Consider the following 60948-nt stretch of genomic DNA (forward strand, 5'->3'; position numbering starts at 1 on the left):
AGCAATATGCTTTGCTAAAGATTTATCGGTAGAAAATGATGTAAAATATAAAATGAAGCTGTCTAGAATATTAAATAAGTATTTAATTATAGGTAGTATTTATTAAATTGTTGCTATTTGTTAGTGTAATGTTGTCAACAAAACATTTGTCCGTTAAAATACGTAGCCGTTAGGATAAATTGCAAATTAGAAAGGATAATTTACAAAGTATATAAGGCAAATTTCCGTGTGTAATGATCCATAAATTAATATGATAAATTTCCTCTAAAGTCTTTTATGTGAAATTAATCCTGTTACACATGATACCATAGTTTATTTATCTAGAAACAATCAATCCACAAGTTAAACTTATGTTTATATTATAATAATTAATAATAATTAACATAGGACTATATGTTAATGCAACAGATCTATCTATATTAAACACTAAAATAATATATTTTATTTCCCAGATTTGATATTTAATATTAAAAATCATACAAATAGAGTTATTTTAAAAATTACGTATTCTATACGCGAGGAAATTTTGCAATTTTTCAAAAATTAAATATTTTGATGATTTATACTTTACAAAGTTAGCTTCAGGCTTACATTGGAGATGACTTATCTTATAACTCAATAGAAAAGTTTCTGTAATATTAAACGCACTTTATCCCTTGGAAAAGAAAGAAAATATGGGCATACAAATAATTTGAAAATCAAAATTCGAATTGTTCAAAAAGAAATTGAATTCGAAGAAAAATTCTTGTTTTATCTCAAACAAATAAAAGTAACTTTTGGTATTGAAATGAAACGACAATTCTTTACATTCATAGAATATTTATGAGAATTTCAACCTGGACAGAATTTCCGTCCAGATGAAAGATCTCACTTATGTTCTTGTATCCAATGAATATTAAAATATCCTACTTGTTTCTGCAACAAGATATATGAGTATAGTTATTCCCGCGATCAATGAATTTAACTTTTATAAACGTAATATCTCTAATGTATGCTATTCATTCATTGACAATCCGAAGAATACTTTAAAAACTTTTAAGTCATCGTCAAAATCAACCCAACGCCAGTTCAAAAATTTAATCTAAAAATCACCAGACAAAGACTAATTAGATGCACCGTAAAGAATAAAGTATCATATAAATGGATTTATCTTTTAAATTAAAATTGTTTATAAAAATTCATTAAAAAATATTAAAAATAAATGACCTCGAGAAGTTTTTAACTTTTTTTTCTATTACAAAGAACAGAACAACATATAAATTATGTATGATAATTCTTCAAGTGTAGCTTCCTTTGTTTCTTAGAGAATTGGTAGGAATTGCATTTATGATGCTAGGCATTAGAGCATTTGTAAATAAATAATACAACATTTCAATAATTGAATAAGTACACGACAGATTAAACAATATAAACAATGAAAATCCTTTGTTAAATCTTACAATTAAAAATTTAAAATCAAGTTAAGCTTTAGATACAAGTAAAATTTTTATTTCTCATTTTTCTTTTATAAACTAAATTTTATTATCAAAACATTATAATGTTTTTTAAAACTTAGGTTTTATACAAATTATAAAACAATATAAATATTGTAAACAGTTCTATATATATATATGTTATAAAACAGTTTATCACTATGAATGCTACAGAAACTTCTCCTTAACTGTATTAATACTACTTAATATAAATGAGTTTATTTAGTATAATTTAATATTTATTAATTTAAAGATTAATAATAAAGACCAATAATATAACTAAGCGAGCAATAAGTATTACCTTTACATTTGGGAAATTAAATTTAACTTAAAATATCCGATATCAACGTTTATATTAAATTACTTTCATAATATTGCATTCGAATAATCGTGATTAAAGTTTAAAGAACAAAAAATGATATTTAAATACTTTGATAAAATTTTTCTACTTTACTATTCTATACACACTTCAGGTCTAAGTGTAATATTAATCGATTTTATGTTGAAAAATTTATTTTATTTTTTATATTTTTTAATGAGCACGTTACGGTTTGAAGTAGTTTAAAAACTGTAATTTAAATTTAGTAAATTATATATATTTTATAATTATTAATTATTAAAAGCAGAATGACAAGAATATTCCGATGCATTCACGGAATGCGAATGAGTATAATTGTAATGTATTTTACTGATTCCGCAAGTCACTAATAGAAATGATGGCACTGAATCGAATCTTAATCGTGTTTAATAATGAATTTTTTCTTTTTATAAAAAAGCGATACGTTATTTTCTATCACTCACGAAAATTATAATTTTTTCCGCTTTTTTTCTTTAATATATCACAGAAACTATTTTGTAAAATAGAAACTTCTACTTACCATCTCTTATTCATTTTCTAGCAAGATAACCTTATCTATCATTTCTAAGTTTGCTAAAATTATCTAAATTTCCTTTTCTTTTTTTTTCATTTTTTAATCAATAAACGGTGAAAAGCATTTTTACTTCTCCATGTACAATATTGACATCCACTGCCAAATCCAATTTCATGTAACTGTTTACCACATTAAAATTACATGAACAAAAATTAAGTTATCTATTTTAATCTTTGTCTAATATACGTAAATTCTCGTTACGTTTATTTTTATTCAGTTTAAAACTCGAATAAAAATTATTTACGAATTTTAATATGTATTTTTATTTAATTTAAATAACAAATAATTTTAAAAAGTAGTTTTATATTTTGAATTTAAATATAGAAGAAAATGGAAATAGTGCCAAGAATGTTCAGAACTTTCTACAAAATTATAAATTAAAAAGAAGAGGAAAATAATTAAAAACTATCAATTCGGCGAGTTTATAAATAGACATTTAACCGGCCGAGTGGCCGTTCTGGGCGATCTGAGATCGGATCCAGACAAGTGAATCTCCAATAATTTTTCATGGGCCATAAGTCTCGAATATGACAGACCCGTACCTCACCCTCTGGTTGCCTTATTTTAGGCTTAAAAAAAATCTTACTGCTCACAGGACCGAAAGAGTAAAATAAATAAATATATTAAAACAACCTGTTTTGCTAATGGTTTACTATTAAATTAAATCTAATAAATTAAAACTTAAAAGAAATTATAAATACTACAAAATTAAATTCAACATTATAACAATCTCGTGTTCTTTAGTCACTTGTAAATTTAGTGTAATTATTTCCTTCCTTACAAAAATTCGATATTATTATCAGTATTAAAATATTAATTCCCTAAAAAAAGTTTCAAGTTATAAATATTACAAAATTAAACTAAGTATTAAATTATATGGATTATTTTACACCGTATAATTTTGTTAATTTTTTTTTTAAAGTTTCCTTTATCATTAAAAAACATGAAAAATTTTAATTAAAATAACAAAATGCATTTTCCTTATCAATAAGTTTTAATTTAATGAATTGTTGACTGGTAATAGAATTGCTTAAAAATTACTTTAATCAAAAAATAATGAAGAATTCTCTATTGAGTTCCGATGATTAATTTGCATTGTGTTCTGCATTACTAATTAAGGTATAGGCCTACACGTAATCTTACAGTAGCAAAGTTTTAATAAATTTTAAATATTATTATAATATTTTTTATATCCAATGATTATTTTTTTTATTTTTTAATTATCATTTTTTAAAATTTTAACATAGACCCAGAATAATTTAAAAAGTTTAATCAGATTAGTTTTTAAGTTAAAAATGTTTATAAAAGAATATAAAATTTATATCATCTGTCAAATGTTGGAAATTTTTAAATTATTGTATTTCTGTTCTTCTCGAGAAATTTAATATAAACCAAGAAAAAATTCTACACATATATATTGCATACTTTTATGTAAGATCTACTTACAAGCTCCTACATTACTATGCAAGAAACAATAATAAATATCTCTATAAATTACATCATATTATTTTATCATTTTATTATAATAAAAATATATAATAAATGCTAGGAACATTTACAGAACATAGTCTAGATATATATATATATATATTTTTTTTAATTAAAAAATAAGAAATAGAAATATTAATATTACAGAAAAAGCATTTTTTTCTATATAATCAGGGCTGATTCAAGGAGGACTACAGGAGCTTAAGCCCTCTCCACTGACATAAAAAATTTAAAATTTATTTGTTCAAATTTCAAAACGTTTTTAAAAGTATTTATTTTTCAAAATTATCCGCATTACATTCATCTTGCACATGTTAATAAAAGGTGTTTATTAATTATTCAAATATTTTTAATTTTTAAGTTATTTCCTCTTTGGCTCTTCTGAATCCGCCGCTGTACATGATATATATGTATTGGAAAATTGATATAGAAGATAAATTATCTTATAAGAAAATAAAAATAAATAATAATATCGAAAATATATAGAGAAATTAAAGAAAATTATATAATTTAAAACGATTTGAAGTTTAAATCAATATATGGAATATATTATTTCTGCCTTTCTATTTAATAAACATGAACATCTTGATTAAACGTAAACAGATGCGTTGTGTATTTCCTATAGATGTCATCTCTTTCTCTGAGGTGTTAAATGTATTTCGCTTATGGCAAGACACTCATCAATGTCAAGAGCAGTTGCTTTCAAGCGATTCTGGATGATCTTTTAGGGATAACAACCGAGTTCGCTACCTTCCTGAATCGAAGAAGGTATGCGATTAATCAAAGTCTGTTTATGGACAGGTATCGGGCGAAGAAAGTCTTTTAAACAGAAAGATCATCGTTTAGGTGTAAAATATGATTCGACCATGTCCCGTTCTTTTGACCCATTGATTGTCGAATCCCCGTTTCTCCGGGCTAAACGTTATAAAGTATTTTATTAGAGAAAATCCATTTAGAAAGTTCTATTACAGATATTAGACGCAGGAAATAGTTGGAACATATAAAATATTTACTACTATTTATAAGCTTAATATTATGTATAACGATTTATGTGTATTACATGATTTAGTTATCCTAAACAACTTACGCTCTAGGCAGGTTTTACTCCATCTTTATATAACCACGATATTTACTCGAAACATTCTTTGATAAATTCACAAGAAAAGCCTTTTTCCCTTTCTCCCGCTCTCTTTGTATGTGTGTGTATACAAATATATATTAATTTTTTCATTTTTTTTTTAAAGTATGACCTATCGATACTACTGCAGAAAACTGTTACATCGAATCGACCCAGAATAATCTATATTTTTAAAGGAATTTTTTCTTGTGACAAAGTAACTCGGTTCGTCCTAGGGGGCCTTAAAATTGCTTAGTGGTTCTCCGTGGCTTAATCCCTGCGATGCCTCATCAATTATCATAACCTTAGATTCAGTTATAGAAAATATCGATTACAAACGTCAAAGATTTGTAACTAAAATATGAAGTCACGACATTTGTTTAATCTTAAAAAAATATATTTTTTTTTTAAAAAAGGAAAACATTTTAATACAATAATAAATTATATTTTAATCGATATTTTTCCTATTACCGTTTTTCATTTAATTATTGTAATTTGATTTAAAAAAATTACGTTATAAATTATTTAAAAGAGATTACGTTGGAAATTTTATATTCGGGCTTTAATTTTTCATTATTTATTTTTTATTCTTAAATACAAATATGTGACGTATTAAGTGTGATGGTGGTGTAAATAGTAGTTTCCGTTATGTCCGGCAGAGGCGCTTTCCGGTTTGGAGCAGCTCGGTCGTCTTTGAGGTTGTGGACGTTCATAACGACCCAGATGTCAGAGTAGTTGTGGCAGATCGTGTTTTGTTTCGTCATCTCAGGTCTTTGCTGACCAAATTGTCTATACGATCAAGCAGGATATAAAGCATAACAGTGCCGAAGTCTATAGTGAAAAAGACAAACTATGAGGTAAGGACTGTCAACATCTCTTCGTTTCTTAATTCGTTTTAAGTCGTTAAGCCTAACCAATTTTTGAAACTTGGAGTAAAAATTCCGCGATTACTTCACCTTTATCGAGCGATTTTGTTTATATTCTTTTTAAAGATCCGATTTTTTAAAAAATAGGGGATAAGTTCACAATGATTTATTTTTCCGAACGTGTTGATGTTACGCGATGATAAATGCACCATCAATATTAAATAATTGCAATATATTTTTATACAGTTGATCAGCTACTAAAGTCATATCGATTGAAGTCTCATCATTGTTTATTATAGCATTTTAACAATTATCGCTCGTAATATACACAATTTTTGTATATCAAACTAGTAATCGATTAATTTTTTAAACATATGAAATTAATAATCAATTCTAATTTACTAATGTGTTAATTTCAGTCCAAACCTGTTTGCTTATTTCTATCCATTTGCTTAATTTAGATTTGCGGTAATATAATTTATTCTTCTAAATTACAAGTGTATAGTTCCATAAGGATTTGCTTACCTCGAGTTTTGTGTTTTATATTGTAATTTAAACATACCTCAATATTTTATAAACAAATTGGCAGAGACTTAAAATGCAGAGAATTAAAATTTATTAAAATACACAGCCGAAACATTTAAGTTATTACTTAAATCCTCATTGCCGAGTAACGAGTAAATATGCGCGAACAGTTTTAGCTGGCGAAACTTTTTTTGCTTTGTTTTTCGAATTTCACAATCCAGATTGTCGACAAAGGTCAAAAAAGCATAAATAATTAGAAACTAGGGTAACAGTTATTATTTCGTAGTACGTTTCAAACCAGTTCGACACTTATAAAGAATCGATTAAGCAGTTTGGAAGCTATCTTTCATCTCATTGGCAAACAGTGTTTGGCCACATAGGTATAAGAAATTTTTAAACTTATTCCTTCAGATTTACTTTCCGTTTATCCAGTAGTTGCATTCTTCTTCTCTAGGGATTCGGGCTTGTTTTGCAGACGCTTGGTTATATCGACTGCGCTTGCGTTATTATATCTCTCCCCTTGAGAACGACTCATGCTAGCTGTGCAAGAAAATCCTTTTCTCAATTGAAGTAAAAGAGATAAATTCTTGTAATTTATAAATATCCTATATTCTTAAGATTTACGATATTTTTCTAAAGCTCATATTCTGGAAGTTCATCCTCAAACTTTCACCTTGGAAGATTTTTGTCTTTTTTGCTTTTCCTTCAGAGAGTAACTTGATGTGTGTTGTTTTTATTTTGTTAGCATTTGTATTCTGAAATTGATAGTTACATTTCTTTTTTCTTCTCTTCCCCTTCGTCGCACTGATTCACTTTAAAGAAATTTTACAATATTAAAATGTACCATTTGAATTTTATCTAATAATTCAACCTTATAAAATTTAATATCTTCTCTTTTTTATTTAATGTTATTTATGGATGCACTTGTATTATGTTTCAATTTATTAATGTAAAATTTCAATAAAAATGAAGAAAATATAAGAGTTAAATTTATTTATTTATCTTTTTAATCGCTGATAATATTGTATTCAATATAGAATCCGTGGTTATTTTGGATATTTTATCGCTCTTCATCGTTGTTTCGAAATTTTGTTGTAATAACGAATAGATTTAGAAAACGACAATTTGTTGATATAAAATAGAAAATGTATTTTACAGATAAAAAAACGTTGCCCGAATTTCTATTTATACGTACATAACTTATATATGAAATTGTTTTCTTCACTCGACTCTTTGCAAATAAAAGATATACGTTCTCGTATCTCGAGGGATCAAAGTTCGGAATAATAGGTTTGTGTTTCTACCCGGACTTGTATTCACTGTAGAACCATCAGCTATACGTAATACAAGAAGATGGATTGAATAGTATACTGGCTTTAGAGGTCGTGGGTTTTATGTTACGCTGTCTAACACTGAAGTATTCTACTTCTGATATTGATAAATACGATCACGTAACACTAAAAAGTAACTATTTTCACACCCGCAATAACTTAATTAGGATAGTTACTTTCAGTTTTGAAGTTTTTTTCCTCATTTTATAAATCGGTCTAGTATAAAATTAAAAGAAAATTTGATCTGCTTTAACAGAAAATAAAAGAGATCAATTCTTTTTATTTCCTGTTTTATCAGAAAATTTAAAAAACTATTCAATTATATTTTTTTATAGTTGAGTAGACATTAAATTAATAAAAAATAAGATTTTAGATTTATAAAAAAAATGCATTAATTTCTGATTTTTATCAAAAATATATCAATTTTATGTCTTTATAAGGTTAAAAGAATTCACTTTCTAATGATTTTGATAATTTTTGATATCTTGCATTTATATTTTGAATCGCGGCAATAATTTTGATAATTCATGTAAATGGAGGAAAGTATCAACCTGTAATGAAGTTCAGTATTGCACAGATTCGTATAATTATTTAAGCGATGCCAGTTGAATTTAGGAACATTATGAGATTTCAAAAATTAATGCATTTATTTATTTTTAATTTATATATACATGTAAGTTATGTGACACAGATGCGATGTGTAGAATAATAACAGATGTGCTGTGCATTGCTGTTAGATTGATCTCAAAGAAAAATATGAATTTTAAATAAGTATTACATTTATTTATTTAAAAAATTCTTCATTTTAAATTAATAAATTTTTCCGAGTTTAATAATTTTTAAAGTACTCATATTAAAAGACATTTGTTAATAGAATCAAATATGATTCTAAATTAACACGAAAAAATAACATAGCGAAAGTTTGACTTAATGTTGCAAATGATTTCATTTAATATACATATTTAATTTAGAAAATTTTATAAAATTTTATTCAGAAGAGTTAATGGAAATATTCTTTGTTTTTAATACTCGAGTGTTTCTATCACTTTAAAATGTATGCCTGTTTCATCCTCTTTTCATTTAAATAACCAAAATAAAATAATTTCTTCTATTAATAATTAATCTGTTATTTTGAATATTTTTTTTCGTATAATAATTTCGGAATATGAGCGTTTAAATGAAACTTAATATTAAATATTATCTTTACTCTATTTCTGATTATATAAATGACTACGCAATGAAGATACATATAATTTACATGTATTAAATTTCTTATATATATCAGTATGGTTTATTGTTTAACTTATGAGTTGATGATGATAGTTATTAAAAATCTATTAATTAAAAACTTATTAAGAAATGGTTTGCAATTATTGATTAATTATAATTTGCACGAATTAAAAATATAAAAAAACTATAAAATATATTATATATTAGCAAAATATTTGTTAATACAAATAATTAGTTTCGGAATATTTTAAAATATAGTACAGTATTTTTCAAAATGATGTATTTATCATACTTAAGAAGGCAGCTTTGGTCTGTTGTTGTATTTTATATGTATTGTTATATAATTTGCTGTTGTTAAGAGATTCTCCTTTTGCTGTAAGAAATTCGGATTCGAATCCGATCTGGACTATGATAATTATTTGTAGGTAGTTTGAGTCAGAGCTTCGTACAGCACCTCTCATTCACGTTTCCCAATATTATTGCGGGTCATATACATCTATAACGAGGAAGTCTTCTATATAACTTGTGAAAAATCCTGATTATCGTTTTATAATTGATGTGTTTTTTCTTCTTTTTGATATTTTTATGAAGAAGGAAAAATACATATAAATTATCAAATAATAATTAAGTAATTCTGTTGATTAGATTACGATAAATTATAAAATTCCTAAATGTATAAAAATATTTTTAAAAAGTATTTCCTTGTTTTTATATTTAATTATTATTATTTTTTCTTTCAAATAATAATGTATTTTAATGTTTCTGAGATAGTTATGTATAAATATGAATATATGTACTTAAAAAGAATAAAATGTAGTATAATGATGTAAATATACTCAAAGAATATTCTCTGGAAAATATAGCATTTTTATTTTTTGTAGCAGAAGACTTTTATAGAATTTTAAGCCGAATAGAGCTTTTTATATAATATGATTCTGCCTTTAAATCGAATAAAATTTAAAATGAGAATTGAAATACATGTAAGAAAAAATACTTTTCCTCAAATAGGGAAATATAATCCTTTATTAAATTCTTTCTTAGAACAAAACTTAAAATTTTTGAAAACTTCGCTTGGATTTATGTAGAAATCAAATACACGAATTTGAATACTTTGAATATTTTTCAGGCAACAAAATATTATTAATACAAAAATAAATTTCGTGAATAATTGAAGATGAAAAAACGGCAAAGATGTATATAGGCCCTACTGAATTTTTATGGGATACGTCGAAAGATATCTGTGCATTGGAAAGATTTTTTACGTTATGTAAATAGGGAAAGAGCGGACAAACATTGTATTTTAAAGATATTCAAGCTTATATTAAGTTTTTACTTCATAGTTGATTTTAAATTACAGTATATTTCTCTTCGTTTTAAAAGGTGTTATAAGTCTGATGTATAAAATTTAACGGAAAATAATTTGTCGTAATTCTAAAACATCAATAAAATAATAAATTTCAAATAAAAAAAATATATTCTAATAAAAAAATTTCAGTTTAATATTCAAAATAAATTTATTTTGATAAATGAATTCTTTGCATCGATTATAAATTATGCCATTGTTAATTATTTTATTCGACTCTTCGACTCAGTATCCCGTACTTTATTTCTGTTATTTATTTAAACAAATATGTTTTAGTGATATATCTCCACGAGGTTACATACAAAATTTATAGTGTTGCTATGATCATCATCATTTAATTATTTAAATGATAAAATGTAGCATTTTCGTTTCAAATAATTAACTTTATTATAATAAGCGTAGATATTGTAGTGATGATAAATAAATATTTTAACAATATATAAAATTTTAATGATTTTTAGAGCTTTTTAAAATTATTTATTGTTTCCTCAGAAAGACAGTAAAAACTGTTTGCGTTATGAATGTTATTATATTATTTAAAGTTTTAATTTAACGCTTTGTGATTTTTTGCTTTACTTATTTTTAACATTTTAAATCTTACATTATATTGCGTATAGAATAATAATAATTATATTATTTTCCCTTAGAAAACTAATGTAAACCACAAAGAATATGTTATCTTATTCCTTTTGGTTATATATCAACTAATAATATTAATCTCCGTCATATTTATTTTGTTGATAAATTAAAATTTCCTGAGTGGCACATTTTCTAGAATATTTTTTCAGCACTTTTTTAATTTAAAATGTTAAATATGCCTTAAGAAAATTATTGAAAGTTAGTAAAAAAAAAAGGAGAAATATTTACTCGAATTTTTATAATAGGAAGCTGAAAATTCTCTTATTTTGCATAAACATTTAATTATGATTTGTATTCTTTGAATAAAAATAAATTCTTCTTGAAGGCTTAGTTTTTTATTATGGAAAACTGGTTAGATTGATTATTTTTCTTAAATTTAATTACTGTATGTTATTTTTGCCGAATTTTCAGTAGATTAAGCGTAACAGCAAGGTTACTTAGTAGTGGTGCCGTCTTACTATCGTAGTGAACATGCGCAGTGAATTGATTAACTTCACCCAGGTCACCTCTCTTGGTATTGCTGGAATGTCAATAACGGCCATGTGTTAGAAATGCTTTGAAGATATAACTGTCATATATATATATATAGTGGAGTAAGTCTAGGTAGGAGGTAAGCTATAAAACGTTTTGCTTGTTTGAATGCATCAAGAAGTCAGTATTAAAATTCATCTTTGTTTTTCTGTTTTCTATAGTATTCTAGGCTGGAAACTTGTTGGGTGTTGCGCACTTTTGTTTGCTGAACATCCTCTCAGCAAGGAAAAGGGATCGACTACATTCTACAATAAGGGTGGAGCATTTATTTGTTTTTGACCTATTTTACTTCTTTTATAAATGGTAGACAGGTCATATTTGTAATATTTTTATTTGTTCAGAAGTTAAATGGAGACGTGACGAGTTAATTATTGAAAATTAGCCTACATTTTTAATGAAAAATTTTGTTTAAAAGTTGAGATTTCATTAGATTCTAAAACTAAATTTGATGTATTAAGAAATGTTTGACTTCTTTCTAACTGAAGTTCTTTTAAAAAATCTTTTTCAATGGTATTAATACTGCCTGAAGGGAACGAAAACTCAAAGTTCGATACTTAGTTTTTCATTGCTTACATTGGTACTTTTGCAGTACAGATGAAAATTATTCTATTTTCACCATCAAAAGCTTTTGGTGTAATTAGCCAGACTGAAACTCTTAAAAACTAATGCGGTTTTAAAATACTCATTAGCGTATTTAGGGATATTTTCCGTAATTGTAAAAAAATTACGTAACCTTTGAATAATAAAGAAAAAATGTTTCTTGTTTTTTAAAATAAAAAAAATTCCTTCTAAATTAATTTTACCATAATAATTTGTTAAGAAATCGATATCTGAGAAATTTTCTCTAATAGAGAGAAAGAGAAAAAAATTTTAATCCAAAATAATTAAATTTATTTTCATCTTTACTAGCTTGTGTGTTTATACATACCTCTACAGAATGAAGTAAATGCCATTTCTAATTTATCAATATTTGCTTTCTAAGTATCTTTTGTACATCGAGTAATGAATAGCTTTTATAATGTTGATATTCTGAATATTTCACTTGACTTTGATGAAGAAAACGAATCTCTAAATCAATTGATATAAGATGTTTACAGCAAATTCTAAATGGAATATTCTCAGTCAGTTAACCATAGATGGAATGCACAATGAGGCGATTTGTCGATAGAAGTCTTGATATAATCTACTGTTCGATAGCATTTCGTTTAAAGAAGGAAGTTTTCAATCAATAACAACAGCTGTTACTTACAACAAATTCGACACGATCACTTGAACTTTGCTCCTAAAATGTTGAATAGGAAAAATAAGAATATCACTAGCCAGGAAGATTAAAAAATAATAAACATTACAGTACATCTTTATTACAGGTGCTAGAGTTTACATAATGTGTAAGCAAAAAATAAAGTCGACTTTGAATGTTTATCGTGCATTAAGAATCGTGTTTCGTGACTGAGTTTAGTATCTGCTTCATTTTGTGTCCGCTTCTTTCAACTAAAACCTCTAATGTTTTTTACATAATTTGAATGTATAAGCAAGAAAAACGTTTTTATTTTTTATTTTTAAATATATATGTTACTATTTTTGCTGTTTATTAATAAAGAATTTATTCAGATGTTTGTTTATTAAGCTTTTAAGCAATGTTCCAAATCTGTCTAATATTTATTCGCTTGTAATGTGCTCATCATTAAGCCGCTATAACTTGAGTAATTAGATCTTATCTAAATTGTGAATTATATTAGATTAATGTACAGTACGTGTTATTGATTTTATTATATTAAAGTATACGGAAATGAAATTAATCGAGTTAAAATAAGAAGTCAACATATGAAATGAAATGCGTGGATTTTTTCTTGTTCGATCAGTTTTATTTTTCGAGATATATGGATGAAGTAGTTAAAGAAAACACTACATTAAATTCTATTTTGAGGTCTCATTAAGAGGAGAGTCATCCGTGCACAGCCGACTTAAATATCCTCATAGTCGAAAATCTGTCGTGTCAAATTCGAAGATCGTGTTGGTCACAGCTGCAGCGAACGTCAATTATGATTCAAACAGTAAACACATTATAAAAACTATCTTCAAAATTTTTTAATTCGAATTTTTCTGTCCGCTTTTTAAAGAATTGATAAAGATTTCAGCACTGACCCACGAAAGATTATTTTGTAACGCAATCTGTTCTGTAACATCATCTCGGCGAAAGGGAACACATGGATCGTCAGTTTAAAAGATAACTCTGTCGACGTGACCCGGGAACATATAAACTATATTAAATTTATGCGATAGGCTGTACATTTTCAATCTTCGACTGCTTTACTGTGTGAAAAGTAAGTCGATGTTAATTTGATTCATGATTGTAGATATGTGTGTTATTAGGATAAATTGGCACATTGAAAAGTTTCCTTCAAAATAAATAATAATTGCAGAAAATTATATTTTAACTTCACCGAGGCTACTTTAACGATTATTTGTTTTGAAGTTCAAAAAAATTTCATGTGATATTTGTCAAAAAAATATCACATGAATTTATGTGATAACTACTGTATGTATTTTACCTGAATATATTTATTATATTCTGAGTTTTAATAGCGAAAATGTTATGTCCCAGAAGTTTCTTTTAAATATTTAAATTAACGTAAATTAAACTCGTTGTAGCTCTACCATTTGTTCACCTCTGACATTGACATTAAATCGAGTGCCAATTTCGAATGTCTCGTACAATAAGAATTTTTAAAGCAATGAAATTTACACACGAATTTGAGGTTTGGGAGTTTGAAAGTCACATTATTTAGTGGTAACAATATCCTTTGCAATGCAAGATCCTACATTTCGTAATTCTTAACGAAGGATACTACTATTTAATAGTTATGAGGAAGATCCGTTCACGAGCATTGGGTGGCTCTATATAGGAGGGTGTTATATAGTGGACGTTATACATTTGATTTCTTTAAAATTGAATTTTAGATATCATTCTATAATGAAGCAATATTGTGTTATCATCATTATTTTTTTATATACAAGATTAAGCTTGCATTGTGTGATAATTATTCATAAAAGAGTTATCATACAATACTTGATTTGTATTAGTAAAAATTATGCAATACTGTATTTTGTTTTTGAAATATGTAAGATTTATAAACAATTCGTTGTAAATTGTATAGACTTAAGCTAAATATATTTTATTAACTACTTTTATTAAAATGAAGGGTTAAAGACTAAATTATAAATCTTAAAATATATTTTAGGGAAAAATTTAAATTACATAATAATAATAATTGTTCAAAACATAATTGTTCCTTTCTATACTAGTGACACAACCGCAATAATTCGAAAGTTGTTACTTCAAAGAAATAATCCAATTTTAATGAGCTTTCGATAAGAATTATAAAGAGATTTCGCTTGTTAAAATTAAACAAAATCATTAAAAATTTCGGATTAAATTAAGCCGTTATTCTCAATTGTTTAAGCTTAACTATTATATTTTGGTATGTGTAATTTTCAAAAAAATAAAGAATTAAACTTGTGCTAGTTTAAAAGGAATGAACTTCGTACGCTAGAATTGTTTTAAATTTACATTATTTAATTTATTTACATAGATTTTTGTTAATCAAAGTTATTTTTATTATAAAATAAGTACTACGAGTGTTAAGAAAATTTAAAATTTATATTCAAACAATGAAAACATTTTTTTTTTTTGCGAATGTAAGGAATAACTTATCGATTTTTTTGACTCGAAATTAAATAGATGAGAACTCAAATTGGTTTTTGAATTCAACAGTAAACGTATGTAATATAGATTTGCAATAAAAAATATAAATTACTTTGTGCATTTGATAAATTGAAATATTAATAAGTTGGGATACAACGATGTTATATTAAATTTTTGTAACTAGGCAGGAATAGTATAATAAAAGAAAGTTTTAAAGTATAATATATTTAGAGTAATCCACGAAAAAGATCCAATTTTCTGTTAATTTTATATTTTACCGCTAATTGAAATAGTATTACTAGTAAGCTTGCGAGATTTATCCTGTAGTTTATTATACAATTTTTTTTTTTTTTAAGTATAAATTAAAGTGTGTGGTTATAATGATTTATATAAGTATTTCAAACTCTCAAAAATATTCTTTATCGTAAATATAAAACTTTTCAAATATATTCTCTTTCAGCAGTAAAAACGTTCACAGCTGCAACTGAAAAAATATTTTAGTTCTAGCGTAAACATTCGACAGACCTCTTTGTACTCTGAAATTGAACTTATGCATCTAGTTTAGCGTTTTATGTTGATCACGATATGTATAAAATAAAATATATAATTAAAAGAACGTTATAATCGAAAATAAAAATGTTTCGATATTCGACTCTTATAAAAACAAAAATGCTTTTCCGTATGCATCCTTAAATATTAATACGCTGTACTTTCACATCGATTAAGATAATTACGAGGTTTAATATTTGATAACGAGATCAGATTCCTAATTAAGATCATCATAAATTCAATTTTTCTCATAATTACAGAAATTAAGAATTTCCCGCGCGATGCCTAAATTTTTAACAAAGTTTTCTCGAAAAATTGCAGCATTTATATATTATGGAATTCCGCCGATAGGTTCTAAAATTTGTTTGTATAAATTTTCATTGTTTAAGCATCTGTTTCACGTAACGTGTTCCAAATTCACACCACATCTATACAAATTATCACATTATTATGGCCTGCAGTCATGGAAATTCCTTTGTCCTTTGGCTCTGCCATTTGGTATGCATAATCGAATATGTTATAATTCAGATCAAAATTTCAGACATATGCTAGTTTGTATTGAATACTAATTGAATATTCCATAGAAAAAGGGAGAAGATGTAATAGTTGAGTAGAAATCGAATATTGTTCAACATTTTTATAACTTTGATCGCATGAAACCATAAAATTGTTCTGGGTCAGGATAGTTCAATGACATAAACGTATAGATGGTTGCCGGTATTAAACTTCATTTAACAATGAAAAAATTGTATATTAGTTATTAAGTTACTATTATAACTTTTTTTATTCTGTTATGAATAAAATAGATATGATATCTATATATGAGATCTAGTATGATGAGAACTAGGTGCTCTAAATATATTTTTAGAAACTTTTTTATAAGTGTATATTTTGTTTACGTTCTTCAGATCCTTTAAAATCCCACAAGTTTTCTTTATAATTGGGTTATTATTATTAGTAATTATTAAGTTAGGAATTTTTAAATTAGATTTTTTGGAGAATTCTGAAGCTTCTGTTAAAGCTTTTAGGCTTTAATAATGCTTTTCATCTCAGTTAATTTTTGTTAAAGGATGCATGAAAGGGGATAAAATAGAATTTAAATCAATTGTTCTTATAATTGTATTGAAAATAACATAAAAGAAAATAATTATTAGAAATTTAATTTATTTTTTCTATAAAAATTACCATATTTGAACACGATTTAACCGCACCCAACCGACCGCACCCCGAAATTTTGCCCAAAAATTGGGAAAAATAAATTATAGCTCGTAATAGCCGCACCCAAATCTAAAATTCTGTATTGTGATTGGTAACGGGGAAGATATTTATATTCTTGTTTAATGATCTTGATGAAACACGGAATTTAATTTTTTCGCCCTTTTGATACGTTCTGTTATAGATTATTTAATCACACTAAGTTCGAAACTTTGGCCGAAATTAAATTCAGCAATTTCTAGATTGAATAAATGCAAAATTTATCTATGAAGCGTGGCCTTAATTGTAAGGCTGATTTACCTTTGTCTACCGGATGTTGCATTATTCTAAAATACAAAATACTGCAAAGAAGGAAGAAAAACAAATAGTGATGTTTTGCAAAGTTTATAAAATTACTGCCATCGATATTAAATTATAAGTTTTCATTCTTTCAATGTACAAATGACAGATTTTTAATTTTCTTTTCTCAGATTAATTTAAAATCTAATTTTTGATATCCGGAGATTAAACAGAGCATTTATCTATACAATTAATTGATTGTCACCGGAGAGAGACAGATCTGTTCTTTTGTTTTAATTAATAAGTTCTTCAAAGATAATATTTAAAAACATTATTAATGAATCTAAAGCATCGTTAATAATTTCACGGAGTTCCTTAGTAAAATAAAAAAATAAACAGTGGAACGTTATGAATTTTTGTATTACGTTGATTTTTACATTAAATAACTCATTAATCACGTTTTCTGTAGTTTTTCTTTAAAAATATTTTGGGAAAATTAATGCAAATATCATAGGCATTTTTCAACATAAACGAGCCAATGTTAATATTAACATTAACAAACAACATTCACAGTATTAACACATAACCACAGTGATACAGTTTATTACTGCAGTTATAAGTTACAACTCTCGAAGAGAGTTATAAGTTGTATCGCTAAGATTGAGACACGAAATCCAGGAAACATTTCGATAAAAAAAAAAAAAAAAAACATTTATTGGCTCGATAGAGGTTTGTTTTGGCATTGAAGATACTCATTTTTATTTTTTTAATTCTTTTTAAATTAAGCAGCAAATATTGTGAATGTATTATACTAATTTATAAAGTTGAAAAAATGGTACGCTTTTCAGCAGAATCCAATAGAATGCATACACATCTATTTATTCTGGACGGAAAGAGTTACATTGTTATTAAACGTTTGATTTTCGAAATTTTTACGGAAATGGCAGTTACATCCTCTGAAAATATATCAGATTGTATATGATCACTGCAGAGAGGAAGCATTCATTTGTTATTTAAACAAATGAATATCCTTTCCTTTTTCCTTTGATTTGCCTTTCAGTTTTGGCATTCTCGAATGGAATTCTTTAATATAATTAAATTTAAAAATTTTACACCTTATTTTTTGTTAATGTTGATAATGATCTAATTATAAACTTTATTTCGGGATATATTTTATAATTTTTAATGAAATTTGTTTTTATATTTAAAGGTTTAATTAAGCGCTTAAGAAAATTTCTTATCAATTTATGGTTGAGACCTTTTAACGTTGGGATATTGCAAAGCCCTCACTATCTCCACTCTAGTTGTTGTCCTCTGTTGGCACAATTCCCGAGAATAACGTCGTCTAACACTTAAAAAAAATATATGAAAATAGTGTGATTAAAAGTTTGTCCATAACAAATCACCGCAATGAAAGCTGCGCCTCTCGTATAACATTTATTAGACGGTTAGTCGAATCAGCTATTTCTACGTCTGAGCTGCAACCAATTTACAACCCACCGTTTCGCTAATTAACTGTAATTAATTATCCGTTTCTCTTGTAATTATTTTTCAGTTGGCACATTAGCAAAGTTTACGTTCGATGCCCCAATTAAGGCGGTTTTTAACGTTTCTCTACTTGATTTTTCTCGGCAGGAACGGCTTTTCTAAATACCAGAATGGCAATTGATGTTGTTAAACCCAAAGGTTTTCGATTGCATCGGAATTAAACATGTTAAAGAGCTCGTTTTGCTTGTAATTGTAGACCCATTTCAATTAGTTTCTATAGTGTTAAGATTGAAAGATAGGATTTTGTTGAAATTGAAAGTAACAAACGTAGAAGAATTTAGAGAATGAAACTTTTACGATATATTTCATCCTTTGGTACTTTTGTAAGGGACATTCTGGAAATGTTCCAAGTTGATATCATTCTATGTGAGCATGGTTGAGTTGACGTTTGTGTGACTCACGTAGAACCATCCGAGGAAAGAGATTTAATTGGACATCGAACGGATGGACGGAAGAATAGTCGTAAACTTTATGAACATCGCGGTTGGTGCAATTGTTATTATACTGTTGGAGAACTACCGTCTTTCTGGTCACAAAAGTTCATCTCTAAATGATTCAATGTGCTATTTCGAACGGGTCCAATGCTCATTGTTTTATTATTACTTTATGACGTAAAGTTGACGGAAATGGTAAATCGCCCTCATCGGTTTTATTATAGGAAATTCTTTAAAGGAAATTATTTGTTTTGTACGGATTGAATATTTGAGCCGTGTTAAGTGCTGAAAGAATTGCATGGTAAGAGCAGTTACGCCTGTTTGTTGTTCAATGCTTTACCTTCTGCATTCTAAATTTAGCATCTTACCTAAGAGATTTTTATCAGAACTTAAATATAACTATTAAATTTTTGTCAATAGATGAAGCCGAATTTATCCCTTCATTTTTGTCTAACATTTAAAATGAAATGCACAAATGGAGAATATTTTATTAAAACATTTATAAATAAATAAAGTCACTATTGGAAAATTTTAATATTAATTTTTTATACCTTTTACGTTATCTAATTTTGTTTTTTTTTTTGTTTTTAAATGTAATATATATATATATACAAATATTGAACATTGTCTGTCATTTAATAACGTTAAGTGAGTTTAAATATTTTAAATATTTATTGGCTTTTTAATTTAAGTATAGATTAGAATATATTCTAAATTATAAACGCGAATATTTTCATTAAACTTTTTAAAATATTTTACAAAAAAAAGGAAACTACCCTTACTGATACAAATCATTTTATGCTTGAAATTTACGTTTTTATTTTATACTTTGTAGGCGAACAAAATAGAAAGTGTTTATACAAAACAATCGAAAATAGTCCTCGAATTTATGAAATAGTTTTTTTTATTTTTGAAAGTCTAGAAAGCTACTTTCACTTGACAAATACGACAAAGGGATTGCTACATTAACAGTGAGAAAGTCGTTGGGATAAATTTAGTCAAAATTACAAATAGAAATTTAACAGTTTGGATGTTATTTAGGAAGAAAATTGTCTCATAAGAAACAGATAATGCGTCAGTAGCTTATGAATAATTTTTTTCTCTGGTTTGTTTCGTCACTTTGTCTCTGTCCATTCGAATGCTTCCTAACTTTATTAATGGAGAACTTTGATTAATTCACCTGGTTCTTCCCAGAGGACAAAGGCAATCGAACACAGTTGATGACCTAACCAACCCACAATACGCAAGATTCAAGAGGATAAAATGAATGGAGGGATTTCTTTTATCCATCTCTATACTGTTATGGGTTCACTGACTTCTATGCCAAACTAATGATATATATTAAAGTTGACAGCTCACCCCATTAAAAATGTTTATGAAAGAAATACGCCAATTGGTTAGCCCTCTAGATGTTTAGTTAATTATTATACTGATTTTTAACGAATTAATGAAGACTTTATTTACTCCAATGATTCCGTGGTATAATTTCCTACACTGAATAGATGCAAATAGAGTAAATTGCTTATCCAAAATAGTTCTTTAGATTACTCTTTTATTGTGTTTTGTATGCCTGGGGCTTTTTTTTATTTTATCTCCGACTTTCATTAGTTTTGTTTATTATCACTTCATTGGCGTCTTTTCAGTGCTAATGCTAGTTCCTTATCAAACTTCCTATTTAAAAGCAACTACTGATGTAGAATTAATAGTAATGAGCATTTTTCATTTTCCAAGTTGTTTTTAATTTTTCCTCCTCCTCCTCTCCTCAATTTGCATGCATTTTTATTTAAAATTTGATTCTTTTAAAAATAGCAGTTTAGAAGTTTTTTTTTAATTTTAACTTTTGTCTTTAATAATTTATAAATTTTGTGCACGAATTAAATAGAATTTTATTTAAAATAATGAAAAATTCAATCGAAAGTAGGATATTTGTTTGAATTAACAAATTAAATTTTCGAATAAAATAAAACTTTCAAGTTTCGTTTTATTATATTTTCGCTTTAATTAATCATTTCCTGCCATCCAATTGAAATTCTCTGATGCAAACTTGGATGAAGTAAGACTTAAATTTAATTCTTGAGAAAGGGTTTCAAAAATTGTCAGATAAAACTGCATTGTTTTTCAGTTTTAGTTTTCTTTTTATTTGTTTTCTTTTTCATCTCGTTTCTTTTTGTATTTGCGAAGGTCATGAAAAGAAGATTGTGATTGAAGACGTGTTTCGTGTCTCCTCTCAACTAGTTTATCAGTGTTTCAATCTGAAAAAGGTTTAGTGAAAGAATTGTTGTCGTCTCCATTTCTTCTGAGGACTTTGAAGTTAGAACCATTCACTCTTTCCTCTGTTATAGCAGGATGTAACCATAAAGGTATTTCCTACAATACGTGCCCTCCGACATTATTGGCGCAAAGCTAACATTTTGTTTATTGGGATTTTCTTACAGAAAAAAAAAAAAACTTTTGTTTTTGTATTTTTCAAAAGTTTAACATATTATTAAGAAAAACCTCGCTTCTATTTTAAATATTTAATTTAAAAACTTCTTTTCTTTATTTTAATTTTGTATTTTATTACACATACTATTATTTTATTGTGCTGTAATAATAATGGCATTAACATTTTTAGATTTGAATTAGCTATTTATTTACAAGGCGCAGCTTTCAAATATTGTATGAAATTATAATTATTAATCAGTCAACCCTCACAATGGTTAATGCTTCAGTTAAACTACTGAATCGATCAATTTGTATTGATCGATTATATATATTATCGATTGAAGTGATATATATATTAATAATCGTTCTGACCTTGTATTTTTATTACACATTTTTGCTTGAAGTGATATAGAATTTTATATCACTTCAATCAAAATATAATTTATAGTCTGAGCGAAACATATGCGATAACAAAAAAATGATTGCATTGTGAAGAGAGTTTGGATATAACATCTATTATTAATATCACTACTGAACATTTTTGTCACATATTTTCCTATTCATAACATATTTCGGGAATTTCTCTTTAACTTATTGAAACAAAGCAATTAGCGCAACAAATTTGTTGTTCTTGTCAGTTTGTTTTGATTGAAGTGATATACAATTCTGTATCATTTCAATCAAAAATGTATAAAGATACGATGTCACAACAATTTATTAATCTCATTTCAGCTCCATACAACGTTATATTTAATGTTTGACTACGAATAAATAAGTGTATACATAATTCATTTGTTAAATACAAGTTGTAGAATTAAAAATCACAAAATAAAGATCAGTAACGATGTCACCACCGATAAATAAGGTTTATTTGTAATCGGAATATCGCTTAATTGCCAAGGGAATTAATTTGAAGTTATTTACGATCTTTTTCAAACGTCATAATCATTTCTAAGTTACATTTCTTTTGATAAACAGTAAATATTTCCTACGTAGATTTATGGTTTAAAATATTTAATAAAGTTGTTTCATTTAGTTGATTAAACATTTAAAACTAATGTAAATTAAGCATAAGTATCACAGCAAAATATACCTTGAGAATTTCAGTCGATAAATTGGAAGGATTTTAGATTAAATAATTTTATCTTAATTAGAAATATTATTTCAAATTCTTATTTAAAATCTTAAAAGCGTTTAAATTATTATATTAAATAATTGGATTTAAAAAAATACATATATTTTTTATCTTATAAAATAAGATAAACCTGGAAGATTCTAATTGTGATTCTACGTTAGAGTGCTGATTAAAAATTATTTACGATAGAACAATACAAAGATATTAAAATCTAATTAAATATTTAAGTTTTTAAAATGTTAATTACAAAATAAAATGTTTATATGAATGATTTTATTGCTCATTCCATGTTAAATCATCATCAAATGATTTCTGCAAATTCAGAATTCTTTTAATAATTATCTTTAATATAATAATGGTTTTTAGAATTTAAATATTCATTATTTTTTTAATTAAATAGAAACTTGTATTGTTTTACTCATATTAATATGTAAATATAAGTTTCTTAAAGCATCGGTTTGGTTGTAAGAATATTAAAATTTCATTGCCTTCATAATATTAATAATAATAATGATTCATAAACTTTTAAGACTTAATGATAATTAATTCATATGATCACTTAATAGAATCAACATATAAAGATTTATAGAAGGAATAATCTAAATGCTAAGGTATTTTTCAGTTTAACACTCCTAGTAATTTTAGATTTTAAAAGGATTTTCTCCTCTCAGTGTTTGTGGGCAATTTAGCGAAAACGTATTTAACTTCTACTCAAATTTCAATCGTCAATTAACGCCTAGTAACGTCTCGGGGTTTTATTTTCCTACAGGGAAAGTTCTTTAGCCAATTGTGTTGTTTATCTCTCTTCTCTCAACTTCTGTCTTATGAACACGGAACTTGCCTTCTGGGATTATAGATGGATTGTTTTGTTTTCCGGATTGCATCCATTTAGTTTTTTCCTAGAAATGGAAGTTTATTTTCAGAATAGTGCTGGCGAAAAATTGGTCCCTCCAGGTTTACTTTCGAAAGTCGTTTGTTAGCTTCAAACCAATTCTTTCTTATATGTTGCTCAAACAATCGTCTTCGATGTTACTGCTAGGTGACAAGTTTAAACAAACTTTTTTTTTTTCCTTGTAAAATTTTCCAGGTAGCTATAAAGTTTCTATTTAAAAGCACTACGAAAGAAAATATAAATGGCTTTTTGAATTTTCATTACGGTTTGTAAATAATTTACTTACGTTAAATTGTAGCGGTATTTCTTTTATTATTAAGATTTCGGTCATTTATATGCAAACATTAAAAGAAGATTAGAATTAGATTCTTCTTACAATAAAAATTCTTTAGAGTATGAAAGAAGGATTGCTGCGATATGACATGAATTAACGAGGTTGTGAACTCCTAGCTGTAACAACAAATCAAATTTTTTCTCCCTCCATTCTCGTTTCTGTTTCCTGGTTATTCAAAGTAGCGGGATTTTAAATGCTTAATCAATCGAATTAAATTGTTTTGACACACCAAATAGGTTCGATAACCGAATTGTTTTTCATAATTTGACGTTAAAGATGACTTAAACTTTTGAAAATACGCTATATTTTCAATTTTGAGAATGAATTTTCATTCCTGTCACTAAGATTTTTTTTTTTCCATTTTCGATATAATATGCTTTGAAGGATCATGATAACTAAACAACATTTTATTTTGTATCATTTTAATCAGTCTTATTGAAATTGATGTATAAATTTTGCATATACATTTTAGTTATTTTATATATATAGTATTATAAAAATAAATTGTGGCTAATTTTATATACTAGGCCTATACATTTGTAAATAAATTACTTTGTAAATAGAGTACGACAACTTATAAATAACTTATAATTTTGTTTATTATTTTGTATAACGTAGAATTTGACTAAGTGAACTTTTGTATTTTGACTACACAAAGAACTGGGATGCATGACCTAGTTTTTGAGGTTTTAGTAACTTAATTTATAGATCCATTAATTTCATCTGTATAATAACTAAACGTGCGTGCAAAACGAAGTAGCTTATAGATATTTTGGAAGGGGGGAAAATACAAGTAATATAAAATTATATTTTAAAATATAAATATTGACTGATCATATGGATATATTTACATTACTTATTATATAACAACGAAATCACACGTTGTTATATAATAAATTATGTAACTGACAATTATATAAATTATGAGTCATTGCGAGATCCAAATTCTGTTTAATGCTAGCTGATACCGAGAATAAAATATAAACAAAGTATTATAGTAAAATATAAACAAGTAATAATATAAAGAAGTAAAATATAAACAGAGATTGTGGTTAGAATCTATACAAAGTAACTTTATTAGAAACTTTTTTATAATTACATATAATATAAGATCAAATATTTAAATTATTTCTAGTTACAGTAAAATTAAGAGAACGGAAGAAATTATAAATGCTTATATTTCCTTACCTACGGCTGTTAAATATAACAGAGGGAAAGTAGAGCGATCGCTCAAAAAAATGATTTTTTCCCAAAGATTTTTACATTATTGGATTCAGGGAATCTTGAAACGTCGAGAAATGAGGGGAAATTGGGTGTCTTTCCCTATATGTTTGATGTGTTTGTGGGGTATGATTTTGTTCATTCACTTTGAAGCTTAATAACTCCTGTGCCTTTTATCGAAAATTTCTGAAAGTTGGCGGTAAAGTTTATCTGTTAGGGGCATGGATGCTATTAAATTTTAGTGGTTAAAGGTCGAGGAAGTGAGAAGATAGAGGGGATCGTTTTATATGTCGTTGGGTTGGACTTAATGAAGATTTTTACTCGTTATTAGCATTTTCAATTTTTTTTTAAAATAAAACTCATTTCTACCCTTAAAATTAAGATTTTTTCCCGGTTTTATAATAATTAATAATATAAAAAGTTTTAAAAACAAAATTTCATAATAGGTGGCGCTAAATACAATTTTAACTCTTGCCAGGAAAGTTACGCAACTCGTTGCTGGAATTTTTAAACAATATCTTAAACACATTTGATTTAAGAAAAAAATCATTTTATTATACGTTGAGTTTAGATAATTTAAACTCTTTATAAATGTTAAAAAACAATTAATAAATACTGACTAATTAATATTTAATACTATACTTGGAGAGATTTTAATGATAATATGCAAATGAATAGAAAAAATAATCCCTTCTCTAATTAAGTTTTTAATTTTTATATTTATAAAAATTACTTTTTACAGGTTATCAAATAAAATTAACAAGTGCTGTTAATCCGTAATTAAAATTAGTGATATTTACGATACTGTTAAGTTGAATACTGTTATAAAAATGTAATGAAATTCAATTTATTAGAAAAATAAATTATTATTTTAAATTTTAAAAAAATGTAGTGAAATTTTTTTAAAAATATATAATAAAAATTGAATTTACTTCATTTATTAAAATCTTCTAGCATTGTCTACCAAATAATTCAAGAAGCTAAAAAAAAAGTGGAATAAAATAGAGTCCAGGAAAAAAGTTTTAATACAAAAAAGATTTAAAATAAGTCATTAAAAAAGTAATTTTGAATAAAAATTCCTTCATATTATATTTTTAAGCTGGTTATTTTATGGTGGTTTTGTTCCAGAAAGTTTTTGACTGAAAATATTCTAGCGATAAATTGACTTTTTATGCAACTAATGAACTCACAGCATTAAAATGCTTTTATAAATTTGAATTTCGTATATATGCTAATATAAAATTCAGGATATATTGGTGCAGATGACCTCGAGATAAATGGTGAAGCTGAAAAAGGGAAGCATCAATTGCAATTTCCTTATAATTAAGCTAGCATCAAGAGAGTATCGGATTACGCCATCATTATTTCTAATAAATAAAAATATGTGTATAAATACACATGACTAATTTTTATCTTTTACGGAAGCATTAATAAAACAGAAAACAATTTATATAAAAATTATTTAGTTCTTAAATTGATTTTTGACTTTAATATAATTCCATTAGAAAGACATGACAGTCTTTAAGACGCCAAATCCGTCTTCAGATTGTCATGCATTTATCGTATCTTTACGGTAACTTGACGTCCGAGTGACGTTCTCATCCTTCGTTACGTCATTGATCTGTCAAGATTAGTAAAGTAGTAGTTATTAAACTTTATTTATTAGAAAACGTCTTCGGAGAGGGAAAATACTCTAGTGTTTCTTAACAAATCATAAGTGAAGTGGTGGTGATAAAATTCGTATTCAGTTTCTAAGTTATCGCTTTGAGTTTTCTTAGTCAGAAAATATTTTTATAAATATAATATTCCATTAATTCTTGATTAACCAGATACGTAAATATAATTAATATAAACGTTTCATTTTTAATATAACGGGAACACATTTTGAAAATATACAAGACTTGTTTGCTTAAATAAATGTATACGTAGCACGTACGCGTATTATTGCACAATTTAGCAATTCCCATCGAGATTGGTCGAATGGGTTCTGAATCACTGACCTAACTAAAGACCTAAGTCGTTACTTGAAGCATTGATGTGTTACCGACATCATTTGTGCAAATGTTGGAACACTTCTAACTTAGTACACTAGTGACGTGCTTCAATTAATGTAACTAGAAATGTTTCTGGAATAAAAGATACAAGAGGTTTTTCCCTCTTTAAGTCTCTTAACGAGTACGCGGAACTTACTATTTAATATAGCATATTGAAAGTTTTTGCTTGCTTTTTGTTAATTAAAGTTTGATGTTTAGGAAGGTTACGGTTGTTCAAGTAAACGATTGCTGATCTATTAATGATCAACATTGTCCTTCGTCCATTCTTGGTCAATCAAACGATACTTCATACTTGCTTCATTAGATATCTTGTTCTCTTACAGAAACCTTCTCTATGATGATAAATATAGGGTTTGTAGGTTACAGTTGATTTATAATTTGATCAATAGCCCCGTTTCACAAGAAAAAATAAAATAGTTTTGTTTAATATGATTACTCTCGAATGAATTTGCAAGATAAAATCACTGCATATCGCCCGAGTAATTTCCATTATTGTAATGTAAGCTTTTTTTTTTTTAAATAGCGTATTTAAAATTTGAAATTCGGGCAATTGAAATGGCCGTTCATCTGTATTAGTTGTAAAGGCGAATGTTTAGTTATGCAAGTTATTATGCAATTGATGGGTACTGTACTTCTTACGGATTTAAAAAAGTAGCAGCGCATGAGAAACGGTTGTAATGAATTTGGCAATTCAAAGGAAATGAATTCGAGTAAATTGTAAAATGGAAAATGTGATTAATCCATTCCGGTTCTTTAAGAATTTTTTTTCTTTTTATAGTTCCTACGGGTGATTATCGAAATATGATTTTCTGATGTTGAGTATCGTCCATTTGTCGTCTACCATTTATCACTTCCGGTTGACTGCAAACGGATGTCTTAACAGAAATGACGGCGAATTAAAGGGGGAATCTGAATTTTTTTAACCTTTGTTATAACGAGAATAAGTTTTGAGTGAGATCGCTTGAGAAAAAGGAAGCAATCATTTGAATCGAACAAATAATAGCGTCAAGAATACTTCTTTCAGTTTTCAATGGGTACTTTTAGAAGAAAGAGGAGAATATCATAATCAAACAGTAAATGGCCACATAAAAACGTTCCAGTGTAATTTAGAACTTGAATTTTTTTTTTGTCTAAAAACTCTGAAATAATTTATATATAAATATATGCCTGTGTGTGTAACTTAGATATTGTTTAACTAGGTCATTATATGTTTAATTAATTAAACTTAAGTGATATTAAGTTTGGGTACATTTTACTTTTTGTGTACATAGTGTTGTTGATAATTTGATCTTCTACAATGAAAAACGTCTTATAATTAGAAAAAAAAAATTCCGTTAAATGATGGCGATTTCTTCAAATTAAATACGATAATTGCAACATTTTTATTTAATTTTATCCAGAAAATTGAAATTTAATTCCATTTAAATAACTTTGTCGTTAATTAACAATTATTTTTTTTAAGTAGATTAAATTAGAAAATATGATTTTCAAGGATGTGAACTTTCGATAATTACATAAGCTAAAGTGTTGATAACAATTAAGATTTCATTTCCAAGGTAAAATATCACAAGTACTTCTCATCATAGAGCAAACCAAACTGATCTTGTAATTTAATAATTTATTTGCCTAATGAAAAAAAATATTGTGGTTTTATAGAATTGTTTTCAAAAAAAAAAAAAAAATTCGTTAAGTTTTTCTCATTCCCGAGGATCGATTCGCCCATTGCGTGCGTGCAGTCATAAAAAGTAGCCCCGAAGGCAATTCTCATTTTTATATGATTTATTATTAACAGATATGCAATATCTTTCTTCAGAATAAACATGAAAATATTCATATTTATATTTTTAATATAATTCTCTTTTTTTTATAACACTAATTGACTTATCTTATTTAGTTTTCCTTGCGTTTATGTGTTTTTCGAAATGCTAATTGTTAGTAAAGAAAGTGTGTACAAATGCAAATTCATGTGCTGTTGAATAAATTCGCCTGTGACCAAATTGTGTCAATATAATTGAGACTAAAAGTTAATTATTCCCATTCATGTCTGTCAATAAAAATTATCTGTTGCGGAGAAATGCATACATTCATTGGTATTTATGTAATTATAATTATGCATTGCTATCTCCAGCATTTTATTTATTTAATGTAATATTAAAGATTCCTGTTAATAAATAAATAAATAACAATTTAATTATAATGTTTATCAAATACGTTGGTGGAATTTGAAATATTATTTATTTAAACATAGTTTTTTTTCTAAAGAGATTTTAAAAGTGTAAACTTAACTCTCCTATTGATCCACGTTCACAAATACTTTGTGTATTTTGCCTTTCTAATCTTGACAGTTTCGGAGTAAAACAATAGATATTTTGTTAAAGGAAAAGGAAATAAAAAAACTTTTGGAGGTTTTTTTTTTGGAGTTTAACAATCATTCAACTTAATAATTCTGGCTGCAATAAGATTTTATGCTTTAATTTATGTACGTGTTGTCGGAATAAGTTTCATTTCTTCATTCACACAGAAAATTAGAGGGGGGAAGTTTTCATAATTAATAGGATTAGTGACTCGTGAAATGACTAATTAATATTTTCGGTTATTTATAATTGCCAAAAGATAGATTAATTATTTTAAAGAATGCGAAAAATAATTGCATTTTAAAAAAAAAAATTTTTAATCCCCGTAAAGTTTAATTGTTCTTTAATGGTTAACAATACTCACAATAGGTAATCGATTTTTGTTATTTAAAGATTTAGTTATGGCTTAAAGGAACAAAGGTAAAAACGATATGTTTCTAACGTGGACAAGAACAATAGATCATAAATTTTCTGCTAGATATTTTCTTTTAGAAAATCCCCGATAGGTTTAAACAAAGAACCGACAAATACCTTATAATCATATTTGAAAAATTTAAATTTGCAAATTAAACAAACAATGTAATGAAGTAATTATCTCTTAATAGATTAGACGTTAAATTAATCCGAAATGTAATTACATATCTAGAGTTTTTGTACACCGAAAAAATAGTTGAAGATTGCTTTTTTTTTGTGTGTGTGTGTAGGACATTAAGTAGTAACGTTCTCAAATTATTTTATTCGAATAACTTTTATAAAATTGAGTGTTTAATTGGTAATTTTCAATAAATTGCTGTCTAAAAAAATTAGAAAAGCAATGTTTACTGGATGTACAGCATCCACAGATTGGAGTTAGATAGGCCATTATCTTTTACGATGCAGAGGATTGATGGCATATAATTTAGCGTCTAAAAAATCGAGAGATCTATTTATCCTTTGGAATTTCTCCTTAATAATTCTCTTATCAACGAAACGGTTATTCTATTGATATACGAAATTATGATTATTAAAAATATTTAATAAATAAAAATAAGTAATAATATAGATTATGTTGTCAATATTTAAACAGGAATCCTTATAACTTATGGTTAGAATTTCTATAATACAATTATGATATATTATCATTGAATTGTATTATTGTAAATTCTTCGAGTTTAACATTTACTGGCAGAGTTATCAATGCTTAATAAAACATTTCACATTTCTGAAGTGGTTTTTTAATCTCACTAACTGGAGATTTGTTTGCTCTTTTGACCTTAATCATTGATTCGTAACGGTTTAGATTTTTTCATTACTTTACATTAATTACAACTTTTTGACGAAACTAAAAATTAAATTAGGATCTTTATTGATGCGATTAAACATTTTCTTCAATTAGCTTGATGGCTATAATTTAAAAGTCTAGATTCTTTTTATTATTGATTTTCCCCCTTCGCCATCATTAAATAGTAAATTTATGTCGAAAGAACACTATGCTGGGACGATCCTCTAAAGTTATGTTATCAATGTCAGACCAGCGAGGAAAAAATCTAGTCAAGATATGATTATTATTATTATCCTTCTTAATTTATAAATTAAAAAATCGGTAGAGGTCAAGTTATGAAAGAAAGGTTAATGGAGATGGAGCCGAGTTATTGCTTTAAGTGGAGAACCAGATATGGACTGCTGATCAAGACATGATGTACAGCATCGGGAGAATGAGGGGAGACTTTAGTAAAGTAATGATCATGAAAGGATCAGGCAAAAAGGAATGGCAAACTGGAAATTTATTGATAAGAAAACTTTCTCGATGGTATCAACAATATTAAGAATAGGCCGAGTTATTTATCTTCGAAATGAAGTTGGAAGGGGGGAAAACGCTTCTAATTAGCATTATCTTAAATGGAATCTGTTAAATTGAAAAAAAAGGAAAATTGCGTGACGGATATATAGAAATGAATTGTACTACGTCTTCAATTTTTATTTCATTATTTACTAATGTCCTATAATATTTTATGCATTCCTATAGCGTTAAATGTATACATAAAGTATACTGTTTATATTTTTATAGTCTACAGGTCGATATATTTACATTTGTAATATCTACAAATATTTGTATATTATATACAGAATTTTCAAGATATAATCTAGAATGATGCTAAATTCGTTACTGTTTATTCTGAATATTTTAACTCGCCACTTTAAATTTTAAGTCTTGTAGTGTAGGTCATATAGATGTAGGTCATATGACGTAAATCTGAGATTTTAGCATTTCGTATAGAATATTAAATCGGTATTCAAGGATATATGTAACTGTAACTTCCTATTTAGTTTTTATGCATTCTTTTCTCACGAAATTTTTCTATGAAAATTTCATTCCAATAGATTTATTATTAAAAATTAAAATGCTATTTTTTAAGTCAAATAAAAAGGATAACGAGAATAAAAATTACAGCAAATCATAGACTTTATTAAATTAAATTGGGAGAGAGAGGGGGATTTATAAAGAGTCATTGAAGAATATTAATATATAATTCATTTTTCTAGTGAAAGCGCTGCTTTGATTATTTGATATAATGCAAATCATTTATCTTCGTCTACATCTTTTATCATTTTCGTATGTTGTTAGTAAATTTTTAAAATGGAATTTAATGCATATCTATAAAATTTGTCAATAAAAAGAGAAAAATGGCTCAAGTCCTCACATGTAAATGATGTCATTTATTCACACAAAAATGCGTTAAATTGTTTAAAATACGACAAATTTAAAATATATCCTCCGTTGCTTGGAAGACCAATTAAGGCATTTACAGTTTAGGAAATGATTTAATAGTTCTTCTTGACTTGGTGCAGGAAAGATTTTTGTTTATGTACAGTATTTTAGATCCGACTTCATATTATTAGATATTAAACACCACTGTCAGATTTGATGGAAATTGGACTACTCTGCAATAGCTTGGGGGTAAAGTAATGTTTCCAGATCCGTGACACAATTGTCGTTAAGATAACTCTACTCGCAGTTTTATCTACCTTGGCAGAAGCCTTTCTTGTAAGTAAATATATCCGAACAGAATATAGGATGAAATGTCTTGCTTATCTATATGACTATGTTACCGTATCCTACACATACAACAGCTGGAGATATGTATTACATTGGCGAGCATATAAAAAACCAGAATAAACCGTAAAACGGTCCTTACGAGCTGTCTATTAAAATTTTATATCATTCTGTTCGGATTATTATGAAAAGCGGCCGTATAAAATGTGAAAAATGCCAAAAGGGTAAACTCAGATGTTAATTTTGTTTAAAATTGGGCAATTAAAGAAGATCGTTAAAACGCCACGAAGCTTAATAGTTAGAGAATAACATAAGGCAGACAACACTCGGTTATCATTCTCTGCCACAAGATAATCAAATCTGCTTCGTACATAAGCAACATCTTATAATGAGATTGTTTCGATCGAATATAATGCAAAAGTGAAAATTGTTTTGTTCGTTGCTATACTTTGAACTTTATACGTTGGTTACCGAGTATTTAGCTTGTAAACGATCTATTTAGATAAGAGCAATGCTTCAAATTTAATTATCAGAAAAAAATTCATCATTTTTTCTTCTGTATTGACACTCTCGTTATATAAGGCAAGCGTTAAATTTTAAATAATTTATTAATTCAATTTTAAATTGACCTTTGAAATGTGTTTAATAACCAGAAATTTGTAAATTGATTAAATCAGATTTACTGATTTCTAAGTTATACTTAGTTTAGCTCGTTGCAGTTAATTCTGTTTTAGTTTATTCTATTTATAAAAGCGAAGATTACAATCAAACCTCCGAACAACGGCCACCGACGGGAATGTACGAAATAGCCGTTGCTTGGAGGTTATTTTGTATGCATTTTTGTGTTTTCAAAAGAAAAGGTTCCTGAAAAAAAATGGCTGCTCTTTAGAGGTGGTTGTTATTGGAGCTTAGACTGTATTATCTCCTTGCAAGAGGGAGAAAGGTAAGTTTAAGGTTTTAAATTCAGTTCAGAATTGTATTTATTTAATATTATTTATCTATGGTTTAGATTTTGTTCAGTAGTGTAACTAGAACAGATATTAGAGGGTCCGAATTAGAACGTGCAACCCTATATCACTTTGAATGTAGTCACTAGCGCTGTGGATAATGAGTAAACTTTTAGATATAGTGTCAATATATACTTGTATATAAGTGCGTTTATCACATTCAGATATTTTTACTATATTTATTTCGTTTTTTCTTATTTTATTTACAAAAGTAAGGGGTTACGCAGCCGATTTAGGTGATACTTTGCAACTTTAACAAGGAAAGAAAATATGTATAAAATTATGAAAATATTAGACATTTTTTTCTTTTTTATAAGATAGATTTAAAATATGTAAGCGCAAAAGTACTTATCTGGTATGAATTGAACAAACATTTTTAAGTTATTTATCATTCTCGGTGACAAAAGCAAGAATGCGAATGTTTAAACTTTAACGAAATACAAACACATTTCTTTTTTCCTTAGAGAGGAAGTTCTTCTAGGAATCAAGTTAAAGTAAAGGAAATAACAATCTCACTTCCGGTGATTTTCTCTAACCTGTTCACAATTCGTCTTTTTCTATTGTTCTCTGTTCAGTACATGTCAAAGGATTTACGTTCGAACTCTCCGCCAAATGCGGTATATGTAATTTGTTCAATAAAAAATTATTTCCCTAAGTGACTGAAGTTTTTCAGTTATTTTTTTTCGAGAAAATATCTATCGTTTTCTGCTATAAATGAAAGAGTAATTTGAGGAAGTGGACTGTTAGGTTAGATCCAGATTTGATTTATTTTTCTCTTCTTTTTTGTCTATTTCCGTTTGGGTTTAGAGATGTTCGGATAAGACTACAGATGTTGTGAGTTAGAGAAAAGCTGTTTGCACTTTCGTTAATCTGATTAGTCGAATCAATCCCGTCTGTTTAGAAATCTCCAAGGATTTTGTAATGGATGTTGAAGGTATGTAACTAGAACGACAACCACTATTGATTTTCAAAACGTTTATTAAGAATGAGTTAGGAAATTTGATAACTCCGAGTAATAAATGAATTATTTAAGACGTTATCTCCGTTTTAAAATTGTTATTACTTATATTGTTTAACTATTAAAGGTAAATTTTAATCTTCCTTAACGGGTGATGGCTTTTTATTATTATTATGTTTTTTCCGTATTGTTGGAATGTTAATGCCTTTTCTCGTATAGAGATGGCGCCACCGAATTTCGAATTAGAATTAATTGTTTGCACAAGTTAAATTGAATCCTATATTAATGACTAATGAATATGATAGTGGTAAATTTATACGTTCATTTACTGCACGGTCATCTGCTTTGCTGTGACGTTAACGTAGAATGGAAGAGGATCAAATATGAAATATTTCCTATTTGCTGATCAATAAAAATCGATTTTTTTCGATATTTTCGTAAAGTTTAGAGTAATTCTTGACGAGAAAAAGATTGAAGACTTCTACCATTCGGATAAAAGAAAAAAATCTTATTGATCCATCTATTACTGGAAGCTAATAACCCTTTGGTGCTGTTGATAGCCACAAAGTCTTGCGTAAGACTGGATAGAAAAAAGAAGGGGGGAAAAACTAAATAGTACAAGAGGTGAGAGAATATCCCAGTCGCAATTTTTTTTTACTTTCTTTTTTTCATTTCCTGAACGTTCGTATTCATTTCTCACGTTTTAATTATATTTTTTCCTCTCTTCGGTCTTGAAAGCAGTCGTGCATTTCATTCTGAGTTATCTGATAAATCCTAAAAATAATGTTAGTGATTAAGCGATTTTTTTCAGGATTAAGTCGAACATTTTACTAAAAAGACTACTCTAGTTTTCGTTAAAATTGAAAATTTGTCAGGTAGGCTACTTAAGCAATACTGAATTTAATTTTTGGATTTGAAAAATTATTGAATAAAAATTTTATATTTTGTAATATTAAAAATATTCAGTATTTCAGTAAAACAACGGAGAAATAACGCTTTTCTTCTTGTTTTAAAGATTGTTTGACCGATGAATTTACAAAGTTCATTTCATATTCATGAAAATCTTAGTCACAGACGAGGAATATTTATCTATTAACAAACAACATCCGAGCAATATCTTTACGACAAGCGAATAGTTTGTAAATTCGGATATTAAAACGAAATAAAATGGTATTAGATAAACGATCATAAACCGTTGTCCAGTCGTAAATTTCGGATTATGTTCGTATGGACCAAACCTTTGTCGATAACGAGAATTACGAATAGTTTCCAATAAGAAAAGTCGGTCTGCAATGCAGTTTCGCCCTTAGGATTAAGGCGACAAGCTATTAATTTATATTGGAACCGGTAGCAAATTGCATTTTGGCAAACGAAAATCGGTCGACCGTGTGTAGTCGTTTGACTTTTATTTCTTTTAAATCTTCGTACTAATAGCATTTATGCTGCGTTTGTTTCTCCAATAAATAAAAATCGTTAACGCATTTGTATAATTAGAGCGGTTATCTTAATATAATCCTCCGAAGAGTCGTGCCAAAATCCATCCAGAATTAGTTTATTAAAAGCCAATTTTTTTGGATATTTCGATCGACCGTTTAAACTTACAGATAAACTTTTTAATGATTCAAAGAATTATATGTATGTATTTTTATTATTATTGAAAAATTCTACATATACTATATATATATCCGTAGCCTACGCTAAGAAGAAATCTATTCTTTCTAGATGATTGTAGGTTTATCCCACTTTCTTTAAGTCTGTATATATAGAATGAGATAAATATATATCCGTATATATATATATAAAAGTTTGGTTTTTTTTTTACAAGTCAAACGTTTCTATCGATCGTTCTTCTTAGTGGATGCTCTGCTATTACCATGGCAACATGGAAGAGCAGTAGCACCTTTTTTTGTGTTATCTCGTTGTTTGGAGCCACTTAGATTCCCGTCAATGCTGTTTCTTGTACTATTGGAAAATGATAATCGATACTCCGAGAAAATCTTATAAAGGTCTAAGCTATCTTCGATAACCGACTTTGTTTTTTTCCCCCTCTTTCTACTGTTCCTGTTTTGATTACAGTTGTTATTGTTTTATAATTCTATTTTCTTTTATTTTATTATTTTCGCAGTATTGCGACTCTTCATTACTTATTTATTTATTTTTTACTTTCTTTTTATTGCTGTTAATAAGAATATTTTCTGTTTGACTTGTCGTTATCGTCGTTCTTGTTGTCGTTATCATTAGAACATTAAAGTTGTTACTCGATGATGCAAACCATGCAATATCTATGTTATTGTAATTTAAAAAAGATATAAATAAATTTTTTTTTTGTTTTTTTCCATTCACGTTTTAAAGTTTTCAGAATTCATTCAAAGATTTTTCCATTTTCAAGAAAGATATCGTGTCAAAATCGAAATTGAACGATTTTTTAAAATGCTGCGAATGTCGGCCGTATCTTTTTCGAATTATTACATTTTTTAATTTAAAAAATATATAAATATATATATTTATATATATAGAAAGCGTATTTATTCGGAATGGAAGAGAGATTACTTGAAAATCTTTGGGGAAATTCAATATTAAGTCGAAAAAGAGATTAAGGAGATTACTGCAGATGATGATAAAATGAGGATGAGAATCTAAAGAATGAATGGATTTTTGAGATAAAGTTTGCATTGTAGTCGATTGCAAAAGAAGAATATTTCAGTCAGAATATTTATTAAAGTGGAACATGTTTACTCTAACATTAAACACATCGCCATGAGAAATAACTGCGAAAGTGATGTATGTTATCTTTAACAACTATCGTTCTCAAATATTAAAAAGGAAAATTTTAATATCTGCAGAAAGTATTAAGTGTTTCTTCTTGATTAATGGTTCTTCTCGGGATTTCTTTATGTTGAATTCAGTTTCAACTAATGATAGTTCGAAAAAAAATATATTCTTTTAATGTGAAAAAGTGTTGTTAAATGATAAATGCTCGGAGAATCTAGTGAATAGATTAATAATTCTCAAAATGTATACGGATTGTATCTAGATGAGTCTCCAAGAACGTACGAATTTTTGTATACGACCCAAACCAGATCGGCCATTAATCAGCATATTTTCTACGTAATTAAAGTAGACAAAATTTTGGAAAATTGACAAAAATGCCTGAAGCGTAGTCGAAAGTAGAGTATTTCTTGTTTTTTGCCCTGTTCCGACTCATAAAACTACACGAGTGTGCTTTTGATATTAATGTAATGTAATTTTTAAAGTTGACATTATTATTTCATATATTTTAAAAGTATTTTTCTCCTGGGTAGGCGTTTTCAATCGAATCTTCTAAACGGCGCTTTATGAGTCATTGGAGAAACTGGAACTTGCTTCTAAAAGTTTTTATATAAAATTGGAAGCAAATTTTAAACCTATAAAAATAAATCAAGTTGTTTCGCGTTCTCTGTGCGATCACAATCTGGTGTTTGTGGGAAGACAACTGTGGTTTCGGAGGAACCCATCTCGATACGGAACATTAAACAGACACGACAGGATTCAGGTGCAGTTATTTGTTCCTGTAGTAATTTAGCAGATTCCATTGCTCTTCTCTTCCTACTCTACACTAAAATACTAAAGCGAACCGCTATGTTTATATATATTCACTTAAAATGGCCAGAATTTGAAAATTCTAGTTTATATTATTTATTTTAGTAGTTTTGTCCTGTTTTTCTTCTATTATTTTAAGTAGGAGTTATTTAACTTGACCAATTTTAATCTGTTTACACTTTAAAAGTACTGTACAAAGTCGGTTTGCATTTTTACCCGTCAATATTTGTAGAATAAATAATACGTTTTTTAAGTGACAGTTATCTGTTATAGTTAAATTTTCCATTAGATGTCTGAAAGAAAAACGAAGCTGTTTCAGCTTTCCCCCTTCTTCCCTGTTATTTAAGAATAAAAATAAACAAGCAGACACTGCTGCCATAGAAATCACTAATTACAATTTTGAAAAATTAAAATTACTTAATGACTGTTATTTTTAAAAATTCTTTTATATCAAATGGACTAATGTTTTCTGAAAGTACAAAGAAATTAATGCATCTCTATTTTTAATCTATTAGTTTTTCAAAAAACAGCATCACTAATTAGTTGATGTTAAGACGAAATGAAAAACATAGCCGTTACCTTGTAGATAAAAAGTAAATTCATATTATAAATCTACTTCAATAGAAAAAAAATCAAGTGACTATCTAATCTGTAGATGAAATTGGTGTAATTACAGTATATTCAAAAATATAATTCATATCATATCCAGACTTGTATAATATTTTTGAATTATGTGCAGTATATTAAGAAGTGTTTATGAAATTTATGATAATAATGCATATTTTTCACGTAAAATAACGTTATAATTAACGTTGAAAACAATGCAATATATATCTAAAATATTTACATTATCCACGAATAAAAATGAATAGTCAATCAGCTATTATTGTTGCTATTACTGAATTGTATTGGTCTTATTTAAAATATAATTACACTTATCTACGCTTTAATGGTTCATTCATCAATATGTACACATAATATAAAAGTAATTAGGTCTATAGATTGTTACTAAGTGATGCGTACATAGAAATCGAAGAATTTTAAGGCGGTTTCTAGTAAAAACTTCCTGTATTTGAGATATAAAATTATTAAGTTGAAACCAGTTTATAAAAAAGCAGTTTCTCGAATGAGTTAATAATTTTTTAACCACTTACAGGCCTATATAAAGTTTCCATTGATACTTTTAGTTGTATCCTTCGGTGTAAAGTAACTAAGATAGATTTTTTTAATTTCACAATGTAATAAACTCTGTATTGCTCTAGTATATGTATTCGAAAAAGCGTTTATGATCCCGTCGACCAGAAAAAGTCTTAATAAAAATAAAAGTTTAATGTTTAGCTGGAAGGAAAAGTCGATTTTTCTCGTTTTCGGATGGTTGCAATTCGTCTAAGTGTATTTTGTGTATAATTTTATTGTGGGACGTCAGGAATCATAATGCAATTTCGTTTCTACCTATTATTTTCTATTGTAGTCGGAACAATAGAATTGGATCAAATTTGAATGATCGGAAAAGGCGGAAAAAAACTTTAAAAAATGTAATTAAACTAAGACTCTAAGCATGAAAACTAGAAAAAAAATGTAAGAACATATATATGTATTATATTATACTGTTTATCGGTATATTTCCTACATAAAGATAAGGTTTTTGTACACTCAGAATGATTTCTCACGCTACTCATCTCGTCTCAATAATAATAATAATAACAGACCCGTTGTTAAGATTAAAGTTAATAAAAACAATGTAAATAACACGCGATGTGAACATTGATAAATAAAAAATTAAAAAAAACCCCTCCTATTCATTATCGGAATCACCTGACTGGAACTACAATCTATGGCCATGTGCCAAATAATAATCTTAAGCAATTAACGTGATTCCGTTTTTATTAACAATGAAACAATTCTTCAGATCCATTACAAATGTTTCTTTACCTCTCTCAAAGTGCAATTATTCGCCTTGAAAATGTGTATTTTCAATTAGTATAGTTATTTATAATCTCCACATTATATATTAGTTTAATAGGACGTGAAGTAATTGAACTCTGTTATCTCTATAACATATTTTATTTGTTTAAAATTAGAATTTAACAGCATTTCTATAACTGTGACTCATATATATCGAACCAATAAAAAATGACCAGAAAAAGATTTAAAAATTTGACACTAAATTTGACTTTGAGAAGACAAGTTGTGTTTTTTTTTAGCGCAGTTATAACTGTCACCGTTTAAAAATTCTCTTAAAATAAGGGAGTATTATTAAGAAAGAATAAGTAATATAATAATAATGTAATAAAATAATGTAAGCATTTACATTAGTGTCAATGTAAGTAATCATTACTGTTACCGCCACTGGGTATAAGCGCAAAGCCCAAAGTTCTTAATGATTCAATATGAATTCGTTTAGCTTTCTTCGTTAAATTTGAATTGTTTCTCTTCATTAAAACTATATCCCGAGACAATTGTTCAAATTTACGAGCGTTGAGCATTAACAAAGCTCCTGTTTTGGCTTTGCTAATAAAGAGAAACAGTTCAGATTTACGAAGAAAGCTTAACGAATTCACATTGCATCACGACAAACTTTTGGCTTTGTGCTTACAGTCAGTGGCGATAATGGTAATGGTTAGTTACATTGACACTAATGTAAACGCTTACGTTAATGCCAATGTAGAGTTTTTAAGATTTCGAAAAATTGTTGAGTATTTTAGAAAATAATAATAAAATTCGATAACTTTTGGAGGAAATAACTGGTATAAAAATAAATAAAATTAAAATATATTCAGCTAATGCCACGTTCGAGAGTATCTCGATTATTTTGCATCTTATCTCTTGTTAAATGAATGAATTTTTAAACATTTTTACGAGCTTATTTGGCATTTGTGCGCTATGATTATCGATTCAGACGTCCGGACATTTGACCCATTTAGAAAGGTGGAGCTGCTTTAGATGCTCACTCACCTAGCATGACGACATTCATCAACTACTGCTTCGACTTTTCCAAAGTCAACTTACTTTTTGATTTTAATAGTTGGATCGAATCGATATATATTGGATTTTTTGCTTCTTTATATATATCTTCGCCGTTCAAAAAAAGGAGAAAACTTTCTGCGGCAGTTTTAATTTGGGTCATTCTTGTAATTCTATACTCGTCCATATGGGTTGCTTGTTTATAATCATTTTTCGCAGTGAAATTTATGTCTTTTCGGCTTCGAGACATTGTAGGAGTTTTAATCGAGTTGAATTACTCGAGGCCTTGGGTAGTTTTTTTAATTCCCGTTCGATCGCATATTAGTGTGGGAGGATAATACTTTCTTCGATATCGTACAAATTTACCGGTTAATTTGTTGCTAGAGAACTAAATTAACTAATAAAAACTGTAAGGAAATATAATTCTACAATTATTCTATCCTAAATTGATCATTAAAGTTTCGATCGGCGCAGGCGTTATTGGATACGTTCCATTTGTTCTCCATGTACGGAAATTAAAAGGTCGGAGAAACGACTAACGAACGTCACGTAAATCGGACAGTTTAAGGAAGTTTGAATCGCGCAGGCGTTCCGGTCACTAGGACACGGATAAGTCCACGATCGATACAGAGGGAGATGGTCCAACAATCGTCTATCAACGTCATGTTCAGGTCTTTTCTCTCGCACTGATTTCTTTTGTCACCAGTTGTTCCCTTCTCCACGAGTAGAGATTTTTGGCAAACGGCGAGAACTGCCCGGTCGACACAGAAAATACAGTACATCCGGATTAATGCAGAGGCGGAAATGTAGTAACCGGTTCCATCCCAAATGAAATTTTTTACAAGTGCATTGTCGGATTTAAACAAGAAAATCAAATTCTATAACTTCGTTTCCTACGAAGTGAGAGAGTGGGACTATTCTTATTCCATCCGCATTTCGAGGCGGCATTAAGGACAAAACCATTTTCAAATTGTAAAATACGATACAGTTTGTCTCGTTAGACCAGGTTTACATCCGAATCCCTAGCAAGCACGGACGAACTTGTGCAAAAAAGTTATTATAATCGAACAACTTCAACTTTTCCTTCCTCGGTTAGGAGTTAAGCAATCGACTTTGAAAAACGGTAAAGAATCACGTCTACACTCGGCACGAACGTGAGGTCACGACGAAATACTTCACTCTAACCTCTTTGATAATGCCGTCTACATGACGAAACAGTCGTTTTTCTTATTAATAAGTCTCCAGAACCGGTAACGGTACGAGAGCGGCCATTCATCTATTCCATAAATAGCGTTCCAGTGCATTGGCAGATTGATGATTCGCGGAATCGTTCGAAGTACTCTTCACTAGAGTAAGCACGTTAAACTAGGAAACACTTTAAATTTGAATGGCGATTAATCGATGCGGGAACAAAAACTGAACACTTTCGGGCCAGAAAAGGTAATAAAATACCTTAAAACGACAGTCTTTCCCGGATATTTAAATCATTGGAATTGCTTTATTTAATTAAAGTAAAGATTACTTTCGCTTATTTATGAAATTTTCATTAAACTCTTGCCGAAATATATTATAAATAATGTAAATTTCCTTAGATTTATGATTCAATTTTCTTAGAAAATAGAAAGATCTGTCTCATTTGTTTACTTTACGATGCTAAAATTGTCTATCCCAACTTTTATGTCCGTTCTTTCAGAAACAATTTTTTAAATGGCTTTTTTTCCGAAGGAGACATTGATTCTTTACCAAAAGTGCTAATTCCGTCGTTTTTAATCGTTTGAATTACCAAAAATCGAATTGGCCAGTGCTTAAATCCCAACTTTAGTTCGGCCATACTTTACTTCCACGAGCCATTATTGCATTAGCTGGAGGTTGATTCGTCTAATGCATTCTAAATGCGCTTCCAGTCGGTCCATTATCATTGCCATTGCAATATTGAGGTAGGAAAATTGCATTTGGTGCAGACGGTTCTCGATTTTAAGAGACGAATCACGTAAAAAAAAGTTCGCGTGTCGACCTTAAAAAATTTCGTATCATCGCGAATTAAGTGAGCATAAAAGAAAAGGTTTAAAAAGAAATCATAAAACTTGTAAAACAATTTTCGGAAATGACGGAACGAAGCCAACTGTTACCGTTCTTTGTTTTCGATTGCTAATGATAAATTGCAAATTTTCTAATAGTAGTGGAGGTGCTATTCAAAATGCTCCTCCATTATTTAAATTTCGAGTTTATATCGTCTTTTAAGGATTTATCTGTATTCTTTTAACTCTTTTCATCCGAAGTTTTAAGAACGTGTCTTATAACTTTAAAGTCTTAAAGGATTTTCCTTGATTTAGTTTAAATCCTTCGTTATTTGATAAAAATCTGTTCCGAAAGCCTGCTCCTGCAATCAAACGGAAGAAAAAGGAAACACTCCTCCATCAAAACCAAGAAAAATAAAAAATGATATTGAAGTCTCCAAATCGAGAATTTCTTTATTATTCTATTTCTTTGTAGAATATCAATTTCCAGACACTCTTTTTATATAATCTCTTCCATTAAAAAATAATTTTCTGTCATCAATTTCTTTTGGGAAACGATATGATAAAAATAATATATTTCCCTCCCCTTCTGATGGTTGTGTTATCGTTGTAAAAAAGAATCTATGGAAGCAAATGCAATATAGCAAGGAAACTTAACAGAAGTGCTTGACCTCTCCTTCTAAGTTTTCTATAGTTTCGTTTTTATGGTTTTTGAAAATGCCAATGTGATTTATTTAGTATAAAATTCTAAAATACTTTATGAACTCTCGAATCTCGGATGCAGAACCTACAAGTTCTGCATCAAAAGCGAACGTGTCGACCAAGTATAATGCTATATGCACAAGTGATCGCAATTGATGGGATGTCGTGCAAAATTATAATTTAAAGACGTCGAGAAATTGCGAATAATAGATTAGATGGGTGTCGAATATTTATTTCCAGTTGTCACCGCGAGAAGACCAATACTGGTTTGTCCGGAGGACTCGGTCGACCGCATATTTTGCGTTTCTTTAACAGTTTGGCTCCTAACTTGCCCATAATCGATTTACGTTTCTTGTGTATTCTGTTTCAGAAAAAAATGCGGAGAAGCAGGAATGGATAGAATTGGTTGGATCGCTTAAAGGAAGAACCGTGATCATTTGGGACCAACAGGTAAAGTAAAATTGTTTTTGTTTGGTCGGGTGTTTCCGCGTCGAAATGGCAAGTGAATGTCCCGAAGGGGGTCAACTGCCACTCACCTATCCGTATAGGTTTGGGTGGGACGAGATTCGTGATCACGGAGGCGTCACGTTATTTCCTGAATATACGTGACGCCCACGGATAAAACCCCGCATTTCTTACAAGGTTACCGAGCGTCGGAAATGCCATGTTTTAACTATAGAAGATAGGGTAAGGTATCAATCTATCTCGCTAACGCGGTGAATTATAATCGATTACGCTTAACTGTCCGACGATTTAGAGCCGGTTACGAGCTATCGATTATTTATTATTGTTCGAAGGTAGCCGGATAAAAATACATATAAGTTTATCGATCGGATTTTACCCAAGCAATCAGTCAACGTTTTGGAAACGCGATTTCGATTTGAAGGATTTCCACGGTTGCAATTCCGTTCGGAAACTTTCCTAATCTAAGAGAAGACATCTAAATCACTTTAGTAAAGGATGCATTGACGGAGGTCTTTGGCTCCGCTCTCTAATGCACAACTCCTGTTTCTGTCGTTGGCTTCCGTGGGAACCTGATCATTTTTTTACTATCCCGCAGAAAATAATTATTTGTGTACACGTCAAACACTATTCTAAAAATAACGTATTTTGCTATCGTTATGCTGCGATGAGATAAACGCGATAATTTTCTTGCCGGAAATTAACAAATCTGTTCGTTTTTTGTCGTTAAATATGCTTTTAATATTTGTTTTATTTAATAAGTGATTACAATTGCAAATATTCTAACAGAAATAAGTTATTTCGTTCATAAATCTACTTATCAGATATAAAAATTTCACGGAAGATTTCGTCTCTGTTTAAAGAATTGCAGTTAATTCTAGAGGAGTTTATTCCGTAAGCGAATTTTACACAGTTGTCTGGATAAATGCCAATTGTTTGCATAAAAATTTCGCGAGATGTTTGGTGAACTTTAACCGTTTCTCTACACTTACTGCACCACTGGATTAAACGCAATGCCACCAAGTCGCCCTGTATTTTATTTCCATTTTAAATACGAGTTTTAACGAAGAATGGAGGGAGAGGGGTAATTTCTCCACGCTAATGTTTTTGCCATTGTAACTGGTAATTTATTAAGAATGCATTTCTGTAGTTTTGTTTGACGGATTTTTTTTGTTTTTGGCAAATGTTTCATTTCTCCTTAAAAAAAACTATTAAATTGGATTATTTTTATTTTTATGGATTATTTTTGCAAGAAGGTATCTCAAATATTAAACTCTACACTTAACTTCTTAGAATGATTTAAAATCTGAAAATTATATGTAATTTTGATAGTTTTTATTTATATTCAATTGCAAAGTTCTACTATTTTTCCCCCTTCATTTACTAGAAAAATGGTGGAACAAGCGATATATGGCGCAACAACCAAGTACTTAGAGAAGAAAATTAATTTTGAATGTTGTAATTAAATAAATGGACTGCGTGTGGATATTTTAATAATTTAAAACAGTTTTATTTATACAATTCTGTCGCAATAACTTTTTACCTTTTTCATTTTTTTCTACTTAACGAGATAAAATTCTAGTTTAAAACATTCGCATTAATAGCTAGAATGTTTTGTTACGTTGAGATCCCGAATTTATGGATGCCAAAGATCTCTATAAATGCATAAATGGATAGTGGTTAGGATGAATTTTCGGATAAAATGATTTTTTCATAAGACATGACAAATGAAAACAAAACAAAAATACCTATATGTGGATTAAATCAATTTTACAGGACTGAATTACTAATGAAAAAACTATGTGATGTACTGTCTTATATTACATTTTAATTAAAATTAATCTCAAGAAATTAGTTTTCTGGAAGTGATGAGGAATATTTTTCAAAATATAGTTTGATTTTTTTAGTTTTTCGCTTGTTGTCAATAGTATTGACTTATACATAACATCATGCAGAATTTATTTTATATAGCTGTGATTTTTACTATTATTTATTTTCATATTTAATAGAATTGAAATAAAAACAACTTTTTTCTTTTATAGATTGCATCATGATGACACAAGTAGCTCGTCACTGCCTCCAACATCTCGTACTTTCTTTGTGGAGACGTAAAACGTTCCTCTTGGCTGCCGTTCTGGGAACGTCTTTGGTCATCGTCTGCCTTCAATATGGTTCTGTTGGTGAAAATGTTGTTCGGGGAGAGTTTGACAATCGTGATTTCCCATTGGGTCTGAGTGGTCCCGGGACCAAAACTCACCATACACTGATTCCTAGAAGAAATTTGTCTGCGTTGGCTCATCCGAGTAACAAACAGGACGGTGGAGCTTTTCGTCGTGGCAGTGCAGAGATTAGAGAGGGGCATTTTGGCATGCCCCGTCGAGAAGAGGACGCCGAAGTCAAAAGAGAACCTCGTTATCGACCCGTTTACCACCGCGATTCCCAAGACTCTTACGTACGGAATCAGAATAATCTTCAACAGAATAACGTTGCGCAACATAATAATGTCGTGCAACAGAAAAGCCACTATCAGACATATGACGGTCAACTGGGAAGGCAACAGAGTAATCTCTACAGACCGCAAAGTAGAACATGGCAACAACAAGGCCTTAATCATCCAACTTATTATATTCCTTCATTAAGATTAGTTCATATTGACTTGAAGGGTGCACCACCGAAAATAAGCTATTTTAAACAAATTTTCCCCATGCTGAAAGATGCAGGAGCTAATGGAATATTATTGGAATACGAAGATATGTTTCCATTTTGGGGACAGTTAGCCCCTGCGGCAGCTGGAAATCATTATACCAAAGATGACATTAAAACTCTTTTAAGTTATGCAAGTACCTATAATTTTGAAGTTATTCCATTAGTACAGACATTTGGGCATTTGGAATTTGTTTTAAAAATAAAGAATTTTCAACATTTGAGGGAAGTAGACGATTTTCCTCAAGCTCTGTGTCCATCCAAAAATAGTTCTTTTACTTTAGTCCAAACAATTATTGATCAAGTGATGTCACTTCATTCCAATTCTAAATGGCTTCATATAGGTTGTGATGAAGTATACCATCTTGGATACTGTCCGAAGTGTATGCGTCAAGATCGCGATAATCTTTTTCTTTCCCATGTTGAGCGAGTTGCAAGATACGTCAAGGAAAAACATAATATCATACCCATTATATGGGACGATATGCTTCGACAGATGACATCGGAAAAACTGAAAGAGTTTCAATTAGGAAATCTTGTCGAACCCATGGTATGGACTTACGTTAAAGATGTTTATCGCTTCATTCCCTATAATGTTTGGCTGATGTATAGTGAAGTGTTTCCATTTGTCTGGGCAGCTAGTGCTTTTAAGGGAGCTTTCGGTGAAACACTCACAATCCCAAATGTTAAAATGCATTTAGAAAACAATGAAGCTTGGTTAGAAGTTATGGAAGAACAACAACGCAAATTCACTTCCTTCCGTGGAATTGCCATCACTGGATGGCAAAGATACGATCATCTTGCCACATTGTGTGAACTCTTACCAGCAAGTATGCCCTCTCTGATTCTAAATCTTCTTACAGTCAGCCATGGATATTTCAGTCATCAGTTGATACCAAAATTTCAACAAATTCTTCAATGTACCATTCACTCCAGAAGTCATCTCGATTTAGACAGTGATCCTTATCTCTGGCAAAAAGCAGCCAGCTGCTTCTTTCCAGGTTCTGCAGTCTTCAGACTCACTCAGCATCACAGCGAAGCTATCAAGAGAGTCACCGACTATCTTTACGACGTCACCATTCACAAGGCATGGCTAACAGAATACAACGTACGACACAACATCAGCAGTCCAATGAGAGTCGACGAGGGTCTCACAGACTATTCTTCCATATATTATCCTCTAACTTCACTGGTAAGAACAGCACGCGATGCGTTACGTGAAGTTTTCGACGAATATACCGTGGCCGAATGGATAGAACAAAATATTTATCCATACATAACTAAAATGGAAAAGGTTTGGAAAGAAGGAATGGATTTAAAGAAACAGAAAACGTGGCCCGTCAGACCGCTTCCACCATTAGAAGAGTTGAAAAAATACTCCGTTGGTTTGTTAGAATCTAACGACGAAAACAAAGTATGATTTTATAACATCCCGTTGGATTTATGTAAAAAAAAAAAAAAAAAATTAAAAGCCGGTGCTAAATCAATGTACTGTACATGATTTAACTTTGCTTGTCATATAGCATTAACTAATATAGAGTAAATGCTATAAGGAAGAAAATAACCAACTGACAAGTATGAACTGTTGTTGACAAATATTTGTCAGTAACAGTAGTAGCACAATTAATGTGCAACTGTAATTATTGTATATGTAGACTAAGTTTTTCTAACAATGTATTTTGCAGTTTATATTATTTAGAAATATTTCTTCTAGTCACTTTTTTCTAGTTTTCCTGTTAAACCAGTTTCTGCATAAATGGTTTTACTGAATTATTAAATATATTCAAAAACAAAGTAAAAATTGGGAAACAAATTCTTCTTTGGGATACTGACAATGTTAACCATTGAAAAATGAATTAAAAAGTAGTTAAAAAATAAATTTTTAAAAAATATTTTGCATAAAGATGCAAGAACATTTTTATAATTGGGGAAAATTTAAAAAAAAAAAAGTTTATTATAATCTTGAATGTTAATCTAAAATACTATTTTTCAGTTAAAACATTTTGTAGACTGCTGTGAGCAGGAGATAATACATTTTTTTGCATATTGTATTTACTAAAGATGTAAAATTCAAAAGTCATATTTATTGTAAGAGACTATGCACTGTGATCAAAACAAACAAAAAAAAAGATAAAAAAAAGGTATTTAACAGTCTTAAGAAACTATAGATTTAAATAATAATAAAACAGCCTTTAAAAAATGAGAGGGGAATCATAACCAATAGAGGCTGAGAGATATTTGTTGATCTAATTAAGGATCTTATTATTATATACCTTACAGGTATGGAAAGTGCTGTCCAAAATATTGATGTTTTGTCTACAGTAATATGCAATGTTCATTGTTCATTTCAAATTTAAAAACAAAAAAAATTATTTGTATTTTATTTCATATCAGTGTAATTTAGCACTGGATCATTCTAGAAATCCCTCTGATGTTTTCCCCTAAGTCTTGATTCTAAATCTAATAAAAGTGTCTAAAAATATTTGATTTATTTTACTTTTAATATTAAAATTTTAAGTATTAAATATACACAATTATTGAATTAAAATGATTTACATTATGTATATCATTTTAATTCAATAATTTCTGTTACAACTTAAAGAAAATTTTATAATTATGCTTTGATTGCATGCAATAGTATGCAGTCAATATCATTAATGTATATTCCATAATACATACTAAGATATGCATAAATATGCTTTTAAGTTACACTTATTCTTTTAGAAATATTTTGAATGCACTTAGAGGCATTATTATTATTTAGCAAGTAAATCAATATTTTATAAAATATAATTGAATATCAAAGACCCATAAAACTCTTAATATAATTAATAAGTCCTTCTATAAATTCAATTATCTAGTTGGGTCTTGTTTTATACAGGATTCATACACACCAATTCATGTTTTTGTGAATGGCAAGTAGTTAGGTTAATGCACAAGCTGATCATTTTTATTGTGAAATTCTCTGTGTAATAGAAAGTAAAATGTTTTGAGTACACTTTAGCATTCTTCTGATAATTTGTACAGGTGTCTAACCTGTACAAATATTTAATACTGTCTAGACTATTATCTGAGACTACTTAGGATGGAGCACAAATTTATTTTATGCAGTACAAAATCCCTTGCTTAAAACAAGACTAAATTTATATTTTAGAATATAAATACAGTATAAAGTAATTTTTAGTTAATTTAATCACGTTCTTCATTGGCATAATAATCTGATAGGTTTCCTTTTAGGTTTTTTATGAATTCTGCTTGTGAATTACTAGAATGTGGAGAATTTTCAAACGGTCAAAGAATATATGATGAAATATATTTGATTTTGTTCATTTTTCAAAAAGTATATAACAATTTTTAAATGATTTTTTATCCAAGAAAACATTTATAGAAAAGATAACTTGATATGACATTAATTATACATAAAAATTTGTGGAATTTCTATTTTATTAAAAATTTGACTCTTCATAATTTTGTACTGTATTATTTTTTCTATATTAAGGTACAGCAGTTTTAAAGTAAATTTTTGTATTTTTTTCTATCTTCATATAAAGTATGTTTTCATGTTTATCACTAACAGATATATAGTATTGCCCAGGGTAAAAAAAAATTAACCAAACTTTTAATATGGATTTTCACTGGTTAATAAAAAAGAATGTAGAATTATTACCTAATACTTATCAATGTATAGTAAGAGATTTTCGGATACATGAACAATATATATCTTAATCAGTAATGATTAACATTGTTATTAAACATATTTATTTTTATATACACAACATTGAACATCTTTTTAATAGGACTTTGAACAAGAAGATAATGTCAACTTCCAATTCTTGAACATTGTTGTTCGTAGAGAAAGCAGAACGCCTCCAGTCGTAAAATAGATTAATCTTTGTCCTTGAGACATGTTTGAGTTTTGCCATGTCCATTAAGAAGAAACCAAAACTTAAACCGTATCAAATGATTATGAGGAGGACGTGGCTTTAAAATATCTCCCTTGCAATAGCCAGTGGGAGTTGCAAAGAAAACGTTGGCCAACTATGATTGTTTATTAAAGAAAACGAGGAATTTTTTATTGTGGCATCGTCACAACGCCGGGCTGCAATTTTTAATATATTTCATCTGAAACATATGCTCTCCACCTCATATTATTAGTAGTGATTTGTCCTTGTACATCATTCTTTTAACAATAGAGTCATGCCGGTCACCTGCTGCTCTTTAACTGCTTTCAGGAGAAAAGTTTTGAATTGAAATAACGTGACTTCCGGTTTGCACCAGAAGTTATACATAGTTAATCGGGCCTCTTGCCCCTAAGGTTTCCATATCTGGTCTCGGATTTCATCTATATAACTCCGTTATCGAGATTAATGAAAACAGACGGACGACAATGGGAATTTATAGGTCTACAATTTTTTCAAATTTCAGCGCAATTACAACAGTCTTGAGACAACATCGCTGCTATTTAACAGTAATTAATAGTTGAATATACTAATTGCTATAATTGGTTCAAGAAATTCAAGGATGGAGATTTCTCACTTCAAGATGAACCCTATTCAGGCAGCGATTCCGCCATTGATGACGTTCTCCTGCAACTGATAGACGATAATCCACGATTGATCTCCACAGAATAAGATTTGGGTGTTTCCATATGTAAGGCTCACGAAGTGGCTTGGATCACACAGAAAAATTAAATTTTGTTTTCTTGTGTAAAAGAAAAAACATTATTATAATTAAATATTGTAAAATCCGACTAAAAAAAGAAAGAGGAAAATAGAAAATTTTGTGTCCATAAAAGGACACGTTTGTAGAAAATTCTGAGAAAGACGTACTTCTCAAATTAAGACAAAAGAATCATGTGAGTCCTAAGATCTAGCATCTTCGATAGGGATCGAATTGTCAGTCGGTGTTGACTCATCCCGTGATCTGGGTTCCGATCTCGTTACATTTCGTAACGACAGGAGACCAATTAGAGAACGGAGGCGATCGGCATCGACCTATCGGAATGTTCAATCTGAGACCCTGAAAAACTTATCAAACCGCGTGGATCAAGGACGTAACGTTCTTGGGTCGTAGTTCATTTGCCCTATAAATTGGTGCTTTACGGAGAGATCATCGGGAGGTTTTCCGTCAACCTGGCAATAAATTTCGCCCTGGTTTCATCCGTACTCGCCGAGGTTCACTTTTTCTCCCGAGACTTTCGCCCGAATCTGTTGAAACTTTGCAAAACGTTGTAAGAAACTTTTTTGTAATAGAAACGGGTTAAAAGATGGAAAGCCTGTCTCTGAGAGTTTTTCCACTCTTACACGATAATCATAGCCGCGCGACGATCCTGACAAAGACATCCAGTCGGCTAACCTCACATATACACTCCAAAAATTGATAAAGTCTAGACTGCGAGGTTCTGTCTCATCCAACTTACAGTCGAGACTTGGCGCCAACTGACTACCATGTATTTCGCGTCCGAAGAACTATATTGTCAATATACAGTTCGATAACAATACCCATATGAGAATGACTCTTCAAAGAAAATTCCCAGTCACTCTTTGTTCACGGGATGGATTTTGATGGTCATTACTTACAAGACTGAAAGTGTAATCGTTATTATTGTAATCGTTATTATGTGTAATCGTTATTAATTGTCAATAAGGATTTTTTCAAAATGGATCCTCGAATCGAAGTCCGATTTGTCCGAGTGCGCCATGACTAGGGTTTCTCAAACGGGATCCCAGTTGTTTTTTTAACCCGGGAAATCCCGTAAATTTCTTAAAAGTTCATTTTTTTTCTTATTTTGTGTTAAGGTCCTTAAGGTTGAGGAAATTTTGCAAATAGAAAGTATAATTAACTCATAAACTGTCAGAATATTCATTTGTATTTGTTAATTTTAAGCCTGCTTATTAGTTTTTTAAATTTTTGCTTATTATGCCATGTCACAGATTGTCAATAATCAATATGTAACCTATTTGTGACAGGCCTCTGAAAATTCTTTACTTCTCTAACTTGTAATATCTGGAATAATTTTGCTTACGCTGTCTTCATTTTTAACCATGCCCAATAGCTTCAATAACTGCGTAACGCCAGGTTGTGCAAATTGGGCAAGAATACAAACAAGTACGAAGTATGTATGAAGTTTTTCTTCATAAACCTGATTATTAAAGCAAAACGAACTGCCAAATTATCAGGATATAAGCTCGATGCCGCTATTAAAGCAGCCGCAACCGAGGAAGACAAAACAAGAGTACAGTAGAGCATCGATTATCCGACCCCCGATCAACCGTCACATCGATTAACCGACCGCGTTCTAATCGGCAAATTCAAATGTCCGCTAGTGATGTGGTGCTACAATATTTGGTTATGTCTTGGCTACTTTAATATTATTTTTGTTAAATTTTTGCGTGTTTTAGCTGGAAACACTGGCTTGACCATGACAGGGAGGCCAGGATTTAAACCAGGCTTAATTTTCTATTTTTTCTTTATTTCTGTATTTATTCTTTGCAAAATAAAGAAATAATTTAATGATGATTATTATTTTTAAAAAAGTTTGTTAGGCTTAACATCGATGCAAATTCCACGCGAAGTAGGTTAAAAGCGATATACTAATATGCTTATTACATGGGATATACTAATATACTAATACACTGTATTAATATTGTATTTTTTCATACTTTTCGGTTATCCGTTTTTTCAGTTATCCGACCAACCTCAGTCCCCAATTGAGTCGGATAATCGATGCTCTACTGTACTAGAAAGCAAAAGAAGTACTACAATCTTGAAAATGAACAAGAAATCTTCTAGGCTACAGGTGAAAAAACACATAACATCTGTCTTCTCTTAAATGCATTAAACACGATTCCACTCGCATCAATTGAATCAGAAAGAACATTTTTGGTAGCAGGACTTTTCATTACTAAAATAAAAATCAGATTGAGTGATTGGATTATTGACCATCTTTGCTTTTTAAAATCTTATTATAAAAATTTACAATAATATTTTGTATTATGTTTTATTTAAAATATGAAAATTACCTTCTAACTTAGAAGTTTGATCCAAGTTCATTTTATTATTTAAATTTTCAATCCAATTTAAAGCATTTTTGTTGTTGTTGTATGCAGTTTCCAGTAAACTTTAATAAATTTTTTCTATTTGTGAAAATTTGTACGTAATTCAAAGGTAATTTTTAATATATATCTTACACAGCATTATTAATATGATTTTGAGGTTGCAAACGTATTAAATTACTTTCAAAAATTAAAAATAATTATATCATTTGATTTCAAGGTATTTTGTATATCTTAAAAATAATTAATTCTATCCCGGAAACAGTTCACTTTTATCCCGGAAACCCGGGACAAGCAAAAGACCGGAAAATGAGAAACCTAGCCATGACGTATGTGTGCGAATCGTCACAGTTAAACGATACATGCGATTTCAAATAGTTGATAGCACAATTTCTTTCGCGGTTGGAATTTAAGTATTGTCAGAGTTAGTTGCAAAATATTAAAAATGTGTTAGAAATAAATACACATATAAATGCGGTATAAATATAGAGACAGAAAATAAGTTACCACGAAATTGTAACACCACAAAATGTAGGCAATTGTTATTGTGTTACAAATAAATAAATAAATAAATAAATAAAGTAAATAAAGATCAAACAGAAAAAAGTATAGGATTGATTGTTTAAACTGGAAATCCTGTGTTGTAATCGTTTATCTAACTCCATTGCTTATTTTCAACTTAGGTTAAAATCATCGTAAAATCGAATATGTCCATTTTACGAAGAATTGAAATACAACATGCCTTAATCCAGTGGTTTCCAACCTGTGGGGCGCCCCCCCCCCTAGGGGGCCGCGAGACTGTTGCAAGGGAGGCATGCAGCTGTTTCCAAAATATCATTTTCGAATACAAACCAAAAAATGTCGAATAGGTGTCAAAAAAATGAATCAGCAAAATAGGTATACGTAATCCACAATCCTCGCCGCGAATTTTTCGGGTACAAATGCTAAAACATCCATCCATACTCTTGCTGGAACGAAAACATCTCGCTTTCGCGTTTGGAGCCGAGTGCTGGCGGGGCGAGGAAACAAAAGACAAGCACTCGGAACATCCCGGGTATTCTCGTGCTTACTCGCGCCAAACTTCAGTAAACAGAAGCATCTGTTTTTTTTTCTGTTGTCTATGAACAGAATTAGTTCGTTAGTAGTGCTTGCGATAACCACGTTGATATATAGAATGAAACACTTTGCTTTGGTAACTTCTAAATTAATATTGAGGTAAATTTCATAACTGTTATAATAGTACATTATTTTCAGTACATTTAAAATTATTATTTCTTATAATAAATAATTATTTTTTATGTATATTTTTACATAATATTGTATATTATTTTGTAGCCCATTAAATAAATTATAATATCAGTTGAGTATTTATGAAATTAGATTGTTAGAAAAATTAAGGGGGCGCAACAATTTTTTTAAGGGGGGCGCAGGTACAAAAAGGTTGGAAACCACTGCCTTAATCTGAAATTTGAGGTTTTACTATATTTTGTATATCCAGTAATTTAGTGTGAGAGATAAGCAATGCATGAAAATATTTTTCTGGAAACAGCATAGAATTGCATTTTGGGAAAAGGACTAGATCAGTTGCGAACCACTTGATGCATGCATGCAGACCACCAGTGGTCTAGGCAGTATTCCTTTCGAGAACCACTTCTCTAGATGGTTTCCCTTAATTTCTTAATACTGTATACAAAACAGACAATAGATAGTCTACACTATCAAAAATATACAGTCGAGTCCGCATAAGTCGACATCCCAATGGGAAGTTGAAATGTGTCGAGTTATCCGATGTGACGACTAAAGCGAAGTTAGAAAAAAAAACCACAAAACTACAATCAAGAAAATACAGTAGTGCGTTATACAGTGGTATACAATACATTGTGTCCTTCATTTACAATTACTCTGTAGATGAAAAACTGAAAAATTCGTTTAGTGTTGTTTGTTTTGAGCATTTAATTGTCTCGACTTTCTTTTTCAATGATCACGAACGCCTTGAAAACATCATCTTCGCAATTGTCAATCGTTGGCAAGTAACGTCTAAGGATTCTTAATGCCTCTAGCGTGAGAAAATGCAAAATTGAATTCTGGTGTGACGTTGATGTAGATTCAGTGGCGTAGCGTAGTGGGGGCGGCAGGAGCGGCCCGCCCCGGGCGGCACTTTTTGGGGGCGGAAAAATTTTACAATAAATGATAATAATATCTTGTAAAAATCTGAACCTGTACAATACACAATAATGGTGATTGTTTTTGCTGAAAAGTTCTTTAGAATTAGTGTATATTGTCGTTTTTTAAATTGAGATACCTAAATAAGGGGGAGGCGAAATTTTCTTCCGCCCCGGGCGGCTGACACTCAGGCTACGCCACTGTGTAGATTGTATATTTTCTTTTTGTTTATCTGTTATTATTTTATACATAAAAATACATAAAATGTTAAAGCATTTTAATTTATATTAATTATATATTAATAAATAAATCGACTCCCCTCCTGAAAAAATTGAGTTCGCACCACACGTGCGGAGTGAATTCATTTTTTCAGGAGGGGGTGACGACTTATCGGAGTGTGGGACAGCAAAAGTATGTCGACTTAACCAGTGGTAACGAGTTAAACGGAATCGAGTAAACCGGAGTTTTTTTTAACATTAATGCCTATGTAAGTCGGCCGGGACCACAGAAAAGTGACTACTTAACCGAGGGTGTCGAGTTATCCGGGTGACGACTTATGCGGTCTCGAATGTATGTACTGTACAGATTTAGAAAGTTTGAAATTTAATTTTTTTGTACTTAAATTTGATCCAAAAATATTAGTAATTTAGTTTTGTTTTTATTTAAGCAATCGGATATTATTGTAATGACGTCACAGCCGAGATGGAGGAAAACGCTATTGTAGCATTTAGTTGGCATGTCTGCGTGTCAATGGATGAAAATCTCGTCTATAGACGATTGCATAAAACCCCGATTGCTCTTTTACTTCAAATACTATATTCTTTCGAAACTCTTTATTATGCAGTGGTGATGACGTAAATCTCTACTTGATTGCTATCGGTGCAGGAAAGTCCTTTTCTCTATTCTGTAAAGGAAAAGTTAGACACGATTTTCTGCACTTGTTTCGGGGTATGGATAGGGAAAGTTTCTCTAAATACGTTTTCCATAAGGGGCTTTACTCAAAACCATTATCTGCCTATAAAGAAATAAACAAAAATCGACACAAATCTTATGGTTCTAAGATTAAGTAGACACTCTGATAATACAGTGCGATTTAAAATTCGTCCGCGCAGACATGCGCTTCCAGGAACGAAATAATGACTTGGCGCTTTCAAAGACACAAAGTAAATTATGACGCCGGCAAATCAGCCCAGCCACTTAGGGGCGAAGACCCTTTACCATCTCACTATATAATCCACACCTAATTAACGTGGGAGAGAGAGAGGTTGCCTATTCAGAATACAAGTGTAAAATGTGCGGTTAGTAGAATCGGCCGAAACACGGTCTAAAAGAAGTAGGGGATAGAAGAATCAATATACAGTAGAGAGTCGTTAATCGGAATCAATTGGGGACTGGGGTTGTTCAGATTAGAGATTTGTTCCGATTACCGATTATGTACGAAAAAATACATTAACCTGTCCGATGTTCAAATTTTCCTCCGTTGCGTGTCGCTTCGTGTTGAATTTTCGTCGATTTTAAGCCTAACGAAAATTTTTATAATAATAATCGAGGCTATCGTATCGTTAAAAATTATTTCTTCATTTTGTACAAACAAAATAAATATATTGAAGAATATAAAAACATGAAAATTATACTTTAGAAGTAAATCTAGTATCAAAAACGTTCGATTCAGCACGACACAGTCCGACTGAAAATCGTTCCGATTAACGACTCTCTACTGTATAAGTTATATTAACATAACGAAAACTTTTATAAACTATAGGAAAGTTTAAAATATCCTAAAACTGTTTGAGAAGCGAAGCGACTAAAGAATTAATTAACCAGGCATTTTGCTTTTCGACTCTTTTCGAATAGCTTTATAGACTTTCCATTTTCTTTAATGGTAGCATGTTAATGAAAAATGTCTTGTAATATTTCGGTGTAAATGATAATTGAATTAGAAATGCCTTGTGTGTTATGCGAAAAATGTATAGGCCTATACGAATTTTGAGTTTACACTGCTATATAAAGGAATTCATATAAGATTTTAGTACAGTGGTGCCTCATATAACATACTTAATCCGTTCCAGGTGCACGTCCGTTAAGTGAAACGTCCGTTATACGAAACGCATTTTCCCATAGAAATACATGTTAAAACATCTAATTTGTTCCGCACATAAAATAACCGTACTGTATGATTAAAAATGAACATGGGGTGCGTTCTTTTATTCCTCCGCGTAACTCTGCACCAGCGACATCCATTTAAAAATTCCTGCGGAACGCGCTCCTAAATTTCGGTGGGAGTGCACGCCGTCGAACCAGGGCCGGATTTACCAATCCAGGGGCCCTGGGCACAAATTTGGTGGGGGTCCCCCTTTAAGAGTAGGCAAATTTGATGATTTAGAAAATTTACACAAAATACTGTAGTTTCAATTAGATTTGAACTAGGAAGTTGTAAATTTCATTTAAAAATAAGGTTATTGTAAACATACATATATTTTTTTGTGTAAAACTAATTATTTTAATTTAACTGAAAAATACCTACGTGAAATTTTTTCCCGAAATTTTCCGATGTTTCTTAGGTTTTTTCCCGGGTTTGGTTTTCTCTGCCTGTTGCCCTCATGATTAGGCCACACTAAGCTGTCGCGGTAATAGAAAAAAATTATGTTTAAATATAATTTTTTTTTAGTTTTGTGGGGGCCCTGGGCACAGGCCCCAAATGCCCTTATGTAAATCCGGCCCTGCGTCGAACGGCAAAAACGGTCGCTTGTAGCAGTAGTTTACGGTGGAAAGCAACATGGCGTCTTCCATGGCTCAGATAGTTTCGTTTCCGGGTCGATTACGTGGTTTTATGAATGAGAATTTAGAAATTGTGAAAGCGCGAGTTAGCGCACGCGGTGATGTAAGTGTCTTTATGAATTTTTTTTCGAGGCTATTTTGAATGAAATTACAGTAATCACTTTTACTTGAATTTTTTTCAGACTGTCTGCTTTATAGATCTTAATAGAACTTTATTAACGCGCTCTTAACAAGTTTGGCCAAGCCTACTTGGGACAGCCAAATAGTGAGGGCATCGAGCATGGGCGTCCGCAGAAAATTTTTCAGGAGGGAAAAGCTTGAAAACAAATAATTACATCAATAAATTTTCATTTAATTTTTTGGGGGTATACATTATAAAATACAGTATTGCATCAAAGCGTCTCATGGTCGAGGGTATAAGGTGACATATGTCAATCGCTCTGACAATTATAATTTGGGGAATTTTTTTACTCGATCCCAGAGAGTGGCAAGTGCCCCGTTTGTTTACCTCGGCAGACGCCCATGGCACTGAAGCTTTGATACATCTGGCCCATCCATGGAAATTTCTAAGGATCCAACTCAGTTAGTAGTAGAGACATCAGCTTCAGAGGTAGGCTGATGTCTTTACTACTATGGCCATCTAACCATACTTTTCTCTTCAATAATACTTTACTTCGTATTCACATTTGTCAGTATTACTGGTAATCAAATAAATATATAACAACAAAAAACTCCAGGTTTATATTTAAGAATTTTTAAATTAATTGCTTTCTAAGTAAATATAAAATACAAAATCCAGCAACGAGTTGCATAACTTTCCCGGCAAAAACATTTAAAATTGCGTTTAGTTACATTTGTTATGAGATTTTTTAAGAAAACTTTTTATATTATTAATGGCAAAAAGTTTAATTATGAGGGTAGAGATGAGTTTTATATAGTTATAAATGATTATAACGAATAAAACCATTAAGTCCTTCTTCACTAGTGATACGACGCATGATCTCTCAACACCCTCGACCTTTAACCACTAAAATTTAATAGCATCAATCCTCGTAATATACTTCCCTTCCAAAAAATTTCAGAAATTTTCGACAAAAGGCACGGGAGCTATAAAGCTTCAAAGTGGATGAACAAAATCGTGCTCTCCTCACACACAGCCACACATGCAGGGAACACTTTTTTGCATTTCTCGACGTTTCAAGGTCCCCTGAACCCAAAAATGTAAAAATCTTGGAGGCGATTTTTTTGACTGATCGCCATGCTTTCAGTCAAAATCTCTGTTATATATAACAGCCGGAAATGCAATTAAATATTATTTTATTATAATATATATAACAATACACAGTTCGATTTTTATAAAAATGGAAAATGTTTTTTTCTAATAAATTAGAAATAAAATGAAATATTTTTATTATTAAAAATAGATTTTGGGAAAGTAAAATGAGTTTGAAGTACAGTATTTTAATATTTTTAAACAATTAATCAAATGATGATAATGAAGTATAATATAATAAATTAACATATTTACTATCAAATAAAATAATCATCATTAGAGAATGAATTCATTTTCTTTATGGCAATTAGTTTTATTTTATTGAAAATTGCACATTTATTAAATCATTAAAAAATAAATGCATGTTTTTATTATTCTGAAAATTAAATGCAAAATTAGCAGATGTTTTCTTGACAATACTGTACCTGTTAATCCATTTATTTAGGACACCTGTTTCAGGTGTTTAAAATAATTCAATAATTCATAATAAACTTTGAAAATAAATAAAATAAGAAATTTTGTGAATAATTTCATTATTATTATACAGGATTTTACATAAAATTTTTGTTTTTTTACATGGAAATTTAACGTTAATTATTTGATATTTTAAATG

At 29.3% G+C, this 60948-nt stretch overlaps 1 pseudogene; it reads left to right on the forward strand.

Moving 5' to 3' along the window:
* Positions 1-5673: 5673 nt before the first annotated feature.
* On the forward strand, positions 5674-49548 carry LOC136988920 (hexosaminidase D pseudogene; annotated as a pseudogene).
* The last annotated feature ends 11400 nt before the right edge of the window (positions 49549-60948 follow it).

This window comes from Centruroides vittatus, unplaced genomic scaffold (assembly GCF_030686945.1).
Source record: "Centruroides vittatus isolate TY-2023 unplaced genomic scaffold, ASM3068694v2 scaffold_386, whole genome shotgun sequence".
NCBI classification, from domain to species: domain Eukaryota; kingdom Metazoa; phylum Arthropoda; class Arachnida; order Scorpiones; family Buthidae; genus Centruroides; species Centruroides vittatus.